This window comes from Mobula birostris, chromosome 4 (assembly GCF_030028105.1).
Source record: "Mobula birostris isolate sMobBir1 chromosome 4, sMobBir1.hap1, whole genome shotgun sequence".
Classification (NCBI taxonomy): Eukaryota; Metazoa; Chordata; class Chondrichthyes; order Myliobatiformes; family Myliobatidae; genus Mobula; species Mobula birostris.
Genome location: NC_092373.1, coordinates 12,351,125 through 12,423,213, shown reverse-complemented (window position 1 = coordinate 12,423,213; position 72,089 = coordinate 12,351,125). Strand labels below are relative to the sequence as shown.

Below are 72,089 nucleotides of genomic sequence, written 5' to 3'. Positions count from 1 at the left end.
CTCCCCAACACGGAGCACATCTACATGGAGTACTGTTGTAAGAAATAAGCATCCATCATCAAGGACCCCCACCATCCAGGCCATGCTCTCAGATTCCCCTAAAATATTTCATGTTTTGCCTTAAATCTATCACCTCTTGTTCTATTCTCACACAACCTGAGAGGAAAAAGCTTCTTCTGCCTTATTAGGGGACTTACTATTGTAAGGGGACTTGACAGAAGCTTATAAAATCAGGAGCAATATGGATAAGGTGGTCAGTCATTGTCTTGTCTGTGTGTTCATCTACACACTGACAGGAACAGCACGGTCAATTTGCAGAGCTTGTCACTGAGGGGATTGGTCTACTTCTATGCTGTATTGCTCTGTGACTCTTTTCAACCTTCCCCTATAACTCAGGTACTCAAGTCCCGGCAACATCCATGTCAATTTTCTTTCCCGTAGGTAGATGACCAGAACTACTCACATTACTCTAGGTTCAGCCTCACCAACATCCCAGTTCATGTGATGCAGCATTTGATATCCTTCCTCGCTGTCCACTCTGTTCCCTATCTTGGTGTCATCCACAAATTTGCTGATCAATTATCACCCAGATTATTGGTATAGATGTCAAACAACAACAGACACAGCACTGATCCCTGGGGCACCAGTCACAAGCATCAAGACACAAATTTCTTGTTTAATCTTCAAAAAGCTTTAAGATTGTTTAAACATGAACTACCATTCACGAGGCCACTTTGATTTTCCGTAAATAAGCCCTGTCTATCCAAATACAGTAGACTCTGGTTGATTAGGCACACTAATAAAGAGGTTATTATTATTAAGAGGTTGCCCAGTGAAACAAATTTTCATGGAAATAGTTTAAAAAAGACAAACTCCCGTTTAACTGAGTAACAAACTGAATATTTAACTGAAGTACAGAACAAATTAGAACACTACCACCACGACTACAGTACTATAAAACTGTGTTTCATTCCCTGATCGTTATTGACAGTGGAATTCATTTCCAGTACGCTGCTGTGTTCTTTTGATTGACTGCAAATTAACAAAATCACCGCGGATACCAAGTGCAGATATGGACTGCCTTCATTGCCTTCTTGCGTGAAATAATATTGTAATCCAACAATAAATTTCTCAGCATCCAGTGTCATCACGGGCTCATGTTCAGATGTGTCACCTTCATCACCAGGTGCACTGTCTGATGGCCACACAAGTGTCCGTGACTGACGCTGGTTAAACCGACACTCCGCAGTAGTCTTCTGTCCCAATTCACAGGCAGTGTCCTCAATAAACAAAGGTATCCTGATTATTTTCTTGATTTGCTTTCTTCCTTCCGAGTTCTCCTTAATTAGTGGCTGTCCCAAATAACATGAATCCACCGTATTTCTTCATCCTGCATTTAGAATGCCTTCCAATAATTTATCCATAAATAAATTAGCCTATCATTTGCTGGCTATTTCTTAGAATGTTTCTTGAACAATGTAACAACTTTAGATATCCTCCACTCTCCTGGCTCCTCAGCCATGACTAAAGATGGTTTAACTATTCCTGCCAAGGCCCCAGCAGTTTCAACATTAGCATTCCACATGGTCCAAGGGAAAAACTTGTCAGGCCCTACTGATATATCCACCCTAGCTGGCCTCTAGACAGCCAGCCCTCCTCTTTTGTGACTAGATACGGTCTATGACTTCACGAATTTTTGCCTCAGGTCGACTATTTGTGTCTGTCTCCAAAGTAAATACCGATGAAAAAATCTTTCTCTCTCTCTCTCAGTTCCATGCATAGATGACCATGCTGATCAACCAGTGGACCAACTTTGTCTCTTGTTATTCTTTTGCTCTTAAGATGGCTATAGAAACCCTTGGGACTTTCTTTCCTCTTGTATTGCACTGCAACCTCAAGTCCTCTTTTATTCCTCATAATTCCTCTGCTGAGAAGTCTTTTGCATTTCTGAAACCCCTCAAGTGCCTCATTTCCATGAGTTGTATACAGGAGCCATCCTGTATTCCCTCTGTTGCTAGTTGCCTCTGGACTTTACTCAAAATGCATAAATTTATGTCATAATTTTAAATAGTTCTTTCTATACAAAAGAGACAGAAGTTGACTCGTCATGATTGTGACAGTAGCAACATCAATAAATATGCAACAATTATTGGAAAAATAGCAAACTTAGAGGAGATTGTGTGACCTTGTTACATTTAGCAGATGCGGAGGGTGGAAAGGGGGTCCTCAGGAATATAGTTGACTATGTGGTTGCCTGAGTTTATTCCTTTTTTTATAAACATCTGCTGGTGTTGACAAAAACTTGGTACACATTCTGAGCAACCACAAATAAGAGTGAATATTGCTGAAAGTTCACTGCCTTTAGTTTTAAAGAGGTTTTTCAATCTACTCTTTCATCTGGCATATATGTTATACACTTTAAATCATCTTTTCACACTTTTTTATCAAATTGAAATGATAATCTGTTGTCTGAGGACAACTGATTTTGTGGGTACTGGGCTATCATATAATTGTATAATTTATAAAATTAAAAACAAACATATGAAAAAATGTTGCATTTGTGCAAAAGACCCTCAGATGATCAACCCTGATTATTTTAAAGAAAAAAAGTTATTCATTTTTAACGGAATTAGCACTTTTCTTAGTGGGAGATGTTTTCGCCGAAGTCTCAAGAATCAGTGAACTGCCAAAGAAGAGGCTGGAGAGCAAAGTGTTTCCCGTGGAGGTCGGGTGTCATGGCTTTGCAGGCTATTCGCTTTGCAAAGTATACACCACACTTGGAATCACGGGAGAGAGAGGAAGGAGAGCCATTTTTACCATCAGAGGTGCAGCAGTGGAAGCATCAAGATGGCTCTGGATAAAGAGGGCAGATCAGTGGGTTGCTGCTAGGACACAGGCCGGGCTCTGATCAACCCCGGTTGGGTCCCCTGGCCGAGGGTGTATGATGTTGAAAGACCTGAAACACCTGACGACCCCAGGTAATATCACTGATGATGTGCCCTTGCTTAGCATCATGCAGATGTTTCTGTAAGAACTAAGAAGAAGAATGGATGTGATATCATTATATCATTCTCATTATTTATTGCTATTTATTTATATCTGAATTTGAACAGTTTGTTTACAGTTCCTGGTGTTTACAGTTTACAGGTACTGTTCCATAGGTTTGCTAATTATGCCCGCAGATGAAGAATCTCAGGGTTGTATGTGGTGACAGGTATGTACTCTGAAAATAAATTTTTCTTTGAACTTTGAACTTTTTTGAACTTTGTTTCATTCAGTATATCTACTTGTATTTTGAAAGTGAATTAAATGTGATTTGATGCGATTTTGGTGGAAACGTACAGTATTTACAACTGTTGAGATTGGGTTGGGGTTCACTTGAAGAGGCTGGTCTGAGGTGGTGAGTTAATTACATCAATGACTGTTATTGCGTTTTGTGTTCAGCTTTTTGTGTTCTATAAATAAGTTGCTATTTTTTTTCTTAAACATAAAGTGCCTCTGCCATATAATTTGTGAAATCTTAAATTGGATTAATTTGCCGTTACATTATTATTGCAAGGCAAGGTCCAATTTATGTTGTGAGCCATCTCCCCCCACAACACCAAACATTGCTATGTGCTGCCAGAGTGAAGAGTCTCCATGAACACCTGCCTGAATATGATCAATACCGATCATTGAAAACTCACCATTTACAGAGTTTTGGACTGTTGGAGTCTGAGTGCACCAACAGTTGTTTTCCTCGCCCAGCCACGGTGACGCTAAGCCATCAGAGCTAATGGATCACATGCTATCGCTCCTGAGCAATCACCATCCTTGTTTTAATTTTAAACAACTCTTCATGCAGAAAATGCCGAAACAAGTTTGCTTAGCCCCAGCTAATATACCTATGAAAGACGAAAGGGAGCTTGCTGATATGGCTGATAGTCTACACTCAGCTTTCTCTACCTTAATAAGCCCGGTCAGAAAGCCCCCATCTTAAGGACACCTGTGGCTGCGAAACAGATAATGCCAGGCCTGTGTTTTTACCTCGCTTGCTTTGGAATGGACACTAGAAAGTGCCGACGAGCTGGCAGCTTTGACAGGGCCAGCGCATCTGGAACTCAGAGGTCTGTGAACACAGTGGATTCCAGCTGCCAGGGATGTTTACTGTACATTACAGACACAATTTCCGGGTGATGCTTTCTGTGTGACACAGGTACCCATGTGAATGTGCTGCCAGTATCACTTATTGATCAGATGGCAAAGAGCGACGAAATTAGTTGGAGTTTGCCAACGGCAGCAGGATCCAAACCTATGGGTCATAGGGGTCAATGTTGGGACCGCTGTTTTTTATGATGTGTGTCAATGATTTGGACTGTGGGATTAATGGATTTGTGGCTATATTTGCTGATGATGCAAAGATAGGTGGAGGGGCAGGTAGTGCTGAGGAAACAGAGAGCCTGCAGAGAGACGTCGATAGTTTAGGGGAATGGGCACAGAAGTCGAAAGTGAAATACAATATTGGAAAGTGTATGGTCACGCACTTTGGTGGAAGAACTATACAGCTGACAATTATTTAGATAGAGAGAGAATTCAAAATACAGAGATGGAATGGGACTTGGGAAACCTTGTGCAAGATACCCGAAAGGTTAACCTGCAGGTCGAGTCAGTGGTGAAGAAGGAGAATGCAATGTTGGCATTCATTTCTAGAGGTATAGAATTTAAAAGCAGGGACGTGATGTTGACGCTCTATAAGGCACTCATGAGAGCACACTTGGAGTACTGTGTGCAGTTTTGGGCTTATTTTAGAAAGGATATACTGACATTGGAGAGAGTTCAGAGAAGATGCATGAGAATGATTCCAGAAATGGAAGGGTTACCGTATGAGGAACGTCTGGCAGCTCTTTGGCTATATTCTATTGAGTTCAGGAGAATGCAGGGGGATCTCATCGAAACATTTTGAGTGTTAAAAGGCCTGAAAGACCTGTACAGATTAGATATGGCTGTATAATCACAGTTGGTCTATCTGAGTTTCTGCGCATGACATTTGGACTGAAAAATGCAGTACAGTCTTCCAATAGCTGATAGACTCTGTACTAAAAACTTAGATTTTCTTTTTGTTCAACTGGATGACATAATTGTCACCAATACATCCAAATCCAAACTTGAACCTCATCTCTGCACAGCTTACAAGCACTAAAGCCAACACAGGTTGATCACTAACCATGCAAAATACCAGTTTGGGTTATCAGCCATTCACTTTGTCAGCCATTACATCTCTGCAGAAGGTGCAATACCACTCCCATTAAAAGAAGCTGCTATTACGCATTTCCCCTGCCCCACACTACTGAAAAACTACAGGACTTCCTAGGGATGGTAAATTTCTATTACAGCTTCTTTCGACAAGCCTCAGAACTTACGTATGCTCCCCTGTAAGGAGCGTTTAAAGGCAACATCCCTAATCATCTGCTTGACTGGTCTGCCACTCCTTTGCTATTCTTCCAAATTGTCTAAGTTCTGCTGCAATCACATTGCTTCCTCAGCACTACCCACCTCTGCACCTATCTTCATATCATCCACAAACTTTGTCACAAAGCCACCAATTCCATTATCCACGTCATTGACAAACAATCCGAAAAATTGTGGTTCCAAAATGACCCCTGTAGAACGGCACGAGTCACCAGCAGCCAAACAGAAAAATGCCCCTTTTATTCCCACTGGCTGCCTCCAGCCTGTCAGCCATTTCATGGGAGAAAGGGAAGGAGGAGGGATGCTGGTGGGGGTGGGGTTGACTATATTTGAAGCCACTGCATGTTGCTCTTGTTCATCTCCAGTTGCTGCTCACTCAGTGTGACTGTTGGCATCACGGTAATCCTTCTTACAGGTGCCATTCTTCACCAGCGACTCAGTTTGGAGGAGTGCCTGACCTAGGTAGTGTGGCTGTGGTTTCATACTTTTTCATGATCGACTGCACTGAGCTCCCAGGTGTGTTCAGTGCCTTTGAGGTTGTCATGTACCATTCCCCAGAGTTGTGCTGCCCTTTCCTCAGTTCCCTGACTTGTCGTGAATGCTCCTTTGTCTTCATTTTGGTTTGGTCTGTTTTAAGTCTATCATATAGCTGGACCTGACAGAGTGATGGGTTTTTATTCTTATGAATTCACTGGTCCTACAATGTTCTGCATTGACAAATTAGGAGAGTTGGTGAGATCACAAATGGCACCTGAGGAAAGTGATTGTGGTAATTACAAAGGAAGGGATGAATACTTTATCAGATTCACAAGTTTGGTTTAATTTTTAGCAAATTGTTGAGAAAGTTTGGAATTTTTCTTTTGATTTGATATGATGCACAATGTTTTCTCGATTAGCTCAATAAATTCTACCTCAAAATATTTAGAAAATGACAGAGTAAAACATGAAAATACTGTGGTTGTGGAGACTGAATACTATTTCAAGGCCCTGTATTTCACCTTAAGATTCATTTTCTGGCAGGCATTTACAGGAAGATGCAGAAATTCAACAGAATTTATGAATAGCTTCCCAGAAAGACTGACAAACAACCAAAGTGCAAAAGACAAACTGTGCAAGAAATTATACTGAGAACATGAATTGTAAAATGTTCTTGAGAGTGAGACATTCCTGGAATCATTTTTGTGAACCTCCTCTGGTCATTTTGCAGTACAGATAAGGGGCCCAAAACAGCAGACAATAATCCAAGTGTCTCCAACTACTGTGAATCCTCATCCTTAATAATGGATTACAGCATTTTACCAACCACTGAAGTCAGGATTACTGGCTTATAATTTCTTGCATTTTGCCTCCCTCCTTACATCAAAGTGGAGTGACCTTTGGCTTTTCCATTCCTCCAAAAATATTCCAGAATCTCATGCTTCTTGAAGGGTCATGATAAATGCCTTCACAAGCTCCTCATCTACATCTATCAGATCCGAGAATTGTAGTCGATCTGTTCCAGGTGACTTATCTACCATCAGACTTCAGCTTTCCAAGCACGTTCTCCTCAGTGATAGATCATTGCTAATGCTTCCTTATAAATCATCACTCCCCTTTTGGGACTCTGCACTCCCTCCTTCCTGCTGCCAACACCCTGTAGATCCACATCTCCTTCCCTGGATGGTGAGAACCCTCATTCACACCCACTCTCTCAGCTGAACTTCAACCAGCTACACAACATCAACAACGGTGACAGCACCTCCTTGTCTCAATCAATGCTATGGACACCTTCATCCCCTCATTGTTCTGCTGCACCATCTCCAATTCTGTCAGTAAGCAGAGCACAGTGGCAACCTGAAGCGGAGCAGTAGTGCAGTTCTGCCCTGTTCATGTGTGGGATTGTGACAGAGGGAAGGGAGGGGAAAAAGGGTCTCTCTGGGTCAATCCCATTCTACATGGGAATGGTTAGATGGGGTGTCAGTAATGTCTACCTGAGTCTTTCCCACTCTCACGGGCGATGGTTAGTTTGGGCGTGGGAAATGTCTGCCTGGGTCTGTTCCATTCTCACTGGGGAAGGGTCAGGTTGGAGAATATCTGCCATGGAGTCCCATTCTCACTGGAGACAGGTCTGCATTGGAAATGTCTGCCTGAGTCTGTCCTACACTCACCGGGGATGGGCAGTGTGGGGGCGGGGATTGTCTGCCTGGGTCTGTCCCACTCTCACGGAGAATGGTCAGGGTTGGAAATAACTGAATGGGTTTGTCTCGCTCTAAATAGGGATGTGTCAGGGTGGGAAATGTCTGCCTGGGGTTGTCCTTCTCTCACTGGGGATGGGTCAGAGTGGGGTAGGTAATGTCTGTCAGGGTCTGTCCCAGTCTCAGTACACAGGAGCATGGTGACAGTCAGGATGGGGACAGGGGTTAAACAGGCAGTACAAACTAAACCTTTGGTCACTCGCCCTCAACAACATCTTTGGTTACTGTTCGGGGCATGAGCAAGCAGAGAAAAGTCACAATGGTCAGGTCTCTGACACTGAGTCTGTCTCTGAGACTCAGAAGGGAAGGAGGTTGAAGAGGCAAGCGGTGGTGATTGGGGATTCATTAGTTAGGTTAACAGACAGGAAGTTCTGTGGTGAGTACGAGATCCCCAGATGGTATGTTGCCTCCCAGGTGCCAATGTTCAGTACACCTCAGATCGAGTCCATAGCTTTCTCAAGAGGGAGGGTGAGCAGCCAGAGGTCGTGGTTCATGTAGGTACCAAGTGATGAGGTTCTGCAAAGTGAATTCATGGCGTTAGGTGCGATGTTAAAAGGCAGGATGTCCAGGTTTGTGATCTCAGGATTGACACCTTTTCCACATGCTAGTGAGGCCAGAAATAGGAAGATCATATAGTTTAACTCTTGGTCAAGGAGTTGGCAGAGGAGGGATAGCATTAGATTTTTTGAATCATTGGGCTGTCTTCCAGTGGACTTGAAACTTGTAGAGAAAAAAACGGTTTGCAAGTGAACTGGAGGGGGACTGATATACTAGTGGGAAGGTTTGCTAGTGCTTCATGGGCGATTTAAACAGATGTTGCAAGGTGGTGGGAACCAGAGTGCAGAACAAATATTGGTGTGGTTTTGGGATTCTGTTATTTCAGACACAACAGAGGGGGAGGGATGTTACTAGTCAGGAACTGATTCGGGATGGTCAGCACAGCTTTGTGTGTGGTAGGTTGTCTGACTAATTTTTTAGAGTTTTTTGAGGAAGTTATCAGGAAGGTTGATGAAGGCAAGGCAGTGGATGTTATTTGCATGGACTTTAGCAAGGTTCTTGATGAGGTCTTGCGAGGGATATTGGTCTAGAAGATTCGGTTGCTCGGCATTCAAGATGAGGTAGTAAATAGGATTAGACATTGCCTTTGTGGGATAAGCCAGAGAAGGGATGGAACTGGACTCTCAGACGGTGGTGTCTGAAAAGTGGATGTTGTCCAAATTGCATGCCATCTTGGACAATGTCTCCCATCCACTACATAATGTACTGGTTGTGCACAGGTGTACATTCAGCCAGAGACTCATTCCACCGAGATGCAACACAGAGCGTCATAGGAAGTCATTCCTGGCTGAGGTCATCAAACTTTACAACTCCTCCCTTGGTGGGTCAGACACCCTGAGCCAATAAGCTGTTCCTGGACTTAAACACAAGGAATTTTAATTCCACATCCCAGTCCCATTCTGATATGTCTATCCACGGCCTCCTCTACTGTAAAGATGAAGCCACACTCAGGTTGAAGGAACAACACCTTATATTCTGTTTGAGTAGCCTCCAACCTGATGGCATGAACATTGACTTCTCTAACTTCCGCTAATGCCCCACCTCCCCCTCGTATCCCATCCGTTATTTATTTATATACACACATTCTTTCTCTCTCTCTCCTTTTTCTCCCTCTGTCCCTCTGACTGTACCCCTTGCCCATCATCTGGGTTTCCTTCCCCTCCCCCTTTTCCTTCTCTCTAGGCCTGCTGTTCCATGATCCTCTCATATCCCTTTTGCCAACCACCTGTTCAGCTCTTGGCTCTATCCCTCCCCCTCCTGTCTTCCCCTATCATTTTGGATCTCCCCCTCCCCCTCCCACTTTCAAATCTCTTACTAGCTCTTCCTTCAGTTAGTCCTGACGAAGGGTCTTGGCCCGAAATGTCGACTGTACCTCTTCCTAGAGATGCTGCCTGTCCTTCTGCATTCACCAGCAACTTTGATGTGTGTTGCTTGGTCCTGGACTTATTTCCTGGCATAATTTCCATATTACTATTTAACTATTCATGGTTTTATTACTATTTAATTATTTATGGTGCAACTGTAACGAAAACCAATTTCCCCCGGGATCAATAAAGTATGACTATGACTATGTTTTCATGGATGGTTGTATCTCTGACTGGGGGTCTGTGACTAGTGGAGTGCCACAGGGATTGGTATTGGGTCTCTTGTTGTTTGTCATCTGTATCAATGATCTGGATGATAATTTGCAGATGAACCAAGATTGTGGGTGTAGTGGACAGCAAGGAAGACTATCCTGGCTTGCAGTGGGATCTGGTCCAGCTGGAGAAATGGGCTGAAAAATGACAGATGGAATTTAAGACAGACAAGTGTGAGGTGTTGCACTTCAGTAGGACTAACCAGGATCGGTCTTGCACAGTGAATGGTAGGGCACTGAGGAGAGCTGTAGAAGAAAAGGCTCTGGGAATACAGGTCTATAAGTCACAGGTAGATAGGACTGTAAAGAAATCTTTTGGCACGTTGGCCTTCATATATTAAAGTTCTGACGACTGGAAATGGGATGTCATGTTGAAGATGTATAAGACACTGGTGAGGCCTAATTTGGAGTATTGTGAGCAATTTTGGTCACTGTCCGACAGGAAAGATGTAAATGACATTGAAAGAGTATGGAGAAAGTTTAGAAGGATCTTGCTGGGTCTGCAGGACTGCAGGAAAGATTGAATACATTCAGAATTTATTCCCTGGAACATAGAAGTTTGACGAGATTTTTAATAGAAGTATAACAATTATGACGGGAAAAGGTAGAGTAACTACAAGCAGCCCTATGTGGTTGGTTGGTACTACAACCAAAGGTCATGTGTTAAGGGTGAAAGGTGAGACGTTTGAGGGGAACATGAGCGGAAACTTCTTCCTCTGAAGGTCAGGAGAGTGTGGAATGGGCTGCCAATTCAATTGGTGCATGTGAGGTTGATTTCAATGTTTAAGATGTGCTTGAACAGGTACAAGCAGGGGTATGGAGGGCAATGGTCCCTGTGCAGGTCAATGGGAGTAGACAGTTTAAATGATTTAGCACACACTAGATGGGCCAAAGGGCCAGATTTTCTGCCATACTTTTCTATATTTCCATCTTGGAATCTTCTTGAAAACATTTAAGAACGCTTGGCTTATGTACATTAAATACGCTGACTGTTTATTTTGTTTTATCGTTGATTTTAGTTCATTAGATTCTATCACATCAAGATTGTTTGTTTTGCTACTTTTCAAATAAAAGACCAAAGGTATTCTTAGACTTTGGAATGTTGTTATTGGATTGGAGAGAGTATAGCACAGGATCAACTCCCTCCTTCCCCTGCTTTGTCTGTAAGTGTTGTTGGTTTGTTCCAGTAGCCGCTGCACCCTTTATTCTGTCTACCGAAGTGCATGACTTGCTGACACTGTATCCGTTCCTATTCCTTCCCCTGTCCCCTCACCACCACATTACCCTGCCCCTCCCTTACTGTTAACCCTCCCCATTCGTCCTCCATCCCTCCACTCCTTCCTCCTTTCCCTCCACCTCCCTCCCCATCTCCCTCCATTCCCACTCCCAACCTTCCACTTTCCTTGCCCCTCTATCTCCCCTCAACCCTCCACTTCCCCTCTCCCTTTACTTCTTCCCCCTCACTCCATCTCCACAGCAACTCTCCTGCTCCTGCCCTTTACCTCACCCTCTCCCCAACCCTCTTCTTCCCCCTCCCATTCCTACCATCCTCCTACTTAGTCCCACTTGCCTTCCCCTCCTGTTTCCTCACCCACCCTCCCCCTCAACCTACCCCTTCCCCTCCTGTTTCCTCACCCACCCTCCCCCTCAACTTACCCCTTCCCCTCCTGTTTCCTCACCCACCTTCCCCCTCAACTTACCCCTTCCCCTCCTGTTTCCTCACCCACCTTCCCCCTCAACCTACCCCTTCCCCTCCTGTTTCCTCACCCACCCTCCCCTCAACCTACCCCTTCCCCTCCTGTTTCCTCACCCACCCTCCCCCTCAACCTACCCCTTCCCGTCCTGTTTCCTCACCCACTCTCCCCCTCAACCTACACCTTCCCCTCCTTTTTCCTCACCCACCTTCCCCCTCAACCTACCCTTTCCCCTCCTGTTTCTTCACCCACCCTCCCCCTCAACCTACCCCTTCCCCTCCTGTTTCCTCACCAACCCTCCCCCTCAACCTACCCCTTCCACTCCCCTCCCATCCTGCTCCCTCTGCTTCCCATCCTTCAACCGCCTCTTCCACTTCTCCATTATTCCCCCTCCTCCTCACACCCCAACCCTAACCCTCCAGTTCCTTCACCCTCCTTGCCTCTTAACGCTCCCCACATCCTCCACCTCCCCTCTCCTCAACCATCTCCTTCCCCTTCCATCTGCCTTCACTTCCCTCCCCCTCTCTTCCTGCTCCCTCCTTCTCCCCTCCCCTCCCCTCCTCCTCCCTCCCACTGAACCATCTCCATCCTCTCACCTCCTTCCCTCTCCTCCTCACTCCCCCTCTTCCACCCAATCTGCCCCCCACCCCCTCCATCCATCACCCCAACTGTATGTGCATTTGAAGGTGTGTGAGAGAGAGGGGAGGGTGCAGATAAGGCTGGAGGGGATGGGGAGGAATCAGAGGGGTGGGGAGATGGTGGAAAGGAGAAGTAGTGAGTTGTGGTGACAGTGTGGAGAGGGGGAGAGGGGAGGGTGTTAGAGGGGAGAGGGGAAGGAGTGTAGGGAAAAGGTGACAGCGGGGAGGGGCATTTGAGGGATGGTTAAGAGGGAGGTGCAAGAAGGAGTTAGAGTTGGACAGAGGGAGGGAGGGAGGGAGGGAGAGCAGGCGAGTAACAATGGGGAAGGTGTATTCAGTTGGTGTGAGGTGTGCAGTGTGAATGAGGGTTGTGGTATGTGTGGGGGTTTCAGAAAACATGGGGGAGTGCAGTTGGGCGACTGGAGTGCACACCAGGGTTACAGTGAAGGTAGGAGAGTGCGGCGTGTCTGGGGATTGAGGTGTGAGAGGGGGTTGCAGCTTATGCATCTGGATTGCGGACTGTGGGGGGAGTGGCGTGGGTGTGGATTACAATGTGGGGTCACACTGTGTCTGGGGGGAGAGGTGTGGGTATGGATTACAGAGTGTGCGGGATCACACTGTGTCTGTGGGGAGTGGTGTGGATTACAGAGTGTGTGGTATCACACTGTGTTTGGGGGGAATGGTGTGGATTTCAGAGTGTGTGGGATCACACTGTGTCTGTGGGGAGTGGTGTGGGTGTAGATTACAGAGTGTGTGGGATCATACTGTGTCTGGGGGAGTGGTGTGGGTGTGGATTACAGAGTGTGTGGAATCACACTGTCTCTGGGGGGAATGGTGTGGGTGTGGATTACAGAGTGTGTGGGATCACACAGTGTCTGGGGGGAGTGGTGTGTGTGTGGATTACAGAGTGTGTGGGATCACACTGTGTCTGGGGGGGAGTGGTGTGGGTGGGGAATGCGGTGGAGATGGAGGGAGGTGGGGGATGCGGGAACGGTAGGTCTCTCTCACACACACAAAATACAAAAACACAAACATTTGAGGGGATGGAGGGTAGGGAAGGGAAGGAAGGTGAGAGGTTGGGCAGAGGGAATTGAAGTGAGGGAAGAACAGAGGCAGGAGGGATGGAGAAAGAGGGAGGGGAAGGATGAGGATGGGAAGGGAAGGGGAGGGAAGGGGAAGGGGTGTGAGATGGGAAGGGGGAGGAATTGGGATGGAGTGATTGATGGCTTCAGCCGTCATGGGCAGATTATTAACCTCATTAAATACCAGTTCAGGTTGTATATCCTTGACTTTCTCAGCCACTCTATCTGTGCAGATGGTCTGCCTCCCCACCATCAGAAGTCACAGCTATGATGGGCTTTCCACTGCCCCCCAGTCAGGAGTACTGAATGTAGTCGGTACCTGCAGTCTTGGGCTTGAATTGTGTAGTGGTCACTCTCAGCTTCATACGGTTCAAATCTGTGTTGTCTTGTGCACAATCATGTGTCATGGTTTCTGGCACTCTTGTCCCTCAAGGAGAAGAAAGAAAAAGTAAATTCATGCAACACACAGAAAACGCTGGAGAAACGCAGCAGGCCAGGCAGCATCTAAGACAAAGAGCAGAGCCGACGTTTCAGGCTGAGACCCTTCATCATGAAAGGAAACAAAAGAGAGGAAAAATATTCACTGTTTACAACGAGACAATTTAAGAAAAAGATTCCAGCGACTCAAAGTCCTGACGAAGGGTTCCGGCCCGAAACGTCAACTCGTCGTTTCCACAGATGCTGCCTGACCTGCTGAGTTCCTCCAGCGTGTTGTGAGTGTTGCTTTGACCCCAGCATCGGCAGATTATTTTGTGTTCCTGTTGCATGATGTGTCTGTATATTCCAGTGTAGAACATTCTGGATGTTAATACCAAGATACTTGATATGTTTGGTTTCTTCAATAGTGACACCTAGGATTTTATAGTGACTTTTTTGTGGATGTCACTAATGTAAAGTAAAAACAAAATAAGACGATAAAAATACTAAATCAACGAGAAAGTAAACTGCTTGACCAGGAGGGAAAGTCACAACAGAAAAATATCAGGATATAGTCATAGTCATACTGTATTGATCCCGAGGGAAATTTGGTTTTGTTACAATTGCACCAACCAAGAACAGAGTATAAATATAGCCATATAAAACCATAAATAATTAAATAATAATATGTAAATTATGCCAGGAAATAAGTCCAGGACCAGCCTATTGGCTCAGGGTGTCTGACCCTCCAAAGGAGGTTATGTGCAGAACCAAAGCAAATGGGAGAGATCTTAAAAAGGTTTTTTGTGTCTGTATTTACTAAGGAAACTGGCATGAAGTCTATGGAATTAAGGGAAACAAGTAGTGAGACCATGGAAACTGTACAGATTGAAAAGGAGGAGGTCCTTGCCGTCTTGAGGAAAATTAAAGTGGATAAATCCCCGGGACCTGACAGGGTGTTCCCTCGGACCTTGAAGGAGACTAGTGTTGAATTTGCAGGGGCCCTGGCAGAAATATTTAAAATGTCGCTGTCTACAGGTGAGGTGCCGGAGGATTGGACAGTGGCTCATGTTGTTCCGTTGTTTAAAAAAGGATCGAAAAGTAATCCAGGAAATTATAGGCCGGTAAGCTTAACGTCGGTAGTAGGTAAGTTATCGGAGGGAGTACTAAGAGACAGAATCTACAAGCATTTGGATAGACAGGGACTTATTAGGGAGAGTCAACATGGCTTTGTGCATAGTAGGTCGTGTTTGACCAATCTATTGGAGTTTTTCGAGGTGTTTACCAGGAAAGTGGATGAAGGGAAGGCAGTGGATATTGTATACATGGACTTCGGTAAGGCCTTTGACAAGATCCCGCATGGTAGGTTAGATAGGAAAATTCAGTCGCTAGGTATACATGGAGAGGTGGTAAATTGGATTAGATATTGGCTCAATGGAAGAAGCCAAAGAGTGGAGGTAGAGAATTACTTCTCCGAGTGGAGGCCTGTGACTAGTGGTGTGCCACAGGGATCAGTGCTGGGTCCATTGTTATTTGTCATCTATATCAATGATCTGGATGATAATGTGGTAATTTGGATCAGCAAATTTGCTGATGATACAGAGATTGGAGGTGTAGTAGACAGTGAGGAAGGTTTTCAGAGATTGCAGAGGGACTTGGACCAGCTGCAAAAATGGGCTGAAAAATGGCAGATGGAGTTTAATACAGACAAGTGTGAGGTATTGCACGTTGGAAGGACAAACCAAGGTAGAACATACAGGGTTAATGATAAGGCACTGAGGAGTGCAGTGGAACAGAGAGATCTGGGAATACAGATACAAAATTCCCTAAAAGTGGCTTCACAGGTAGATAGGGTCATAAAGAGAGCTTTTGGTACATTGGCCTTTATTCATCAAAGTATTGAGTATAAGAGCTGGAATGTTATAATGAGGTTGTATAAGGCATTGGTGAGGCCAAAGCTGGAGTATTGTGTTGAGTTTTGGTCACCAAATTACAGGAAGGATATAAATAAGGTTGAAAGAGTGCAGAGAAGATATACAAGGATGTTGCCGGGACTTGAGAAACTGAATTACAGAGAAAGGTTGAATAGGTTAGGACTTTATTCCCTGGAGCGTAGAAGAATGAGGGGAGATTTGATAGAGGTATATAAAATTATGGTGGGTATAGATAGAGTGAATACAAGCAGGCTTTTTCCACTGAGGCAAGGGGAGAAAAAAACCAGAGGACATGGGTTAAGGGTGAGGGGAGAAAAGTTTAAAACGAACATTAGGGGGGACTTCTTCACACAGAGAGTGGTGGGAGTATGGAATGAGCTGCCAGACGAGGTGGTAAATGCGGGTTCTTTTTTAACATTCAAGAATAAATTCGACAGATACATGGATGGGAGGTGTATGGAGGGATATGTTCCATGTGCAGGTCAGTGGGACTAGGCAGAAAATGGTTCGGCACAGCCAAGAAGGGCCAAAAGGCCTATTTCTGTGCTGTAGTTTCTATGGTTCTATGGTTGTATGGGAGGAGTTGCAAAGTTTGATGGCCTCAGGCAGGAATGACCTCCTATGATGCTCAGTGTTGCATCTTGGTGGAATGAGTCTCTGGCTGAATGTACTCCTGTGCCCAACCAGTACATTATGTAGTGGTGTGGGTGTGGATTACAGTGTGGGATCACACTGTGTCTGGGGGGAGTGGTGTGGGTGTGGATTTCAGAGTGTGTGGGATCACACTGTGTCTGGGGGGAGTGCTGTGGGTGTGGATTACAGAGTGTGTGGGATCACACTGTGTCTGGAGGGAGTGGTGTGGGTGTGAATTTCAGAGTGTGTGGGATCACATTGGGTCTGGGGGGAGTGGTGTGGGTGTGGATTACAGAGTGTGTGGATCACACTGTGTCTGGGGGGAGTGGTGTGGGCGTGGAATACAGAGTGTGTGGGATCACACTGTGTCTGGGGGGAGTGCTGTGGATTACAGAGCATTTACGTCGGAGCGTCCTTGTCCGAGGTGGATGGCTGCCAATTCCAAGCAAGGCTAACGAGCCCAGCCGACCCAGTTATACCGCCGGACACTCGGTCGCGCCATGACCGAGCAAGCTCGGTGGAAACGGGGGGCACCGGCGAGAAGGTGTTGCTACGGACGGAGTCATGTAGGAGAGGCCATTTGCAGTGGCCGCTGCCCAGCTGGCCAGACAGTGACCACACTGCGATCACTACACCGGGAAAGGAGAGGCGATGTATTGTGCTCACTTTCCAGGGGTGAGCGGGACGTCAGGCCCGGACCTCACCCGCACCCCAAATTAAAAGGTACTCTTTTTACACTCATCCCTTATGTTTATTGTGCATCTGAGGGAAAACCGCCGCGAAGCTGTTCTCTTTAAATCTCCATCGCTCTCCAGATTAAAGGGGTAGCTCATTTTCCATTTAGGCGCTGATGTTTATTTTCCAGCTAAGAGAAGATCGCCGCGATGCTCTGTTTTTAAAATCTTGAAGGCGGATCTGAGAGAATGGTCGCTCTTTTATTACTCACTGCCGCGTGATTCTGAGTTGAGTCGATCCTCAACTCGGAGAATCTGCCACGAAATCATTGCCTCGATAGACCTCCAAATTACAAGGTAGCTCTTTTCCCACTCATCCCTGAGACAAAACTGCCGCGAAGCTGTTTTCTCTAAGTCTCAATCGCCTTCCAAATTAAAAAGCAGCTCTTTTTATGTAACCTGGCGTTCATTGTCCATCTGAGAGAAAACTGCCGCGAGCGAAGCTGTTTTCCAAATCTCGATCGCTCTTTAAATTAAAGGGGTAGCTCTTTTCACACTCAGCTCTGATGCTTATTGTCGAACTGAGAGAAATTTGCATCGAAGCGCTGCTTACAAAATCTTGAACGCAGACCTGACAGAAAGGTAAATCTTTTATTATGCACTCCATCTTGCTGATTGGTCATTCCTCAACTCAGAGAATCTGCCACGAAATTATTGCCTCGATAGTCCTCCTGATTAAAATGTAGCTCTTTTTACACAGCTTGAAGTCGATTCTCCACCTGAGGAAACTGCCGTGAAGCTCTGCTTTTGAAGTCCTGAAGCGGACCTGACTGAAAGGCAGCTCTTTTTTACACACTGCCTCTTGCTGATTGGTCACTCCTGAACTCAGAGAAACGTCCGTCAAACTCCCGCCTTTTACATCTCCACAGCCTCCTGATGAAAAGGGAGCTATTTTTACACACAGCGCGACGTTTTTTGTCCAACTAAGAGAAAACTGTCGCGAAGTTCTGCTTTCTAAATCTCGATCGGCTTCTGATTAAAACGCAGCTCTTTATGCACAGCCCCGAGGTTGATTGGTATTAGGGAAGTTGAAGGACCCCATGATAACAAACCTATTGTTTTTACAGATTTCCTTAATCTTATTCAGGTGTGCAGTGCTAACTTTTTGGGTGTCGGAGCTGACAAAATGCTTGCCATTTCCTCACAAGACAAGACAAAGGAGCAGAAGTAGGCCATTCGGGCCATCGAGTCTGCTCCGCAGCTCCCCCATGAGCTAAACTATTCACCCATCTAGTTCCAATTTCCGGCAATTTCCCCATATCGCTTGATACCCTGACTAATTAGATACTTGTCAATCTCCTCCTTAAACACCCTCAATGATCGAGCCTCCACAGCTGTATGTGGCAACGAATTCCACAAATCCACGACCCTCTGGCTAAAAAAAATTCTCCTCATCTCTGTTTTAACTGGGTACCCTCTAATTCTAAGACTATGGCCTCTTGTCCTGGACTCACCCACCAAGGGAAACAGCATTTCCAAGTCTACTCTGTCCAACTATTTCAACATTCGAAACGTTTCTATCAGATCCCCTCTCATTCTTCTATACTCTGATGAATACAATCCAAGAGCTGACAAACGCTCTCATATGTTAGCCCCTGCATTCCAGGAATCATCCTCGTAAATCTTCTCTGAACTCTCTCCAACATCAGTACATCCTTTCTAAGATAGGGGGCCCAAAACTTCACACAGTATTCCAGATGAGGTCTCACTAAAGCCCCATAGAGCCTCATCAGAACCTCCTTACTCTTATACACTACTCCTCTTGTAATGAATGCCAACATAGCATTCGCTTTCCGATCCAACTTGGTGGTTAACCTTTACGGTATCCTGCACGAGGACCCCCAAGTCCCTTTGCACTTCCGAGTTTTGAATTTTCTCCCATTCTAAATAATGATCTGCCCGATTATTTCTTCTTCCGAAATGTACAACCGTACATTTGTCAACGTTGTATCTCGTCTGCCATTTCTTTGCCCACTCTCCTAGACTAACTAAGTCTGTCTGCAACCTTTCCGTTTCTTCAACATTTCCTGCTCCTCCATCTATCTTGGTGTCATCCGCAAACTTAGCCACAAAACCATTTAATCCATAATCCAAATCATCGATATACATCGTAAAAAGAAGCCGCCCCAACACCGACCCCTGCGGAACACCACTAGTAACCGGCAACCAATCAGAATAGGATCCCTTTATTCCCACCCTTTGCTTTCTGCCTATCAGCCAGTGCTCCACCCATTTCAATATCTTTCCTATAATTCCATGGGCTCTCATCTTATTAAGCAGCCTCATATTCGGCGCCTTATCGAAGGCCTTTTGAAAATCCAAATACACAACATCCACAGCCTCTCCCTTGTCAATCTCATTCGAGATTACCTCAAAAAATTCTAATAGGTTGGTGAGGCAGGATCTTCCCTTCATGAAACTATGCTGGCTTCGGCCTAGCTTGTCATGCACCTCGAGGTATTTCATAACCTCATCCTTGAGGATTGACTCCAATATCTTTCGAACTACCGATGTCAGACTAAGACGTCTGTAATTTTCTTTTTGCTGCCTCCTTCCTTTCTTACATAGCGGAACTACATTTGCGACCTTCCAGTCCTCCGGAACCGTGCCAGAGTCTATTGATTCCTGGAAGATCATTTCTAATGCCTCCATAATCTCCAAAGCCACCTCCTTCAGAACCCGTTGGTGCACCTGATCCAGTCCGGGAGACTTATCTATTCCTAGTCCATTTAGCTTCCCAAACACTTTCTCTCTAGTAATCTTGACTGTACCTAATTCTATTTCCTAATACCTCTGGCTATCAGGTATATTGCTCATGTCTTCCACTGTGAAGACTGATGCAACATACTCATTCAGTTCCTCCGCCATCTCTTTGTTAGCCATTATAATTTCTTCAGCATCATTTTCAATCGGTCCCGTATCTAACCTTGTCAACCTTTTACTCTTCATATATTTAAAAAAAACTCTTAGTATCCTTTTTATGTTAATCGCCAACTTCCTTTCATAATTCATCTTTTCTTTCCTAATGACTTTCTTAGTTTCCTTCTGTAAGTTTTTAAAAGTCTTCCAGTCCTCATTTTTCCCACAAATTTTTGCTTCCTCGTACAGCGTTTCTTTTGCTTTTATTTTTGCCCTAACCTCTCTCGTTAGCCACATTTGTGCGCTTTTGTCCATTTATGATTTTCTTTTCTCTTGGAATATATTTTTCCTGCATTTTCCTTATTTCTTGTAGGAATTTCATCCAATTCCGCTCTGCCGTCCCTCCACTTAGCTTACTTTTCCAATCGACTTGGGCCTGTTCCTCTCTCATAACACTGTAATTTCCCCTGTTCCACTGAAATATCGATACACCTGATACCAGATTCTTCTTTTGAAATTTGAAACTGAACTCAATCATATTATGATCACTACTTCCAAGGGGTTCCTTTATCTCCAGCTCCCTAATCGCCTTAGGTTCGTTACACACCACCCAATCTAAAACAGCCGGTCCCCTGGACAAACTGCTCCAAAAAGCCATCCTGTAGGCATTCTACAAACTCCCTCTCCTGAGATCCAGTACCTTCCTGACTTTCCCAATCCACTTTCATATTAAAATCCCCCATAATTATATTGACATTTTCCTTCTGACATGCTTTTTGTATTTCCAGCTGCAACTTGTAGTCCATATCCCGGCTGCTGTTTGGAGGGCTGTATATAACTGCTATGAGTGTCTTTTTACCCTTGCCATTTCTTAATTCTACCCATAAGGATTCTACCTCTTCTGATCCTATGTCCCTTCTTTCTATTGATTTGATATTGTTACTTACCATCAGCGCCACGCCACTCCCTTTACCTACCTTCCTATCTTTCCTATACACTGTGTATCCTTGGATATTCAGCTCCCAATCACATCCATCATTTAGCCATGACTCGGTGATGGCCACAATGTCATATCTTTTAACCTGCAGCTGTGCAGCAAGGTCATCCACTTTATTTCTAATGCTGCGTGCATTTAAGTACAGCACATTTAGATCAGTATTTGTTGCCGATTTTGCTATATTTCTATTTTGCAGCAAATTATCCTGTATATTCTCCGGCCTGTCCTTCTTGCCATCTTTGCTGCACAGTATTTCTGACTTACTTCTATTTTCCTCTTCCTCGACCTTGGTTTCCTTCCCCTTGCCAACTTAGATTAAACCCTCCCTAACAGCTGTATTAAGCAATCCCACCAGCATATTTGAAAACGCAAACAACAGGAATTCTGCAGATGCTGGAAATTCAAGCAACACACATAAAAGTTGCTGGTGAACGCAGCAGGCCAGGCAGCATCTCTAGGAAGAGGTGCAGTCGACGTTTCAGGCCGAGACCCTTCGTTAGGACTAACTGAGGGAAGAGTGAGTAAGGGATTTGAAAGTTGGAGGGGGACAGGGAGATCCAAAATCATAGGAGAAGACAGGAGGGGGAGGGATGGAGCCAAGAGCTGGACAGGTGACAGGCAAAAGGGATATGAGAGGATCATGGGACAGGAGGTCCGGGAAGAAAAACGGGGGGGGGGTGGACCCAGAGGATGGGTAAGGGGTATATTCAGAGGGACAGAGGGAGAAAAAGGAGAGTGAGAGAAAGAATGTGTGTATAAAAATAAGTAACAAATGGGGTACGAGGGGGAGGTGGGGCATTAGCGGGAGTCAGAGAAGTCGATGTTCATGCGATCAGGTTGAAGGCTACCCAGACGGAATATAAGGTGTTGTTCCTCCAACCTGAGTGTGGCTTCATCTTTACAGTAGAGGAGGCCGTGGATAGACATGTCAGAATGGGAATGGGATGTGGAATTAAAATGTGTGGCCACTGGGAGATCCTGCTTTCTCTGGCGGACAGAGCGCAGGTGTTCAGCAAAGTGGTCTCCCAGTCTGCGTCGGGTCTCGCCAATATATAAAAGTGCTTCCTTCAGTTAGTCCTGACGAAGGGTCTAGGCCTGAAACGTCGACTGCACCTCTTCCTAGAGATGCTGCCTGGCCTGCTGTGTTCACCAGCAACTTTTATGTGTGTTGCCACCAGGATATTAGTACCTTTCGAGTTCAGGTGTAATCCATCTTTTTTGTATAAGTCATATCTTCCCCAAAATAGATCCCAATGATTCAAGAATTTGAAGCCTTGCCCCCTGCACAAGTGACTTAGCCACATATTCATCTGCTTAATTCTGCTATTCTTACCATCATTAGCGCACAACTCAGGCAGCAATCCTGGAGATCCGGAGATCCGGCTTTTCAATTTTCTTCCTAGCTCCCAGTAATCTTTCTTCAGGACCTCCTCTCTTTTTCTGTCTATGTCATTGGTACCAACATGTACCAAGACATCCGGCTGCTCACCCTGTCTCCTCAGAATACTCTAGACTCGATCTGAGACATCATCCCATACCTGGGCACCATGGAGGCAACACACCATCCGGGTATCCTTGTCCGGCTCGCAGAATCTCTTGTCCGTCCCCCTTATGATGGAATCCCCTATAACTACCGCATTTCTTCTTGCTCTCTTGATTTCGGCGCTGGGCAGAATGCCAGAATTCCTATATCCTCTCTCTATATATGTCACACCCAATTTGCTTACCTGCTCATTTCATGTACTGGGCAAATTCCTTGCCTCATTCATGTAATGAGCAGGTACACAAACTGGGAATTATATATATATATGGCATCTTATAATGTTAAGCACTAAACCAAGATGAAAGAAATATATGAATTCCAGAGTTCCACAGAAATATAGTGATAGTTAAGACATTAACAAGATCATAGCCTATCACTACATTCCAGTGCATACCTGGTAAAATAAAACATATAATACTTAATTTAATAATATGACAAAGTATTGCATGGTTGCACTCACTAATTATCATAAAATATAAATATCAAGCAAGTAAAGAAAAAGACGGTAAATTTTACCAATTTAAAAGTAATTACCTACTTACCAAATGCCACCAATGAGAAGTTTCACAATAATTTCTACAAAGGGTCAGGTGTAATATGTGTTTGGGGTCTGAAGCAACTCTTGTCCTGGTGTCATCTGCTGATCTGTGGTACCACAGCCATGATGTGACATACGGCTCAGGATTCCACTGAACTAGAGGAGGTCCATGTAGTTTAACAAACATCAGTGCTGATCCATGATTTATGAGAATTCCTGAGCATGTTGTTGTTATTATCAAGTTCATGTGACTTTATCCTCTCTCACACTCAGCAGTACTAATAGGAATAACTTGTGAACAGCTCAGTAATGGGCGTAAATCTTGGGGGATGGGGTGTCCACGATCCTCCACATAATCTCTGAAGGCATTTATTACAGAGGAAGAAGAAAGCTTAAACTTCTTACAGAGAAATGATATTGCAGCTTCTCCATAATTAGGCGGTATTTCAGCAGGCCAGTTATCTTTATCAAGGATACACATTTCATTTAGCAAGGATTTATACATACTTTGAGGTTTAGAAGTTTGAGAACCTTTCAAGGATGTTGCCGTGAACATATGGTGCTGCAAATTGTTTATAAGACTAGTAAGAAACTGTAGATAATCAATGGAGGCAATTTTGTTGTTGCGTTTCTGTAAACACTCTGACAGTAAACCAAGTTCATGTAATGTGTCATACATTTGAGCTAAGTCCAATAGAAACTGTTCTGAAGAGAGTCTTTTCAACAGACCTTCATAGGTTTTCCTGTCACTCCTAGATCTTACATAGTACATAGAACATAGAACATAGAATAGAACAGCACAGTACAGGCCCTTCGGCCCACAATGTTGTGCCGACACTCAAACCCTGTCTCCCATATAAGCCCCCACCTTAAATTCCTCCATATACCTGTCTAGCAGTCTCTTAAACTTCACTAGTGTATATGCCTCCACCACTGACTCAGGCAGTGCATTCCACGCACCAACCACTCTCTGAGTAAAAAACCTTCCTCTAATATCCCCCTTGAACTTCACACCCCTTACCTTAAAGCCATGTCCTCTTGTATTGAGCAGTGGTGCCCTGGGGAAGAGGCGCTGGATATCCACTCTGTCTATTCCTCTTATTATCTTGTTCATCTCTATCATGTCTCCTCTCATCCTCCTTCTCTCCAAAGAGTGAAGCCCTAGCTCCCTTAATCTCTGATCATAATGCATACTCTCTAAACCAGACAGCATCCTGGTAAATCTCCTCTGTACCCTTTCCAATGCTTCCACATCCTGTACTCCAAGTGTGGCCTAACCAGAGTTTTATAGAGCTGCATCATTACATCACGACTCTTAAACTCTATCCCTCCACTTATGAAAGCTAACACACAATAAGTTTTCTTAACTACCCTATATACCTGTGAGGCAACTTTCCGTGATCTGTGGACTTGTACCCCCAGATCCCTCTACTCTTCCACACTACCAAATATTCTGCCATTTACTTTGTACTCTGCCTTGGAGTTTGTCCTTCCAAAGGGTACCACCTCATACTTCTCCGGGTTGAACTCCATCTGCCACTTCTCAGCCCACTTCTACATCCTATCAATGTCTCTCTGCAATCTTTGACAATCCTCTACACTATCTATAATACCTCCAACCTTTGCGTCGTCTGCAAACTTGCCAACCCATGCTTCTACCCCACATCCTGGTCGTTAATAAAAATCACGAAAAGTAGAGGTCCCAAAACAGATCCTTGTGGGACACCACCAGTCACAATACTCCAATTTAAATGTACTCCCTCCACCACGACCCTCTGCCTTCTGCAGGCAAGCCAAGTTTGAATCCACGTGGCCAAACTTCCCTGGATCCCATGCCTTCTGACATTCTGAATAAGCCTACTATGTGGAACCTTGTCAAATGCCTTACTAAAATCCTTATCGATCACATCCACTGCATTACCCTCATCTATATGCCTGGTCACCTCCTCGAAGAACTCTATCAGGCTTGTTAGACACAATCTGCCCTTCATAAAGCCATGCTGACTGTCCCTGATCAGACCATGATTCTCTAAATGCCCAGAGATCCTATCTCTAAGAATCTTTTCCAACAGACGTAAGGCTCACTGGTTTATAATTACCCGGACTATCCCTACTATCTTTGTTGAACAAGGGTCAACACTCACCTCCCTCCAATCCTCTGGTACCATTCCCGTGGACAACGAAGACATAAAGATCCTAGCCAGAGACTCTGCAATCTCTTCCCTCGCCTCGTGGAGCAGCCTGGGGAATATTCCGTCAGGCCCCGGGGACTTACCCGTCCTAATGTATTTTAACAACTCCAACACCACTTCTCCCTTAATATCAACATGCTCCAGAACATCAACCTCACTCATATTGCTCTCACCATCATCAAGTTCCCTGTCATTGGTGAATACCGAAGAGAAGTATTCATTGAGGACCTCGCTCACTTCCATAGCCTCCAGGTACATCTTCCCACCTTTATCTCTAATCGGTCTTCACTCCTGTCATCCTTTTTTTCTTCACATAATTGAAGAATGCCTTGGGGTTTTCCTTGACCCTATTCACCAAGGCCTTCTCATGCCCCCTTCTTGCTTTTCTCAGCCCCTTCTTAAGCTCCTTTCTTGCAATAGACCTATCTGATCCTTGCTTCCTAAACTTCATGTATGCTGCCTTCTTCCACCTGACTAGATTTTCCACCTCACTTGTCACCCATGGTTCCTTCACCCTACCATTCTTTATCTTCCTCACTGGGACATATTTATCCCTAACATCCTGCAAGAGATCTCTAAACATTGACCACATGTCCATAGTACATTTCCCTGCAAAAACATCATCCCAATTCACACCTGGAAGTTCTAGCCTTATAGCTTCATAATTTGCCCTTCCCCAATTAAAAAATTTCCTGTCCTCTCTGGTTCTATCCTTTTCCATGATAATGCTAAAGGCCAGGGAGCGGTGGTCACTGTCCCCCAGATGCTCACCCACTGAGAGATCTGTGACCTGAGCCGGTTCATTACCAAGTACTAGATCTAGTATGGCATTCCTCCTAGTCAGCCTGTCCACGTACTGTGACAGGAATCCATCCTGGACACACTTAACAAACTCTGCCCCATCTAAACCCTTGGAACTAATCAGGTGTCAATCAATATTAGGGAAGTTAAAGTCACCCATGATAACAACCCCGTTATTTTTGCACCTTTCCAAAATCTGCCTCCCAATCTGCTCCTGTGTATCTCTGCTGCTACCAGGGGGCCTATAGAATACCCCCAGTAGAGTAACTGCTCCCTTCCTGTTCCTGACTTCCACCCATACTGACTCAAAAGAAGATTCTGCTACATTACCCACCCTTTCTGTAGCTGTAATAGTATCCCTGACCATCCCTGATCTTGTTTCGTCCTTCATTGCTTTTTCAAAATGAAAACACAGTGCTTCATAATTTTGCCACACTACTGAAACTGTTCGAAACGAGCTAGCTACCTACCTGGTGCCCAGAACACGGCCTATTTTGCAAATTTATTGTTCTAGTTGAGAGGCACTCTCAGACATTTCCTTTTAATTTAGAGGTGATCTCCTGTAAACAGTGTACATTTTGTCCATAAATGATTGAAAATTATTTATTTCATGAACTTCTTTCACCAAATCACCTACTGCAAGTTCTAATCTGTGATTAAGATAGTACCAAATTATCACATCGGGGTAATGTTCCTTGAGAATTGTAGCAACACCAGATTTGACACCAAGCATTATGCTCGCCCCATCACTAGCAAATGCTACAAGATTCTGTTTCAAGTAAGAGTCATCAAACCCATGGTTATTAAGACAGTTCAATAGATGCTTAGCAATAGTTGCAGCTTTCTGATCAGGCAGTTCAATTAGATCTAAAAACATAATATGGGGATCCCTTCCTTATCACTTTCACATTTCAAATCAACTGTTAGGGCGGTCTTAATGCTCAGGCTTGTTGATTCATCAATGAGAACAGAAAATTTGCCATTTATCTGCTTGATATGCTGGCAAATTTTCTTTTTCATATTAATAGCTATGTGATTAATTATCTCTGTAGCACTAGTGCAGGAATGCAGTCCAATTCCAATGTCAATACTATTTTTTTTTTAAGTTCGAATATGCCAAAGTGATCAGAGTATGGTCTGTCATTCTGAGCTAAATAATATGCAGAACGAAAAATTGAACAAGTTGCCTTTAGATGCGAAGCATACATGGTGTCACAAAATTTTCCAAGAGCATTTTCGCTAGCTATATTTTTAACACTTAGAGCAGCAGTGTGATCTTTTGATAGTTTGTGATCAACGATTTTTTTTTCTGAGAGACTTCAAGCGTGTACTTCGATTGGCTCCATAATAGCATATTTGGTAGATCTTCCGTGCCGATTCTCCCGTGATCTTTAAGTTCGTGAGGCTGTAGCGCTTTACATTGCTAGCCAGTCGCTCTACAACGTATACACTGCACTTGGAATCACGGGAGAGAGAAGAAGGAGAGCCATTTTTACCACCACAGATGCAGCAGGTTGTATGTGGTGCATGTATGAACTCTGAAAATAAATTTTCATTTGAACTTTGAACTTTTTTGAACTTTGTTTCATTCAGCTATATATACTTGTGTTTTGAATGTGAATTAAATGTGATTTGATGTGATTTTGGTGGAAACGTACAGTATTCACAACTGTTGACATTGGGTTGGGGTTCACTTCAAGAGGCTGGTCTGAGGTGGTGAGTGAATTACGTCAAGGAGTGTTATTGTACTCTGTGTTCAGTTTTTTGTGTTCAATAAATAAGTTGCTATATTTTTTTCTTAAACATGAAATGCCTCTGCCGTATGATGTGTGAAATCCTGCATTGGATCAAACTGCCGTTACGTTGTTAGTGCAAGGCAAAGTCCAATTTATTTTGTGAGCAATCTCCCCCCACAACACCAAACATTGCTATGTGCTGCCAGAGTGAAGAGTCTCCTTGAACACCCGCCCGAATACGATCAACACCGATTGTTGAAAACTCACCAGTTACAGAGTTTTGGACTGTTGGAGTCTGAGTGCACCAACAGTTGCTTTCCTCGCCCAGCCACGGTGACGCTAAGCCATCAGAGCGAACGGATCACATTCTATCCCTCCTGAGCAATCACCATCCTAGTCTGAATCTTAAAGAACAATTCACGCAGAAAGACTGGATGAACTGGGCTTGTACTCGTTGGAATTTAGAAGATTGAGGGGGGATCTGATTGAAACGTATAAAGTCCTAAAGGGATTGGACAGGCTAGATGCAGGAAGATTGTTCCCGATGTTGGGGAAGTCCAGAACAAGGGGTCACAGTTTGAGGATAAAGGGGAAGCCTTTTAGGACCGAGATTAGGAAAAACTTCTTCACACAGAGAGTGGTGAATCTGTGGAATTCTCTGCCACAGGAAACAGTTGAGGCCAGTTCATTGGCTATATTTAAGAGGGAGTTAGATACGGCCCTTGTAGCTACGGGGATCAGTGGGTATGGAGGGAAGGCTGGGGCGGGGTTCTGAGTTGGATGATCAGCCATGATCATAATAAATGGCGGTGCAGGCTCGAAGGGCCAAATGGCGGTGCAGGCTCGAAGGGCCGAATGGCCTACTCCTGCACTTATTTTCTATGTTTCTATGTTTCTATGTTTCAGTTTCCACCTGCATTCCCAAACCGTGTGGATTAATAGTTTACAGTCATAGATAAGTACCGCATAGAAACAAATCATTCGGCCCGTTCAGGCGAGAATCTGTATGCGGTCTATCCCCTACACACTGTAGGTAATCTCCTCAACAATATCTGAAGTTATATAATTATTATTGAGCGGGGTGGGGGGGAGGGGAGGGGGAGGGTGGCCACAGCTGTATTCCGCACTGGCTGTGCATTTCTCTTCCTCCTGTCAGTCACCCAGTTACCTGACAGCTGCAACGTATGGATGACTATCTGACTCTAGTTCCTACCTGTCACCTGCCCATGCTCCTGTATGAGTCGAAGGTTAACAAGCTGCAGCTCCTGTCCCTTAATACAATGTTTCAGAAGGTGCAGCAAGTACGCCTGGTGCAGAAGTGTTTGTCCAGGAGACTGGACAAACACTTGTCATCCCATATCACGCACACGCTACAAAACATTACGCCTGGAGCCACTTTCACTGCAGTGCTATTTTGTAACAGTCGAGGAATAAAGCAAGATGAACAAAATGAGAACGTTTCTAGATACTGTAGAATATGATCTCGTTAAGCCAAGGCCACTCTAAAAACAATCACAGTCAAAAGCGATGGCCGCTCCACCTGCTTGCATTATTTTTAGTTACTCTTTCTAATGAATCCATTTTGCTGATTGGTCACCGACCAACTCAAAAAAACAAGCTGACACGAAGCTCTGTTTTTTCAACCTTGATCGCGGACCTAATTGAAAATTTAACGCGCTCCCTCTCTATTGATTGGCTGCCCAACTTGCAGACAGCTTAGATCTCTGTTCATAATATAGTTCGTCAGGTGTGGGTGGTAGCATGCTGTAGATGTTGTCCTTGACCAAGTATTTGCTTATTATTGAGGTGAGTGTGGCAGGACGCCAGTCGTTCAGACATGTATTAGCAGATGTATTAGCGGATATCCTGACAGACATTTTCAACATCTCCCTTAGTCAAGCTATTGTCCCCAGATGCTTCAAAACATCCACAATCATCCCTGTAGCAAAGAAATCAGTTGTAGCCTGTCTGAATGATTACCGTCCCGTTGCCCTGACCCCCATAGTGATGAAATGTTTTGAACGGCTTGTCAAGCCTCATATCACAGCCAGCCTCCCCTCATCGCTGGATCCTCTACAGTTTGCTTATCGTCCAAATCGCTCTACGGAGGACGCAATATCCACCACACTGCACACAGTTCTCTCTCACTTGGACAACAAAGACACTTATGCCAGAATCCTGTACATTCATTTCAGTTCAGCGTTCAATGCCATCATCCCGCAGAGACTAGTGGAGACACTGTCGCTGCTTGGCCTTAGCACTGCCATGTGTCGCTGGATTCTGGATTTCTTGACAGAGAGACCACAGTCAGTCCGTGTTGGCAGGAACATCTCTGACTCCATCACACTGAGCACTGGATCCCCACAAGGCTGTGTGCTTAGTCCATTGCTGTTTACACTGCTAACACATGACTGTGCAGCCAGATTCAAGGAGAACCTGATCATTAAATTTGCAGATGATACCACAGTGGTGGGGCTCATCAGCAAAAATGATGAAACAATGTACAGGGAGGAGGTCAAACACCTAGAGAGCTGGTGCAGGGATAACAACTTGATGCTTAATGTCACCAAAACCAAGGAGATATCGTCGATTTCAGACGGTCTCAGCCTGAGCACACACCCCTCAGCATCAGCGGCTCCACAGTGGAGAGTGTGGAAAATATCAAGTTCCTTGGGGTGCAGATCTTGGACAATCTCACCTGGTCCAGGAACACCACTGGGATTGTGAAACGGGCCCAGCAGAGATTGCACTTTCTGAGGAAGCTTAAGCAAGCATCACTCCCCACTAACATCTTAACTACATTCTACAGAGGCGTGGTTGAGAGTGTGCTGACCTTTTGCATCACTACCTGGTACTCCAGCTGCAGTGCTGTCGACAAAAAAGCCTTGCAGAGGGTGGTTAGGGGAGCAGAGAAGGTTATTGGGGTCTCCCTACCTTCTGTCCAAGACCTCTTTCAGAGTCGATGCCTCCAGAAGACACGATACATCATTAAGGATCCCTCACACCCTCTCCATGAACTGTTTGCTCTTCTGCCATTAGGCAAACGTTACAGGAGCATCAAAACTAAAACCACAAGGCTACTGAACAGCTTCCTCCCACAGGCAGTCAGACTGCTAAATAGCTGCTCTACCTGACTCTGCTTTGGACACTTTTAACTTGCATTGGACACTTATAACTTGATTTTAACTGACATGTGGCTGTTGTGCTTTACTATTTATTGTTATGTTTATTCTTTAGTGTTGTGTTTGTTATGTTATGATTGCACTGCTCCTGAGAAACGCTGTCTCATTCTGCCCTGCAGAGCTGATCTACGGTTTCAATGACAATAAAGCTTTTTTGAATGTTACCTAGGTCTTTTTAGGTACAGGGACAATGCTGGCTGTTTTGAAGCAGAGGGGCACACAATGCTGGGAGAAGGAGAGATTAAAAATGTCCGTAAACACATCTGTCTGTTGTGCTGCGCACATGTTGAGTACTCTCCGAGGGATGCCGTCCGGTCACGCAGCTTTGTGACTGTCCACTCGTCGGTAAAACTCGCGTATTTCAGCCTCAGAGATGAAGCTGAAATACGCAGCTGAGATGTATCAGTTGTTTAAACCCTTGTTTTAAAAAGGCGATTTGTGCCGCCGTCTCGCAAGCACTTGTTGAACTGAAGTTGGTTCAGCAAAGTTGGTTTTAAAAATTAACAGGAGTGTGAAGACATTTTGTGTTAGTATTGACAATCACGATACAGCGGGAGCTCGTCTCACTGTAGGAACCACGGAGTAGATGTGGTAGCACATGTATCTCTCCAAAGTACATTCGAACTGTGACTCACTTGGACTTAACTCAGACTGTAAATTTCTGGAAAAAATGGATTGTTTACTTTGGAGCGTCAGCCCCTGAGTGGCGGCCTCATGAAATTTGTACAAAGGAGATGGATTCTGGATCCTAATTTTAGATAAGCGCATGCATGCGAAGAAAATAGAAATATATGTACATTGTGTAGGCAGAAGAGATTAGTGTAGCCATTTAATAACGAATTTAATTGGTTCGGTAAAACATTGTGGGCCGAAGGATATATTCCTCCGGGTATTTTTCTACATTCAATAAGCTTAACCCAACGAATCTTACAAATTTATAGCAAAGAATGCACACTGAATATTAAAAAGTAACTTATTCATTCTTAAGTCTTTCCGGAAGGGATTTTTCCCATGACATGTCTCTTTGTGTTCTGTTCTCGTTTAAAGAGTATAACGTAACATTTGGGAGCAAAAATACAGAACAGCAACGCATAGCTGGACGCTAAAATGGCAAACACTTCCACCGCCACCGTGTACTTCCCAGGAGAACTCACGTAGGCTGGGATGAAGGTAATCCAAACGGCACAAAAGATAAGCATGCTAAATGTGATGTGTTTGGCTTCGTTGAAGTTGTCAGGAAGTTGCCGGGCTAGAAAGGCGACCACAAAACACACACAGGACAGAAATCCAATATAACTCAGCACGCAATGAAAGGCAAGTTCAGACCCAAGGTTGCATTCAAAAATTATTATCTCGGTAAAATGTTCCGTGCTCTTCCGAGGGTATGGCGGCGATGTGGCGAGCCAGACAGTGCATATTAAGCTCTGTAGAGAAGTAAGGCTTAGGACGGTCAGTCGCTGCTGGGTTGGGCCGAACCACTTCATTATGTTACTGTTGGGCAGAGTCGCTTTGAACGCCAAGACAACAACTATCGTTTTACCCAAAACGCAAGACACACAGAGAACAAATATAATACCGAACGACGTGTGGCGAAGTGTGCAAGACCATGTTGACGGTTCTCCAATGAATGTTACTGAACAGAGAAAGCAAAGCATTAAAGCAACGAGAAGAAGGAAACTTAGTTCTGAGTTGTTAGCTTTAACAATCGGCGTCTCTCTGTGAGTATAGAACGTTACAAATACCAGCAATGTCATACAGAATCCAACCAATGCCAGCGTCACCAGGATAATGCCCATGACTTCATTGAATGATAGAAATTCGATTTCTTTTGGTAAGCACTCAACCCGTTTCTCATTGGACTTGTACTCTGCTGGGCATTTAAAGCAACCGGTTGAATCTAAAATGTAACAGATTACTATTAGGGAGGGAGTGAGACAAGCTTATATTTCAAAAAATAATTCTGCACCGGCATTTAATTATTGGAATGTCACAGAGATATCTCACCGGTGTTGTTGCTAATTTCTCCTTGCGGACATTGTACACAATCATAGCAACATTTAGGTTGCCCTTTTCTGGGAGCCTTCCGTGTTCCGGGAGCACAGCTTTCAGAGCAAACGGCCTTTGGAACCTATGGAGAGATTAAATACAGGATCTGCCCATTATATGTAGAAATGGGACGAAATGGTTCAATCACCACATATATGAATTCTTTCCACAACCCATAGACTCACTTTCCAGGACTCAAGATCTGTCATGTTCTCAGGGCCACTACAGAATGCTGGAGGAACTCAGCAGGTTAATAGTGGAGGAAAGGAAGCTCCGTTCTTTGAAAAAGCATACTTCACATGTCCCTGAAAGGAAAACCTCATCCTGGGAACAGATGCGGCGCAGAGGACTTATATGAGAAAATGGAACAGCATTTTTACAAGAGACGGTGAATTATTGTTGAGATAACTGTGGGAGTCAGTAAGTTTATAAAAGCTCACGGACGGCAGCTTGTCTCTAAAGATAGAGGCAAAGAGATTGAGAAAGGGCTGGGAGGAGTCAGAAGTGGATCAAGTGAATTAAAGAGCAAGGTGGCAGTTGGAGGCAAAGTTGGTGGTAGCTCAGCTTGGGCGCATGAAGCAGCAATAATGTAGTCAGTTATATTTACTTAGTTATTATTAGTATCCTTTTTTCTTTTTGTATGTTCTCAACTTGTTTTTTTTTGGTAGGTTGTCTGTTTTATGTGCAATTCTTGCAAGAACATAAATTTCGGGGTAGTATTTTGTGACACATACGCACTTTATCATAAATGTACTTCGAACATTGAAAGGTTGGGAGATTCAAGGCGATTCAAGGCAAATCTATTGTGCCAATCACTTGGTTTCACAGCAGAAATTGGCAATGAATTCCACAGATTCACCACCTACTGTCTTTAGGCATTTCTACTGATCTGTATTCTCAAGGGTCGCCCTTCTCATCTGCTGTGCTTTCTGGTCCTAGACTCCCCACACCCTCCCCATCCCTCCGCCTCAGCTATAGGAACATCCTCTGCACATCCATTCCATCTAGGACTTTAATTATTCGATAGGTTTCGATGAGATTCCACCCTCCCATTATTCTAAATTGCAGCGACCACAGGCCCACAGCGTTTGTGCATTTGATTTCTGAATTTTCACCCCGTTTAGAATGCTGTCTATGCCTTTAGTCTTTCTTCAAATGTGCCGCATAATACACTTCCATACATTGCATTACGTTCCATCTGCCAAATAATTGCCCACACCCCCAATCTGTCTATATTCTTCTGCGAACTCCCTTCTTCGTCAGCACTATCTGATCCTCCAAGTATCTTTGTCGGCAAACTTGGCCACAAAAAAACATTAATTCACTCACCCAAATCCTCTCTTTGCCCTATTCTTTTCTCCTATACCGATTTTGCAAATTAAAAAGAACTTTCCTTTTCTCTCTAACTCCAGCGGAGAGAGGGTGGAGGTAGAGAAACTGAATTCCAATACCGTATGCAGGAGAACAAAGGTAAACGTTTAGCAATTACAGACTGGAGCAGGGTGAGGAGATGAATGAACTTGATTGTTCAAACTTTAAATACACTACGAAATAGGAACAAGAGTTGGCCAGTCAGTTCCTCAAGCCTACCCCAACTCTTATTATTGTCATAGATGATGTACCATATATATCTTCTCGTCTGTGGAAGTTCCCATAGGCCCTACCTGTCTGGCCTTTTGAAAACAAAATATTCACTCTTCCACCAAAGATCCAGCTCCCTCGGCCCTCTGAGGCAGAGAATTCCAGAGCTTCACTACTTTCTGTGACAAGAAATTCCTGACCAACTCGGTTTTATTTGATTGCCCGCTGAAGTTGCAGCTAATCTCACAGGCTGCTTCATTAGGTAAACCCGTACATCTGTTCATTAATGCAAATATGTAATCAGCCAATCATATGGCAGCAACTTAACGCATAAAATTCATGTAGGCATGAATAATATTGTTGTTCAACCCAAAAATAAGAATGGGGAAGAACTGTGATCTAAGTTTCATTGACCGCGGAATAATTGTTGGTGCCAGACGGAGTGGATTCTGTATCTCTGAAACTGCTGAAGTCCCCGGATTTTCATGAAGATCAGACTCTACAGTTTACAGATAATGGCAAGAAAATTCGGGGAAAAATCCATTCTGCGGTACATTTGTGAGCCAAAGATGTCATGTTAATAAAGGAGGTCGAAGAAGGATAGCCAGACTGGTTCAAGCTGGCAGGAACTCGACAGTAACGCAAACAACGCGCATTACGACAGCTGTGTGCAGACGACAACCCTGAACGCAGAAAAAATATATACGTTGAATGGGATTAGCAACAAACATACACTGAGTGTAAATCTGCCACCAGTAGAAATATCTCAGTGCTGTTATCACCCCTTAGTATCTTAGGTCTTTTAATAAAATCTGTTCTCACTATTTTTCGATTTTTACCAAATAACCTACTAACCGTTACGTCTTTGGACTGTACAGGAAACTGGAGTACCCAGGGAAGCCCAAGCAATTTTTGAGGAGGAAGTACAAACTCCTGACAGACGGCGCCGTAATTGCACGTTGATCTCCATAACATCTCGAGTTGTAATAGCGTCGTGCTAACCGATACACTACCGTGGCACCCACTCATATTTTTTCTCAGCATGAAACAATATAGAGATCTGCCTTTAGACAGATTACTGTTATCACCCCAGATATTAACCTGAGGGAGGGGAAGGAACGTTGCTGCCAACACACCTGTAGCTCTAATTTGTCCCTTATTATTGCCTGAAGAAAGAAATGTAAAACAATTGGCTTTAACATTTTGAATTTCGTATATTCGTGATTACACACTGTTTTAAATCTAAACTCCCGTTTGAGTGATCAACGCAACCGAATAATCATCTGTAACATCCAGGGTCTTTATACACATCTCTTACCTTGCGTTGTCCTCCCGTCCATATGATTGACTCTTCAGATAATATAAATTGCTTTCCTTCGGGCGCCGTTCCATCGTACTGTCCCACAGTTACAGTAACAGCGCCGGTGTCTGTTGGCTGCCAGTTTACGATGTCATATATCGGGACCGGATCACCGTTGCTATCGAAATAGACCCTTTCTCCAATCCTTGTCGTGAAGTTTACTGTTTTCATGTAATGTAGAAGCTAAATCAGAAATTCATAATGCGGTGAGAAGTAATGTCTAGTCTCCGGGTTCAAAATGAACAAGACATCTCTCAAAAAAAATTCATAGAATGTTAAGAAAGAAAGAAAGAAAGGAAGAACAACTACTGGAAGGACTTGGCAGGAAATGGACAGTAGATGTTTCTTGTCGAGATTTTTCATCTGGATTGAAAGATAGAGGAGCGAGACAAGAGCCAGCAGCGGATAATTGGATCCAGGTAGGGGATGACTGGAAATTGAGTAGGGAAGGGAAGGAATTTCCTAATTTTTCCAAGCCGCTATATAAACGCAGGATATGTTTCACAAACATGTTCAGGCATCAATTAAGGGCTGGCATTTGAATGTACCATTAGCCTAATTTATTAACCGTCCATACCGGGGTAGGTGATAAATGGGTAAATTTGTTTATTGTTGGTTTTTACGTTTACTACGGAAGTACACTGAAAACTTCGCTTTGCAAGCTATTCAAAGAGATCGTTACACTACAGAAGTTCATTGAAGGGGATACAGTAACAGAATGCAGAACAAAAAGTTGCAGTTGCAGAGCACCTGCAGTGGCGGTTGATTTTATTTCATTTAGACGTACGACACGGAACTGGCTGTTCCAGCCGAACGAGTCGCACCGCCACCCTATTTAACACTAGAACACAGAACATAGAACAGTACAGCACATTACAGGCCCCTCAGCCCACCCTGTTGTGCCGACACTCAAACCCTGCCTCCCATATGACACCCAACTTAAATTCCTCCATATACCTGTCTAATAGACTGTTAAACTTCACTAGTGTATCTGCCTCCACCACTGACTCAGGCAGTGCATTCTACGCACCAACCACTCTCTGAGTAAAACACCTTCCTCTAATATCCCCCTTGAACTTCCTACCCCTTACCTTAAAGCCATGTCCTCTTGTATTGAGCAGTGGTGCCCTGGGAAAGAGGCGCTGGCTATCCACTCCATCTATTCCTCTTAATGTCTTGTACACCTCTATCATGTCTCCTCTCACCCTCCTTCTCTCCAAAGAGTAAAGCCCTAGCTCCCTTAATCTCTGATCATAATGTATACTCTATAAACCAGGCAGCATCCTGGTAAATCTTCTCTGTACCCTTTCCAATGCTTCCACATCCTTCCTATAGTGAGGCGACCAGAACTGGATACAGTACTCCAAGTGTGGCCTAACCAGAGTTTTATAGACCTGCATCATTACATCGCGACTCTTAAAAACTCAATCCCTCGACCTATCAAGGCTAACACCCCATAAGCTTTCTGAACTACCCTATCTACCTGTGAGGCAACTTTCAGTTATCTGAGGACATGTACCGCCAGATCCCTCTACTTCTCCTAAGTACGGGACAATTTACATTGACCGATTAACTCCCTAAGCGGGACGTCTTTGGACCGTGAAAGGGAACCGGAAAACCGGGAGAAACCCTGCGCATTCATGGGAGAACGTAAAAACTCCTTACAGATGGCGCCGGAATTGAACTCTGAACTCCGAGTCTCGAGCTGCAATAGCGTCACACTGACCACCGCCCCTCCGTGATGCGTACGAGGGAACTGTTCAATAGTCTTATTAGTGCTTACCTGCCACGGTTGGAAATTTGAAATATTAGCACAACTCTGATTGGGAAATGGTCCAGTCCCATCTTGACAGCTGAGCATAGCATGGATAGCGTGGGCGATAGCGTAGGTCGCTTTATATACGTTGTAGGTCATTCTGTACTCAGACACGTCACTGAATTCGTTGTGCACAGTAAGTAGAGTTTCATTCCCTGTGCATTCTCGAAGCCCCGAATCTGGTTTAGAGTCGACTGTGTTACTTTCTGTACTCGTTAACTTGCAGCTGAAAGTTTTTTCCCAAAACTCCTGCACTAAAGGGTTTCCAGGATAGAGAGACGGGTGAGTGTGCATGAGGAATTCTTTCAACCCTGGCAAGCGCACTTTTCGGATCGCGATTCCAATTGTACCGACAACAAATAGTCTACTCTCCATTGGGGGTAGAAACGGTGTGGTGATCCAAGCCTCGCTTCCTATCCATTGTATACCGGTGACATTCTGCTGTACAACTTCTTGTAGTAAAATGCTCATGTTCACTTGCGATAGGAAAGCTAATATTACCTTTGTTGAAGATTTCTTAATGATGTCTATAGTTTGAAGTAATTTCTCCCTAGGGTACGTTATGTGAACAGCCTCAGAGAAAGCAATGCAAATTCCCATCTGTTCCATCGCTTCATTGAAAGCTTGCATCCCAAAATTACCATAGTCATCGTCGCTTCTAATTGTTCCGATCCAGGTCCATCCGAAATGCTTAATGAGCTGAGCCAACGCCCTCACCTGAAAGTAATCGCTGGGGATCGTTCTGAAGAACGAGGGATATTCACGTCTGTTGCTCAGACAGGCACATGTGGCGAGATAACTAACCTAGAGGGAGAGAAATTTATAATTGATATATTACAATTGTTCATTTAATATCTATATTGTAACTTTATTGCCCAACGAGCTAGAACATCTACCGCACAGGATTGAAACGAATGGCGCTGGATAAGTGGAAAGCAGAAGGGTCAGTGTTCCGGGTCTGTAACTCTTCGTCAAAAATTATGAAAGAACAATGAGGACTGACATGCTTTTGAGGGGGGACAAGGCGGCAGGAAAATATGGAAATCCCGCGGGAGGAGACCGGGTGTGGGGCGGGCATTGACTGTTGTTCTCTTTGCACTGACGCAGCCTGACTTCTTGAGACTTTCTGGATATTTCCGTATATTTTATTTTCCAGAATATACAGTTTTTCTTTGGGTTTTCATATAATGTAAAATTCTATTGGTCTGTTCTCTCGCTGTGGTGACAACCCTCCGCCCCGGTCAGCGAGAGAGAGAGAGAGAGAGAGAGAGAGAGAGATTGTATCATGTCCAATTGCTCGGTAATCAATAACACATTTTTGTTGGAGTGCAAATCATGATCTCTCTTTGTAGGTTTTCTTTATGCTTGCTGGTGCGTGGCTTGTGCTGAAATGCGTTGGGGAGGGGAGAGGGGCTTGATGCTTGGAAGGGGAAGAGGGAACTTTGGGATTCTGACGTTTTACTGAAATTCATTGTATGGGTTATTTTTTTCTGTTTTCCTGGATGACTCCAAAGAGCAAGAATTTCAGGTTGTACGCTGTATTCATTCTCTGATAGTAAATGGAACAAGTGACACCCTTGAAACTATTACAATGAAAAAAAAACAGCATTAGAAGAATCTTAAATCAAGTGTGACATCGAACGACAGACATCAGACGCCGATTGCTCTGTTCTGCATTCTACCTGACCGGGGATCACAAGACCATGAATGTCGTAGACAGAATGGAAAGCACGCAGTCCTTTTTCCCAGGGAAGGACTGGGAAAGGAGTGGTGCGTGTTTTGAATGAGCTGCCAGAAACAGTGAGTATGGACGAGGTATGCCGAAGGGTCAGTTTCTATGGTTAATATCCTCCTCGTAATTAGCGACATTGTCACCACAATACTCTTTACAAGTTGGCAATAGTTGTATCAAGCAGAGATGGATCATTGTAATAATGATCGGTCTAATTGTTGAAATAAACGTTTAAACTAGACGTAGATAAAACGCCATGTATCAATTTGCCGATGACACAACTTTTGCTGGCAGTATCTCAGATAGTGATAAGGAGTGAGACGGTTTGGTTGGTTGACTGGCGTCGCAATAAGAACATTGCACTTAGTGTCATTAAGACCAAGGGTCTAGTTGTAGGCTTGAGCAGAGGCAAGTCCAGGGAACACCCACCAGTCCTCATCGAAGGATCGGCAGTGGAATGTGTTGTTGCAGAAGTATTTATGATCAAAGGAGTCAGTTGTCATCCACTCTACGGCTATGTGTTGCATCCATGATCGGCCGGAGAAGACTAGTGAATCAAAATAAAACTCAGTCTCAAGCAGATTTCTGCAGATTTATCATGTGTAGCATTCTAACTGATTGCATCGCCGTCCAGTATGGAGAAACCACAACATGGGGTTGGAAAAAGCTGCAGAATAGCCAGCTTCATCATGGAATCTAGTCTTCCCAGTTTCAAGGAGATGTTCAGTCGACGAAACAAAAAGGCAGCGTTCATCATTAGGAGCCCCGATCACCCAGCACATGCCCCTGTTCCATTACTAACGTCAGAGAGGAGGTACAGGAGCCCGAAGCTGCAAAGTCGTCGTTTTAGAAACAGCTGCTTCCCCATCGGAATCAGATTATTGAAAGGATAATTAACCAACCCATGAATACTACCCACTGCTTTAACTGTTGTTGCTATCTATTTGAACTATATATTATCGTGATTCATAGTTTCTTTTATATGTTGCAAAGTACTGCTGCCGCAAAATAATACACCTGTCAGCGATATTAATAGTGATTCTGATTCTCGTTCTCATTCTGATTTTTACAATGTATGTCAATGATTTGGACTATGGGACTAATGGATTTGTGGCTAAATTTGCTGATGATACAAAGGTAGTTAGTTGGACGAACGGGTAGTGTTGAGGAAACAGAGACTCTGCAGAGAAAATTGGATAGTTTAGGAGAATGGGCAAATAAGTAGCAAATAAAATACAATATTGGAAAGTGTGTGGTATGCACTTTGGTGGAAGAAATCAACGGGCAGACTATTATTTAGTTGAGGATAGAGTTCAAAATTCAGAGATGCAAAGGGACTTGGGAGTCCTTGTGCAGGATACCCTAAAAGTTAAACTCCATGTTGAGTCGGTGGTGAAGAAGGCAAATGCAATGTTGGTATTCATTTCTAGAGGTATAGAATATAAGAGTAGGGATATGATGTTGAGGCTCTATAAGGCGCTCATGAGACCAGACTTAAAGTATTTTGTGCAGTTTTTGACTCCTTATTTTCGGAAAGATATACTGACAATGGAGAGGGTTCAGAGAAGATTCAAGAGAATGATTCCAGGAATGAAAGGGTTACTATGAAGAACGTCTGGCAGCTTTTGGGCTGTATTCCCTGGAAGACAGGAGAATGAGGGGGTTTCTCATAGCAACATTCTGAGTGTTAAAAGGCCTGAACCGATTTATATGGCAAGGTTATTTCTCATAGTTGGGGAGTCCAGGACAAGAGGGCACGACTTTAGCATTGAAGGACGTTCATTTAGTACAGAGATGCGGCGAAATTACTTTAGTGAGAGGTTGGTATATTTGTGGAATTAGTTGCCACTTGCAGCTGTGGAGGCCAAGTTATTGGGTGCATTTAAGGCAGAGATAGATAAGTGCCAGGGCATCAAAGGGTTTCGGGAGAAGGCAGAGAAGTGGGGATGACTGTAAAAATAGGATCTGCCCATGACTGAATGGCGGAGCAGACTCGATGGGCCGAACGGCTTACGTCTGCTCCTATATCTTATGCTCTTCTGGCCTTATGGTCTTATGGTCAAATAACATGAGCAGTCAGCATACCTGAATAAAAAATAACGATGTAAATTATATCTCCTGTCAGTCATGCGCAAATGCACCAATATACTATTTGTTTGAGTGAATATTTCTGAAAATAGGATCATGTTTACGAAACATATTCACAGATTTACGCATCAGCTAGGTAATTGTTGTTCATCGCCAGACTTACCACAGGGATTTTAAAAGGACCAATTAATGATGCGATCCCTAAAGTCATTGACGATCTAGAATCCCCGACGATAGCGGGAACCACGGGAGCTCTTTTGCATTCGGAACTTGTTGCATCTGGCCTGTTTAAAAACTCAAAGGCTGCTTTTAACGATATATCAGGCATGCCGCAAGAATCGTAAATCCAGTAACCCAGCGTTACGTTTGGAAGAAGTTCTGTGTTCTTGTTAATCTCTTCTATTGTAAAGATCATCGTTATTGCGAAACGGAAAAGTCTGACCAGGAAGCTGCAGAAAAAGGAAGTGAGTATTACTGAAGAGGGTCTGAACATTGCTTGTTTCACGAAATATGACAATTGTAAAACGGCACACATACAGTACCTTGAAAAAGTATTAAGCCCCCCCAACTATGTACACTGGTTACTGTCTTATTTCCTAAGTTTGATATATATTAAAGTAGGATTTTGATTTAACCCGCAAATCATTGAGCGGCATGTAAAATCAAAAGAAAAAATAAAAACCGTCAACCGTTCACTAAAAATGAAAAACTAAAATTAGGAGGCAGGCAAAATATTCATCCCCTTTGTAATTACTATCGTAACGTTCCTCTGGTGCAAGATACGCAATACCTTATCAACTTACCCATTTTTTTCAATCAAGAAAATATGATGATCACCTGAATAAATACACATTCTCTCTCGCTCTGAAATCCAGAAGTAAGGTATATTTTCAACGGACGAAACGGAAATAAAGGCAAAGGAGCATTCAAATCAAATCAGGGAAATTATAATAGAGAAGCATCAATCTCGGAATGGGCACAGGATCATATCAAAGGCACTAAAAATACCCCAGAGATCAATGCAGTCCATCGTAAGAAAGTGGAACAACTGTGAAAGCACAACCATTCTTTATAGGTCACGGCGCAGGAGAATAATGGTACTTGTAAGAGAGGCTACTCTGACGTCAAGAATCACTCTGAGCGAGCTGCAGAAGTCAATGGCTGCAACTGAAGATGATATTCATGGCTCCACCATCTCGAAGGACTTTCACAAAGTGGTGTTTATGGAGGAGTGGGAAGGAAGAAGCTCACCAAAAAACATACCCCTGCCCGTACAGATATTGCAAAGTATTACTTTGAAGCGACGGTAAGAATCTGGAAGGTCTTTTGGTCCGAATGTGAAAGGTCAAAATGGAAGTACGTTGGCCTCAACTTCAATCGCTACGTGTGGCGTAAATCAGATACCGCACATCAGCCAAAAAAAAAACGCCATTCCTACTGTAAATTATGGTGCAAGTGGCATCATGCTTTTAGTAGCAGGCACTGGACATCTGGTCAGGAATTTTGGGAATATGAATGCTGCTAAATGCATAGAGATCCATAGAACCATAGAAACTACAGCACAGAAACAGGGCCTTTGGCCCTTCTTGGCTGTGCCGAACCATTTTCTGCCTAGTCTCACTGACCTGCACACGGACCATATCCCTCCATGCACCTTTCATCCATTTATCTGTCCAATTTATTCTTAAATGTTAAAAAAGAACCCGCATTTACCACCTCGTCTGGCAGCTCATTCCATACTCCCACCACTCTCTGTGTGAAGAAGCCCCCGCTAATCTTCCCTTTAAACCTTTCCTCCTTCACCCTTAACCCATGTCCTCTGGTTTTTTTCTCCCCTTGCCTCAGTGGAAAAAGCCTTGATAAATCGTGGATAAAACCTGCTAATCTCTGCAACAAGGCTCAAAGTGGGCAGGAGTTCGTCTTCCAGCAGGACAGTGACACAAGACCCATTGCCAAAGCAACCATGAAGCGGCTTAAAATGAAGAAAATTGATTTTCTTCAGTGACAGAGTCAGGATCCGGCAGTCCAATCAGCGGGGGAGCTGCTCACAGCGAGGAGGCTTCTCGCAGGTCGGAGGCGCCCGTTATAGGGAGAGGTTCGCGAGCCTTCGGTGTCATTCCGGCAGCCAATAGACAGCGAGAGCAGCGCACATTGAGGAGCTTTCTCACAGATCGACGGCGCTCGTTTGCATGTGATTCGAAAATGGTGGAGGGGCAGGTAGTGTTGAGGAATCAGCAAAGCTGCAGAAGGACTTAGATTAGGAGGATGGGCAAGAAAGTAACAAATGAATTACAATATTGGAAAAAGTATGGTTATGCTCTTTGGTAGAAGAAATAAGTGCGCATCTATTTTCCAAATGGGGAGAAAATCCAAAAATCTGAGATGCAATATAATTTGAGTGACTTTGTGCAGAACACCCTAAAGGTTAACTTGCAGATTGTGACGGTGCGGAGGAAGGCAAATGCAATGTTACCATTCAGTTCAATCGGTTGCGAAGACAAGAGCAGCGGCGTAATTCCGAGGCCTTATAAGGCATTGGTAAGGCCTCACATTGAGTATTGTGAACACCTTTGAGCTCCTCATCCAACAAAAGAAGTGCTAACATTGGAGAGTGTTCAGAGGACGTTCACGAGGATGGTTCCTGTAATGAAATGGTTATATGAGGTACGTTTCATCGTCTGAATGCGTACTCGCTGAAAATTAGAAAGATGGGCGGGAATGTGACTGAAACTTTTCGAATTTTGAAAGGCTTATACAGAGTAGACGTGCAAAGGATGTTTCCCTATGTGGGGAGTCTGGGACGAGTGCGCACAAGCTCAGGATAGAAGGGCGTCCATTTAAAACGGAAGTGGAGAAATTTATTTAACCGGAGGGTAGTGAATTTCTGGAATTTCTTACCAGGGGCAGCTGTAAAGGCCATGTCGTTGTGTGCATTTAAGTCAGAGATTGATATGTCCTTGATTGGTTATAACATCAAAGCTTATAGGGAGAACGTCACCTCAGAGTAGGACGGAAGAGGGGCGAAGAGGAAGAATAAATGGTGGAGTTGACTCGATGGGTCAAATGGCCTGATTATGCTCCTTTGTCTTATGGACAGGGTCTTATGGTGTTACATCTCTGGCAAGACTTCAAGTTTGCTGTCCACCGTCGCTCCTCAAGCGTGAGGAATTTTGGCAAACAGGAATTGGAAACACTTGCCCCATCACGTTGTGCAAAGCATATACAGGCATATCCAAAAATATTTCTGCCTGTATTAGCTGCGAGAGGTAGTTTTGCTATGTACTGATCGGAAGGGGATGAATACTTTTGAAGAGTGGAAATTTCAGTTTATGCATTTTTCTTTTATTATGCTTTCTAATTTTTCTGTTTTTTGGGGGGATCCACAGTGAAGACAGAGCATGTTTTAGCAAATATTATTTATCAGTTAATTTCATTAAAAACCCCTGGTTGTAATACACATTTGTGTGACCAAAGGGTTGGGGCTGAATTCTGTTCCAAGATACTGCATAAAGCAAAACCAAACAGCGTTACTATCAATATATACATACGAGTAACGGCAGATACTAGAATACGGAGTAACAAATAATCTGCTGGAGGAACTCAGCACCTGTGAGAGAAAAGGAATTGTGGACGTTCAGTGTGGAGATCCAATGTCAGGAACCGGTGCAGGGTTTGGACTCGATAATTCCTCTCCTCACACGGATCCAGAGACCCTCCAGCCTATTGTTTGTTGCTTAAAATTAAATTATCTCGATATTTAGGAAGAATAGTATTTCAATCATGTACTGACGGAAATAAATCGATTCTCCCTGCCCTTATCTTGAATGAAAAAAAAGTTGCTTGCAATATATTTTACCGAGATTAACGCTGCTCTTAAATAAATACAACTTTTCAAATTATTTGAAACAACAATAAAATGGCCAAGAGTTGTAACTGATAGCGCAGGATTTCAGAATTTATTGAAAGAGATATTGAGTTTATATCGCAGATTGAATATTACTGGCTATATCTAAGTAGAATGGCACTGTCTTATCTCAGTCCCCTTTGTTCGGAGCTGCCGTCAGGAAGAAATGTACAGGAGCGTTATGTCCCACACCTCCTTGCTCGTGCACAGTCCCGAACCAGCGGGAACCAGCAGCATCACCTCAACACTGGACTGATTTCACAGCCTATGGACTTACTCTCAGTGACTCAATTACTCCTGCATCCAATATTATTCATTTCCTTATTTACTAATTATTATTAATGCACTTTATTATCTCTCACTTCAAGCTGGTAAAACCTGAAGAACAAGCATAGCCTAGCACGCTCATTTCTCAATTGCTAGAAATTTTCGGACCTGTCCTCCACAGCTGCAGTGACAAAGATTTCCATAGATTCACCTCCCGTCCCTAACTCCGGCTCAAGAAATTGTTCCTCACCTTCATTCTCAATGGATGCCGCTCTACACTGTGGCCGTGCCATCTAGTCTTAGACTTCCCCACTATAACAAACATCCTCTCCACATCCACGCTATATTTTTTTTTTCAACGATTGATAGGTTTCAATTAGATCCTTCCTCATTCTTCTGCATTCCGGTGAATATAGGCCCAGAGCCTTTAAATCTCCACAAACGAAAAGTCTCTCATTCCCGGAATTACTGACGTGATCCTCCATTGGGCTTCCTGACCAATGACTCTGCCTTTAGAGAATCCTGCAAAAGCACCCGAGTCCCTATGGAGCTCGGAGTTCTTGAATTTTCTCATTTTTTTGAAAGTAGACTACGTCTTTATTTCCTCTACCAGAGTGCATGAACATACTTCTCTGTACACTGTATTCCATCTACCACTTTGTCCATTCTCCTAATGTCTATCATTCATTCTGCAGCCCCCCTGCTTCTATGGCACTGAAAGCCGCTGCACCTATCTTCGTTGTGTCTGTAAACTTGTCCAAACAGCCATCATTTCTGTCATGCCAATCATTAGTCATAGTCATAGTCATAGTCATACCTTATTGATCCCGGGGGAAATTGGTTTTCGTTACAGTTGCACCATAAATAATAATAATATAATAATAAGAAGAAGAAGAAAAAGAAGAACAACGACATAGAATATGTTAATTAATAATAATTAACATAGAATTTTAAAAAGAAGCAATCCCAACATTGACGCCTACGCAACACCACCGGAAGTCTATCAGAAAACTGTTCATTTATCCCACCATTTAACTCCTGGCAATCGGCCAATGTTCTATCCATGGTGGAATCTTTCTTGTAGTATCATGGGCCCTTTTCTTGCTCATCAACCTCATGTGCGGCAACTTGCCAAATGTCCTTTGGAAATCGAAGTACACCACATTCTCTGATTCATCTTCGTCTATTCAACTAGTTATTTCTTCAAATAATTCTATCAGATTAGTCAGGCAAGAATTCCACTTTAAAAAAACATGCTGACGTTAGCTTGTTTAATCACGTGCCTCCAATATCCCGAAAGCTAAACAATCCACTCCATCGTCTTCCTCTAAACTACCTTCCCGTTCACTTATCTTCATATCGTCTGAAAAGTTTGCAATGAAGCCGTCATTGACAAATAAGGTTAAAAGGAACGGTCCCAATACAGACCACTGTGGAATACCAGTAATCATCTACAGACAACCTGAAAAGGCTCCTTTGTTTCCACTCTTTGCCACCAGCCATGCTAGAAATTTTCCTGTAATACTATGGGCATGAGGCTTGTTAAGCAGCTTTATGTGTGGCACCTTGTCAAAGGCCTTCTGAAAATCCAGGTACACAGCATCAACTGATTCTCATTTGTCTATTCTGTTCGTTGTTTCTTAAAATAATTCCGTCAGATTCGTCAGGGAAGCATTCCTCTTGTAGAAAACATTCTGACAAAAGCCTATTTTGTCATGTGGCTCCAAGTACGCCAAAACCACATCATTAGCGATCGACCCCAACAACATTCCAAGCACTGAGGTCAGACTAACTGGCCTATAGTATCCTTTCTTCACCACTTACTCATTTCGACGAGCCAAATGACATAACCCTGCGCCTATGCCTTTTGGTCTTATGGTCTTCTTAAAGAGTGGAGTGCCTTTGCCATTTTCCAGTCTTCCGGAACATGCCAGAGCACATTGATAGAGAATTAACGGTAGGGACCATAACAGTCAGTGAAAATGGATCCAGGTAAGACCATTGCAACTGTGCATACCGGTACGTTCCCAATGCAGACATGCGCATTTATACTTCTCCATTGCAAACCTGAATTTTTTTTCGTTGCACCCATGAATAAATTTACGCTTTCATTGCATCAATACAATTTGTTAATTAGTAGGATGCAACAGTTATCATCCCAAAATTAAAAAAAACTCATCCAAATCGAACAATCCATCAACACAAAATTAGAAAGCCTTTAGCAAGATAATTATGAACTTTTACTGACAGTGTACATTTTACCGACTTAGGCTGCTTTCTGAAAGATATGTCTTGGTCTTCCACGTCGCCGTGGATACTGAAAACTCCGCCGAGCACAATATCAGCTTCCTTAGAAAACCCGAGCAAACCGAAATCGCCCATGCGCTTGCAATTTGGTTCCTCCGTCAATCCGGCGGTAATAAGGCCAGACAGTAACAGCAGGCAGCAATGTAGACAACGCATTGTCACCAAGAGGGACTACTCTCATTCTAACGCCCTACTCCGTTCCTCGTGTTTATATTCTGATAGTTCTTGACAAAGTAAACATTCAAAGGCGCCGAGTGGCTGTTTCTCCAGGGTCTAAGGCATAACTTCCAAGGAAGAAACTAATGTCACAGTCACGAATAAAACATGAATCCCCAGTGTTTTCTAAATCACCGGCTTCCGTAACAATGCGCAGCACCCTGGAACTAATCAAACTGTCTTCCCCAGTGTAATCTGAAACGCCTCAAGGCATGCACGCTTCTTGGAGCGTCTGAACGAACTAATTAATTCATTTACTAAAGCAATATTTTACATTAATCTGGATCGGAGAGTGGAATTTGCTTTTCGCTTAGTGAATCGCGAATGAAACAATATCTGTTAGGCGCGGAGCAAAGCACCATATGGTCAAATCAGCACCAGTTAGTGCAAGGTTGGGCTAAAGAAAGGGAAAACGAAAATGTTTGTCCGAAGGGCAAATTTCTATCCAGTTTCACTCTCGTCCTGTGTTGGGCACGTGACCAAGTGGTTAAGGCGTTCGTCTAGTGATCTGAAGGCTGCTGGTTCGAGCCTCAACCGTTGCGGCGTGTTTGTGACCTTGAGCAAGCCACTTAATCACACATTGCTCTACTGTCTGTACAAGGAGTGACGCCCCACACAGGCTTCCAATCTGCACCTTGTAAGGCATGAAAATGCCCGACGCAGTTCTCTCATGGTCTGAGTCGACGTTCCCTCCCCTTCTCTCTCGTTCGCCGATATTGGTCAGTCCTTCTCGTCTAAAACTTGGTTAATGGTGAGCTGGGGGCATTTAAAGAGACTTGACAGGCAATCTTTTCAGACACAGGGTTTTGGGGATATGAACATGCGGTCGGCGGGTACAATTATAAAACTTAAAATACTTTCTGATCGATTCTTGGGTGGGAAAGTTTAAAAGGATATGGACCAGACACAGGCAAACAGGACACGCGCAAATACGTAACTTGGTTGGCATGGTGAGTTTGGGCTGAAGGGGCCTCTTTTCATGCTATACACTGCATGATTCTATTGAAAAAAAATTGAAATCACCCTTAAGCTTTGTGGAAGCTGTTAAGCTACAGTTAGAATACTGAATGTATTTCTCATCGGTATATTATTGAACGTATTTGGAGTCTGGAAAACGGTGCAGAGAGGGTTTGCATGGATAATTTCAGGAATACAAGCTATAGAGATCAAAACAGTTGCAAATTAGAAATTTGGACAGGTACATGGCAGAGGTATGGAGGGTTATGTTTTGGGTGCAACGTAATAGAATTAGGCAGCATAATAGTTTTTTCACAGACGAGATATGCCCAATGGCTTGTTTCTGTGTGTTCTTTTCCAAGGACTTTTGGCTAAATCCTCACCCATGCCTCTGTAATTTCCTTGACTCCACTGTAATAGAGATGCATTTGATTTTAGCTTCTCCTCTCACATTTCAGGGTGAATTTTATCATATTTTGGTGTCTCTCCTAAGGGTTCTTTTTCCTTCAGCTCTTTAATCAATTCCAGTTCATAGCACAACACCCAGTCCCTAGTAGCTCAAGAGTTTTAGAGGCCTCAACCACGAGATGTTATAAAACACACAAACAAGAAAACAAATAAATAAATATGTAAGGGATTTTTTCTTTTATGTTACTGATAAGGCTAATAAAAATGGCTTCTTTGTTATGTCAGAATACAATGGTTTATTTGTTAAGTTAACTGCTCAGAAAGTGCTTCTCTCTCTCAGCTTGTTTGGGTTATATTACTGATAAGAGCATTGTATTCATTTGCTAACCAATTGAGATAGATGTTATTCTTTCTTTTGTGTCTGTAAGCGATTGTTTTTCGCTGGCATTGTGGCAGAGGCACGAGGGGGACAGGGAGAACATAGAACATAGAACATAGAATAGTACAGCACAGTACAGGCCCTTCGGCCCACAATGTTGTGCCGACCCTCAAACCCTGCCTCCCATATAAGCCCCCACCTTAGATTCCTCCATATACCTGTCTAGTAGTCTCTTAAACTTCACTATTGTATTTGCCTCCACCACTGACTCAGGCAGTGCATTACACGCACCAACCACTCTCTGAGTAAAAAACCTTCCTCTAATATCCCCCTTGAACTTCCCACCCCTTACCTTAAAGCCATATCCTCTTGTATTGAGCAGTGGTGTCCTGGGGAAGAGGCGCTGGCTATCCACTCTATCTATTCCTCTTATTATCTTGTACACCTCTATCATGTCTCCTCTCATCCTCCTCCTCTCCAAAGAGTAAAGTCCTAGCTGCCTTAATCTCTGATCATAATCCATACTTCTAAACCAGGCAGCATCCTGGTAAATCTCCTCTGTACCCTTTCCAATGCTTCCACATCCTTCCACATCCAGAGGAGATGCGATGCTGTAAGCGGGGCAGTGGAACGGACCCCGAGCGGAAGTCCGAGGCCCAGGGTCTTCGGCGAGGAGAAGAGACGAAGACAGACTCGTGTGGAGCGTCTGGTCGACCACCGAGGTTGGTCCCAGGTGGCGGGTCGAGGAGGTCGTCGAAGATCGAATGGTGGAACAAAGTCCCCGTTAATTGAGCTCCAACTGTTGTGCACAAAGTGGTTGAACTTTGATAAGTGTGGCGCCATTTACTTTCCTTTTGTATTTTATCTCTATTAATTACGAAGTTCCAGTAAGATCTCTGAAGTGTAATTCATTTAATCGCATATGGTGCATTGCCTGTTATTTGACGGGGTGTGGTACTTCACACAGCATCCACAGAGAAGTTTACGTCCTGCTCATAACTGTGTGCTTCTTCCTGGTTTCCTCCAGATGCAGAGGATTCTTCCTACAGTCTAAAGGCAGACATGTTAGTGGGTTAAATGGACATTGTAAATTGTAAATTGTCCTGTGATTAGGCGAGAGTGAATTGGTGAGGTTCTAGTGGTGCGGCGCGATGGACCGGAGAACCCCGTTCCTTGCAGTTCCACAAGATAAAACTAAATAAATAATATTTGGAATTTTGTTCTAAATCATAGATTTCAGAAAAAAAAACAAGACTCTATCTTATATGTTTCTATTTGTCGATAATCACTTAAGTCGCGGGGAAGGCAACACACAGAATGGTTGCTTTTCCTGCAGCTCTGTCCTGTGCAGCACAGCCAATGAAGATCATGGGATCGTACAAACAACTCAAATTATGGATTTTGATAGCTTGAATTAGTTTCAGGATCAGTTCCTCCTTCCTTATCTACCTTCTTACGAGAATAATATTGAAGTTGTTTCACTGCAGAACAGCAACAGACCCTTCAACCCATGATGCCAAAATTAACTAAATCAACCTGCCTGAACACGTATAGAACACAGAACATAGAAATGTACAGGACGGTCACAGGCCTTTCGGTCCACAATGCTGTGCAGAAACAAATTAATTAATTAATTATTAAACGTGTTACAATTAACGGAAAGATCCGGAGTTTGGAACTGAACATCTCCCTGTCCAGTGCAGCCGAATCGGTCTCCTTTGACTTGCAGTCACCCGGAAACAGCTAACAAGTTCCCGCATAGAATCAGTAATTCAAACGTTAATTGATAGATGGATAAGCCCGCGAAAGCAAGCAGTTACGTGAGGACCCATGACGTACCCAAAAGAAAACCGTAACACTGTGGATAGGACATCTCTCCAACCGTAAGGTCTTAGGTAAGAACAGCTTGATAATTTTCTGGTCCGTTCTGATCGGTACAAACCAGAAGCCCCAGGATCGAGCGTTGGCCCGGAATCAATGCTTTCCACTGCAGATTATTCTTCATTAGATTGCTGAATAGTTCAACAGCTCGGTCTGGGTCGAAGTTTCAATTGGCCGTCTCCTGATGTGGACTAGCTGTCCGAGGCGTACACTACCATCCACAAGCAACTTGCTGATCCTCTTTCACCACAACTTCTCCTTTCAACAATTTTTGGCTTTCAGGGTTCGGACGAAAATAAACTGGATCTCAAACATCAAAGTTCCGAGATTCCGCAAATTGAAACATACCACACGTTAATTATCTATTTTAGAATCGGTCTTCCGATTCTGGGCTCAAGAAGTCCAGTGGGGAACGTAACCTGCCGCCTATCAATAGATTAAATGGAGAGAAACCTGTGGTACTTTGTTGGGTTATTCGGTCCCCTCGTGTGTATGTCCCCTTTCAACTTGTATACCCCCGCTTGACAGCCTGAACAACTCTTTCAGCCATGCCGTTTGATTGTGGTTGATATGGAGCCTTATCACATATACAAAAAAATCTGCAGATGCTGGAAATCCAAAGCAACACACTCAAAATGCTGGAGGAACTCAGCAAGCCGTTATCACAGAACACAGTATCGGGGAATCCATGCGTACAGAATCGTTTGCGTAAAATGATATTCGTCGTCTGGCTGGTGGAAACCTTCACCGCTTTGGCCTCGATCCATTTAGAATCCACATCAACAACTTTCAATAACATACGACTGTCCAATGGACCTGCGCAGCTTAACTGTCAACGTCTCCAGTGTTTGTTTGGCCAATGGCATGGAACAAAACAATAGGTACAAAAGCGTTTAAAGTTCGAGACTGCTGGCATGGTTTTCATACACAAACAATATGCTCAACGATTTAATCAACTTCTGTCACCAAACGTAATTTCTGGCTAGCGTCTTCATATGTGATGTCGTTGGATGCGCACAATGCAACTGTTCCAGGGTAGGGGACAGTAATCGCGTACGACTTACAATATGATTTCCCCACGCTACATAGCCATCATACATGGTAAGCTCATTTTGACGTCTGGCATAGGGTAACACAGTTTCGGGCACACTACAACACACATCAAAGTTGCTGGTGAACGTAGCAGGCCAGGCAGCATCTCTAGGAAGAGGCACAGTCGATGTTTCAGACCGAGACCCTTCACTAGCTGGCCATCCATCTTACTCGTCCTAATGTTACATCTCACTCGGTTTCTTCTTTTATCTGAGAAGCAGCGATTGGTGAGGCGTTGAGCCAGCCCATAAGTAGTGCCAGTTCTCCTGGAGGTTCTGACTCACGAGAATATTCATGTAAGTCAAGGCGATTTAAAGTACCCGTGCTTTAATTGTTTCTACCGAGAACATGAGATATTGCGTATTGATGAGTGGATTCCTTGGTGACGACAACTGCGGAATGGCCTTGCTCTCACCAAGCAATCCATCCGATAAATGTGGTCGGTATGAAACGGTGGCTGTGCAGGAGATGGCGAAAACGCATGACCCCCTCCCCGCCTCCCCCCAAAACAACTACCGATGCTTGCATGGCCGAATGTGTATAGTTTCGTTTGGTTAGATTAAGGGCGTCTGATGCGAAAGCGATACGCTTTACATCACCATCCGTATTATTCTGGGTTAGAAACTGGATCAACACCATACGGGGAGGAATCACAATGCAAAAGTATTGGCAGGCCGGGGATGATGTGCGTAATGTTTGGGATTGCATCAACATTTGTTTGGCTCTCTGAAAAGCAAATTCCTCTCCTCGTTCTCAACGCCACCTCGTACCTTTTTTTTCAGTAGAATTCACCTCAACAGCTAAGTGGCGTAAAACGCGTGGCTGGCTGAGGCAAACGTCTGGCATAATGATTGAACGTGCCCAAAAAGGAGCGTTTCACGCATATTCATTGGTGCCGGGGCTTCAAGAATGAGGCGAATCTTTTCATTGACTGGATGTATACATTTGAATTCCAAGAGAAAACCGAGGGCAGAAGGATTCATTTCTCTCGGTTTAGTCGTAGACCAAGTTGCAACAGTGAGGAGATGGTTTTATCAAGATTATTCAGGTGGTATTCTCGGGTCGACCAGGTATTCAGAATATCATCTAAGAAAGCTATAGTGTCGGGCAGGTTGTTAATGCTGGATCAGATGATTTGGAATATTAGAAGGCAGATAGTGGTGGCTAAAGGGAACAGTTCGAGCTGGAGTTCTGTAATTAGTGAAGTTCAGTATTGATTTGCGCTGGAACCTCAGCTGTTAGTAATGTATGTAAATGGCCTACAGGACAGCACAGGGCAGGCCATCCGGCTCGCAAATTTGTGTCGAAGGAGCTAAAAGGAAAACGAAAATGAATCCCTGCTACCTACATAGTTCCCATCTGCCTTAAATCCATGTGCCAATTCAAACGTCTATTAAAAAAACCTCTAATGTATTTGTCGTAAGCGCTATACCAGGCAGCGCATTCCGGGCATTCACGACTCTATGAGTAAAATGAAACTTACCGCTCATAAATCCCCTTGAATCTACCCCGTCTCACCTTCAATGCATGCCCTCTGTTATTCGGTATTTAAATCCTGGAGAACATATACTACCTGTCCACTCTATTTACCGCACATGCCCTCTAAACCAGGCGGCATTCTGGTAAACCTCTTCTACAACTTTTTCAAAGCGTCAACATCCGTCCGACTATGGAATAACCAGAAATGTACGCAATGCTGCAGATATGACCAAACCAGAGCTTCGTAAAGTTGCAAGGTAATCTCCTCACTTTTAAATTCAATGCCTCGAGTAATGAAACTACGCATTCCTTAAGCCTTCTTAACCACCTCATCGATCTGTTTAGCCACATTCAAAAAGCTGTTAACTTGGATACCAATATTTCTCTGCTTTGCGATACTGTTTAGAAATCTGCCTTTAACAGTGCAGTTTCTCCTTGTTTTTGCACTGCCATGGTGCAACACCTTACACTGATCTGGGTTAAACTCTGTCTTCCATTTCTCAGCCCAGATCTCAAGGGAGATCAGATCTCAAGGGAGATCAGATCCCTTTCATCCCTACGCTCTTTCTTACATGGGCAAGACAGTTCTGAATTTGAACGGTGAATTCACCACTGATCCCATGCATCATAATCTTCCGGGTAAGCGTCCCATAAGGTACCTTGTCAAACACCTTACTAAAATCAATGAATCCAACATCCCCAGCTCTACCTTCGTCAATCAACCTTGTCATATTGTAATAAAACCCAATCAACTTCGTAAGACACGACTTGTCCCACACAAAGTCAAGCTCGTTCTCGCTAATTAGACTATGCTTTCCAAATTGTCATAAATCATATCCCTAACAATTATTTCCTGTAACCTCCCAACTATTAACGTGAGACTGAACGGTCAAGATTTTCCAGGATTATACCTGTTTCCCTTCTTGAATAGGGAAATACCATTATTACTCGCCAGACCTCACATGTACATAGAACATAGAATAGTACAGAACAGTAAAGTACAGGCCCTTTGGCCCACAAACTTGTGCCAACCCTAATCTTTAATAACACCCTGGGAAAAGTTTCACTGCTAACATAATTGTCTTTCTACAATCAGATGAGGGGGTGACAACTGCTGTCTCAAAAGAAATAAACAGTTCTTTGTGGCTTTACCAAAATATGTATAACTGAGTATTCATATTCAGCTCCATAAATACAAAATTAATTTCTTGACTTGTTAGAATTTACACCCCTGAATGAAACGTCCTTGACCTCGCTGGAGTTTAATTTAGAGGCTAACGAATTGTCTGAATCTATAACTAACATGAAGGGAGGGAAAACTCCTGGGCCTGATGGAATTCCGATTGAAATATATAAAACTTTAAGACTGAATTAATAACACCTCTGCTTGATATGTATCAGGAGTTATTTGACAACAGATGCCTTCCCCCCTCTTTTAATATGTCAGTAATTACACTACTGTTAAAACCTGGAAAACCACCGTCCCTATGTGGAACTTATAGGCCAATCTCACTTCTGAACAATGATCTCAAAATTCTCTGTAAGGTATTAGTTAGGAGGCTGGAGCCAATCTTGCCAGATATTGTCCACCTTGACCAAAACGGGTTTGTTAAGGGAAGGGAGGGCTTCCACAACATTCGAAGAGTGCTTAATATACTTTATCAAAAATCCGGAAGCTCTGATAGAACTATTCTGCCATTGGATGCCGAGTAAGCCTTTGACAGAGTGGAACGGCAATATCTATTTAAAGTTTTACAAACATGTGGAACAGGTTAAAAATTTCTAAGGTGGATTCAGCTTAGAAAATTCTAGCTCACAGGCTGAAATTTTAACTAATGAGTTTTATTTCGGCACCATTTAAATTACAACGGGGATCAAGACAGGGCTGTGCCCTATCTCCCCTCCCGTTTATCCTGACTATTGAGCCACTTGCTATGGCAATTCGAAATCAGGCTAACACAGCGGGAATAACTATAGGAGATATTGGACATCGCATAGCCCTGTACGCAGGTGACATAATTTTGTTTTGCTCAAACTTGAAGCAAACATTACCTGCCTTAATTCACCTGATAAGTACTTTTGGTACTTTTGCAGGCTATGAAATAAGCAACAGCAAAAATGCAATATTATTCATGGATAAAGATGAGAGACTCAATCCCCCATTTCAAACACCGTATATGGTGTCAGAACAGGGTTTTACTTACTTGGGTGATAAAATTATTCCTACCATTGATAAAATTATCCCAACTAATTAAAACTCTCTCACAGACTCAGTTATTCCACTTATAAACAAATGGACGAAATTGCCTATATCTTTAATTGGACACATAAACATTCTAAAAATGTCAATTTTACCGAAGTTCCTGTACCTTTTCCAATCTATCCCACTTTCTTCTCCATCATCTTTCTTTTATCTATTAAAGATTTTTTTTCTAATTTTACCTATGGTGCTCTGGCTTATTTGAGACAGACATCACAGTTATACCAGTTTAGTCCTATCTTTTGTAATGATAACTTCCAGCCCGGCAGAGCAGACCCTGGTTTTAAAACTTGGTCGACCCGAGGCATAGCTAAGATATCTGATCTTTATAATTGCAATACATTTATGTAATTTGAAGAGCTCAAGGTCACATATGGAATTCCAACATGACACTTTTATAAATAATTTCAGTTGCGAAGTTTTATTATGTCCAGGCAAGAGTACAGTTTGAAGCTCCCTCCTTTATCTACCCTAGGAGACATCACTCTGAAATTATCTGAAGCTAGGGGACAGGTGTCTGCATTATACAATTTGTTTGCAAGTAAATGCACAGAGTCATCAAACAACATTCTACAAGCATGGAGAACTGATTTACATGAGAATCTGTCAGAAAAAGAGTGGTCTGAAGCTTGTTCCTCAGTTCAAACCCATTCTGTGAACACTCATTCTAAATTACTACAATACAAATGGATAACCACACAGTACATTACTCCAGTCAGCTTGCATCACTTTAACCCCAACATTCCCGACACATGCATTAAATGTAAACACCAAAAGAGTTCTCTGTTTCATTGTATATGTGAGTGCCCCCAGATAATCTGCTTCTGGAAGAAGGTGCTGGATTTGATTAGTCAGATTATTGGAAACAAATGTGCCCCTTGATCGTAAATTATATATTTTGAATATTTATCGAAATGACTTTGTAACCTCCAAAAATGCAAGGTCTCTTCTTAATATTTGTTTGTTTTGTTTTGAAAGCCAAGCATTGCATAGCCTATTCATGGAAGAAACCAACAACCAGTGGACACTCACAATGGCTGAAAGGAATGACTTCTTATCTTGTTCTAGAAAAGATAAGCTACAGCACAAAAAAAACAAACTTGGGAAATTTCGGGAAATTTGGGATATTTTCTACAAGTTTCTGGAGAACAATATTCAGGATGATGAAAGTAACTAACTGAATTGACTACTTCTTTTTAATGGCGGGGTGTTTGCATTTTTGTGGTTTTTTTCTTTTGATTTCTTATGTATTTTCTTTTTCATTTTCTTTATACTTTCAAACCTATGGATGATCTAATAGATTCTCTTTTCAATCTGTAAAAGCTATAAAGAGATGTTTAAAAATGTCTTTCTGTAGAAGCAGTGTTTGGGTTATGATTGGAAATAACGAGTGATTTGGCATGTGAGCCGTCCAATGAAGGGAGTGTGTTTTTCGTGTTGTGTGCCTGGCCACGGTGTGAGCTAGGACTTCTGTTCGATAGGAGATGAAGGCAGAAGACATCGGAGAGACTCTACTGCGAGGGCATCCATGATTCTGTGGAATTCTGGGAGATCGAAGGAGGATCGACAAAGGGGAAATCGCGAGATCCAACCTGTGCATATTAGACTGTTCCATTAAAATAAGCCTTTTTCTTTATTTTTCTTCTTTTTAATAGCACTTTAGTCAAATTAAGAATTAGAAAGTTAAATCTTTTAATTCTACACGGTGTACTCTCTGCTATTTCATGGTCTTTTTTGTAACAGGGTAACGAATCACACAGCCTCCACACAAACAGGTGGTTCTGATGGGCTTGCGCTTTAACCTCTCACGTTTGACGGGGCCCGAGATGGTCTTCCCTAGACTTACGCAGCCGGAGGAACTGGGGTGTTTCAATTGTGAGAGCTCGTCCGGGATTAATTTAGTTGAATGCTGTGTGATTGTCCTGAGCGCCGAACCAGTGGGTTGTGTGGTTAAGTCTGTGCTAAACAGTTGTCTAGTAAAGAGATTAGGGTACGAAGTTATGGATGCTGCCGGGGTAGAGGTTTGATGCGAATCCATGGGGTTACTGGTAACAGATGCGTGCTTGTTGAGTGGGGTAGACATTCGTGATACATGATGAATTGTTAATTCGAATTTTAAGTACAGTTAAAGCTGTAGGAAAAGTTATGATTCTGCGGCGGAGTTTTGATATAATGCCGGGCAAAAACGATATTTTTGTTCAGACTAATACTGACGTAATGGGTCCTCAACCAAGAGTTCACCTGCCAATTTATTCCATTCTTACCCTTGCTGGCACGTGGCACAGGCTGAAATACAGCGATTGCTACTCTAGAAGTCCTGTTGTCAGCTTTCTAATTGCACCTCAAAAATCTTTCTTCAGGACCTCTTCATGTTGTCTGCCTATGTGATTGGTGCCAATTTGCACTAGGACTTTTGCCTGCTTACCCTTCTCCTTGAGAATGACATCGATCTTTGTCATCCTTGGCTTTGGCATCAGGAAGGCAACATGCCATCCTAGTGTTTATATCACGCCCTCAGTGTCGCGTCTGTGTTCCTCTAAGCAATCTCCTTTCAACACTAGAGTCCTCATCACTTTTCTACTCTTCTGAGCCACAGCACCAGGCTCAGTATCAGGAACCTGGTCACTGTGACTCCGCCGTAGTAGGTCATCCCTTCACCGATATCAAAAGTTGTATATTTATTATTGAATGCATTGGACATAGATGTCGTGTGCATTGGATGTGCATTTGCCTTCCTTCTCCTGACAGTCACCAGGTTACCTTTCACCTGCAACCTAGCGGTAACTACCTCCCTGTAGCTCCTATCTATCAGTTCCCTGCTCTCCCGTATGAGTCGAAGGTTGTCAAGCTACAGCTCTAATGTCTGTACAGTGTATTCACTCAGCCCACTCCCACCACAGGAATTTTTTATGTTTTATTGCTTACAGCACTGAAGAACTGTGTAATTAATTTGGATATTTAGATACCGCTCAAGAAAAAAATACTCTTTCGCGTCAAAGTGAAAAAAAATCTTTGCAGAGTGATCCAAATTAACTACAAATATTTTAAAAAATGATTGCGTAAGTATTAACCCTCTTCATGCCTTCATGCCAGCATTCAGTGGATGCACTTGTGGCACTAATTAGGACCTTGAGTCTGTGTGGATAGGTCTCTACTATCTTTGCATATCAGGACACTAAAATTTTCCCTATTCTTTTTACAAAATTGCCCAAGCTCTGTCAGATGCTGCCATCACCGTTCTCATGGCAGCGATGGGGTGTTTTGATGAGTGCAGTGTTTAGCTTACGCCAAACATAGCATTTAGACGAGTGGCAAAAAAGAAAAACAACACTCAGTTGTGGTTTCATGAGACCATAGAACTTTCTTTCAGGTTACATCTAACTCTCTCACTCGCCTTCTGGATAACTCCAGCCGGGATTTCATGTGTTTTGTTTTCCCCAGCAGTTCCGTTTCCTTTGCCAGTCTTCCATAAAGCCACGAGTGGTGAAGCACCCGGGCAACAGCTGTATGCGTTGTCTCTCCCATCTCAGACACTGAAGCTTGTATCTCCTGTAAAGTTGTCACACGTCTTCAGTGACTTCCTTTTTCCCACACACACTACAAAACACCGCCTCTGGACGCATTCACATTGCGCTGCTGCGCTGTAACAGTCGAGGACTGAAGGAAGATGAACAAAAAGAGAAAGCTTCCAGATACTCTACCCTAATGAACCAAGCCACACTTAAGACTGGCACACTCAAAAACAATGCACGTCAAAGAATTGCCGCTTCTCTTGCACTTGCATTATTTTTAACAGCCCTTTGTAATGAACCCCTTTTGTTGCACGGCGCTGCCCAGCTCAGAGAAACTGCCACGAAGCTCTGCCTTTTAAACCTTGACAGCGGACCTAAGTGAATAAGTCGATTATTTTTTCACGCACTCGCTCTCTGTTGATTGGTCACCGTCCAACGTGCAGAAAGTTTTGTTTTCTGTTAACGTTATTGTTCGTCATCGCAAACCTTACTGATAATATTAGCGTTTTATTAATAGCTTTGAACTATGCATTTCTATGTGATTCACCAAATTAGCTTGACGCTGGAATAGTTGGTAATAATCCATTGTTTAGGACAGCTTCCGCACCCTTCTGACACACGGGAGTTCAGTGCCGCCTTCTTTCGGGCATTTAGTTATACTGAACTAGGTTTAGCAAAATCCCTTCTGAAAGTTAACAAGAATTTAAAGACAATTTGTGTTAAAATTAACATTCACGGTAAAGCAGGAACTCCTCTCACTATGCACAACACAGAATAGATATGACGGGACAGGTATCTCAGCTAGGTTCATTAGAACTGTAACTCAGTAGGAATTAACTCAGACTGTAAAGTTGGAAAACAAATTGGATTGCTGTCTGTGGTGTGTCGGCCGCTGAGGGAATTCCAACCTGTCCCCAAACCTTCAGAGTAGAAATGACAAATTTAAAGGGCATTGCTTCAAGGTGAAAGCGGGGAAGTTTCAATCAATTGCTTGGGAAAGTTTTTTTTTCACACGGGTGAGGTGATTAATAAAATGTGCCAGCAGAGGTAGTGATGGAAGCAGTCATGATAGTGTTGTTGAAGAGGCATTTAGACAGGCACACGGACATGCGTGAAATGGAGGGGTATGGACCATATGCAGGAGGATAAATTAGCTTAATTATGACGTTATGCTGTACTTTTGAATGAATAGGTTGTCATGCGAAAGTTATCCAAACAAATCAAAATACTAACAGAACTGCAAAATGTGCCAATTATTTGGAACATTATAAAACTCCAGTTAGGAGTGTTACAAATCTTTCTGGCCACCCCAGGATAGGAAGTATGTGGAAAAATTGGAGAATGAGCAGAAGAGGTTTACCAGTGTGTTGTCTGGATTGGAGCTCATATGCTATAATGAAAGGTTGGGCAAGATTGGGTTATTGTTCCGGAGCTGCAAAGACTGAGCGGAGATGGGTTAGATGTTCAGAATTTTATGACAGACATCGATCGAGTGGGCAGACAGTATCTTTTTTTTTCAGGGGTTGAAATTTCAGAGGGCATACTTATAAGGTGAGAGGTGGTTCATATCAAAGGAGATGCGAGATTCACGTTTTTTACACAGAGTGGTGGATGATTGGAGCGCACTGCCTGGTTTGCTGGTAGAGGCAGAGACATTAGAAACCATTAAGAGATGTTTAGATCGGCACATTCATGTAAGGAAATAGAAGGGTACTCGCGTGGTGTAGGCGGATGAGATAAGTTTAGTTAGCCATTTGATAATTAATGCAATTGATCCTGCACAACATCGTGAACCAAAGGGCCCATTCCTTTGCTAGAACATATAATATGGAACATAGAAAGCTACAGCACATTACAGGCGCTTCGGCCCACAAGGTTCTGTGCAAACAAACTTTTCACCCTTCTTCAGGAGATTAGTTAAAGGGAGAGCAATATCGGCAAAATTCTTACAGAGCTACCGATAATATCCAACCACTCCCAGAAACCTTCCAAACGCCTTTTAACCAGTTGGAATGGTAACTTCAGAAATTGCCTGAGCAGCAGCTAACTCACCTTGACCTATCCCATAGCCAAGACAGGTCACAGTGGCATGGACAAATTCACTCTTAGCTAAGTTAACTGTAAGGTTGGCTTTGGAAAGCCTGTCAAACAGCTTTTCTTCTGCAGAGGTATGGACTTCCCACGTGTCACTTCCTGTGACTAAATCATCAATATAGTCATCTGTGTGTTCTAACCCTTGAAGTACAGAATTAATGAGTCTCTGCAACTTTCCTGGAGCATTCATCATCCCAAATAACAAATCATTGTACTCAGACAACCCAGAAGGTTTCATGAAAGGATAAATTTCTCTACCTCTCTCAGTCAAAGGAATACACCAATACCCTTTCAACAGATAGATCTTTGTAAGAAACCTAGCTTTGCCGACTTTATCTATGCAATCATCCCCTCTGGGGATAGGATAAGCATCTGTTTTTGTTACAGCATTCACCTTTCTATAGTCAGTGCAAAACCTAATACTACCATCTGGCTTAGGTACCATACAATATGGGGAGCTCCAACCTGAAGTTGAAGGCCTAATAATACCATTTGATAACATATACTCAACTTCTTGTTCAGCCAATTTACACTTTTCTATGTTCATGCGATATGGGTGTTGATTTATGGGCTTGGCATGGCCGACATCTACGTCATGTGTTGCGACTGTGGTTCTCCTTGGAACATCGGGAAATAAGTCTTTAAACTTCAAAATTAAATCCTTCATTTGTTGTTGTTGCTATGGCTGTAAATGAGCCAACTTGTTATCAATGTTTTCTAGAACAAACGCGTTTGTTAGTCTAACTGGGACAATGTTTGATTGAGAATAAACCTCGAATGAATCAATTAATGAGTTCCCAGAGAAGTCAAAATCCTTGTTATTGACTCCACCTGACACAGCTGCTACTGGTTTTTCAAAATATGATTTCAATGTGTTTACATGTACCAACTGTGTTGACTTTTGGCGATCGGGTGTTTTGATTAGAAAGTTCACATAATCTACTTTAGACACTACTTCATATGGTACATGGTATTTCACCTGAAGTGGGTTCGCCAATATTAGAAATAACACCAGCGCCTTATCTGCCACCTGGAATTTTCTCATACGAGCCTGTTTGTCATACCAGCACTTCATTTTGTCCTGAGAAGCCTTTAAGTTTTGCCTTCCTAGGCTACAGGCTTTGTGTAATCTGTCTTTGAATTTCAAAACATAATCTAACAAATTGATATGCATGTTCTTATTAATCCACTGTTCCTTTAACAGGGTCAAAGGTCCTCGAACCCTATGATCAAATACATGTTCAAATGGACTTAAAGCCTAGTGATTCCTGTACTGATTCTCTGACTGCCATTAAAACAAATGAACTCCTTCATCCCAATCCTTCTCATTTTGAACACAGAATGTCTTCATCAATGTTTTGACGGTAGAAAGGAATCTTTCTAAAGCCCCTTGTGATTCTGGATGATACGCAGATGCCGTAATTTGTTTGGCTCCCAGTTCATAAACTACTTGTTGAAATAATCTTGACATAAAATTACTTCCTTGATCAAGCTGGATTTCCTTAAGCAAACCAAATAAAGAGAAAAACTTTATGAGAGCGTTTGACACAGTTCTAACCTTTATATTCCTGAGAGGTATGGTTTGTGGAAATCTGCATGCTGTGCACATGATAGTTAGTAAATACTGATGGCTAGCTTTAGTCATTGGCAATGGGCCAACACAATCCACAGTAACTTTGGAAAAGAATTCACCAAATGCAGGAATAGGCCACAGTGGAGCCACTGGTGTGACTTGATTAGGTTGACCCACAACCTGACAAATGTGACGGGTTAGACAAAAGGTCACAACATCTTTCTTCGGACTAGGCCAGAAGAATTGTTTCCAAATTTTGTTCACAGTTTTATTTACACCAAGGTGACCATATAAGGGCATACTGTGGGCCAAAGTTAAAATCTCGTTCCTATAGACTTTAGGTACTACAACTTGGTGAACAATTGCCCACTCCTCACTTGCAGGAATATCAGGTGGTCTCTACTTCCTCATTAACACTCCATCCTTGATATAATACCCTACTGGCACTTTCTCAATCTCATCACCTGGGAGATCTTTTTCTCTTAAAGCTTTAATCTCAGGGTCTCTGCTCTGTTCTGCTATAAACTCCTTCCTAGACAGGGATAAATCTTTCTCGTCGGATTTAATACCTGGATCCTGTGAAACAATGAAGGCAGAAAAGTCCCTGACAAGTCATCAAAACCTGAATCCCGATTTTGGCTATCATGGGTAGCAGAATCATGCTGCACAGAATTATTTGCGTTGGCTGACGTCTTAGCCATACTTCGAGTTACTGCGCAGGAGAGATAAATGGTAGAATCCATCTCTGGGTCATTAGTGGTTGGCTTAGTTGTCAACTACACTGCATGAACAACTTTACCATCTGCTAGGTCATTCCCCAACAACAAGGAAACATCTTCTGCTGGTAAATTGAAACATAGTCCTATCTTAACAGGTCCCGAAACCAACCCTGACTCTAAAATTACCTTGTGCAGCGGCACAGAAACAATGCCGCCCCCGATGCCTTTAATAAGATTGACCTCACCAATGTCAGTCGCATCACTAAACTTCAGAAATCTGTATAATATAAGTGACTGTGAAGCCCCTGTATCCCGAAGAATTTTCACTGGTAGCGGGGTTGACCCTTCCTTTACTGCAACAAAAGCTTCCGACATAAAAGGGTCGAATCCTTACTAACTCCATCAGACCTCTTAGCCTTTGACAGAGCTTCATCAGAACCTTGTGGGTTTATAGGTGTTTCAACTTTTTCAACACAGGCATCTGGAACCACCCCCTTTTCTCTCTTCTTGTTTAAGAGGGAACTTTTAGCCATAAGATGACCAGGTCTCTTACAATAGTGACAAGTAAGAGCAGAATATTTCTCCTTCACTTCTTTCCCTTCATCCTTGCTTTGATCACTAGTCCCAGATTTAATTTCTGGTTTACCCTGACTATCCATGCTACTCTTTTAGAAGCTCTTACTCGGGGTAAACTTAGGCTTATGGGTTAAAGCAAACTCACTTGCTAATCTAGCAGACTTCTGCAAAGTGGCAGAGTCCTTTTCATCTAAATATGCCTTTATGTCATTAGGAATGCACCTCTTAAATCTTCAATATAAACCAACTCTTTCAAGCTGTCAAAATCATCATTCACATTTTTAGATGTGCACCAGCGTTCAAAACACACAAGCTTCTCATATGCAAATTCCACATATGTCTGGTTCACAGATTTCCCCAAATTTCTAAACCTTTGCGTATAGGCTTCTGGAACCAGTTTATAGGCTTTAAGCACAGCCTGTTTCACAGCCTCATATTTAGCTGCATCTTCAATTGATAAGGCAGAATAAGCCTGTTGAGATTTTCCTTTTAATTACACTTTGCTAGAGTAGTGGTTACTGTAGATTCTGAGCAACTTTCTCAAAAGGCTGGAAGTATTTATCAACCTCAGCCTCATCAAATGGATGGACCAGTTTAACTTCTTGATTGGCCATAAACACTGCAACCAGCTCCCTAGAACCAGCAACTTCTTTCTCAAGCCTTAACTTATCCGTTTCAAACCGCCTCTGTTTTTCTGCTTCCTCCCTTTGTTTGTCTGCTTCTTCCCTCTGTTTGTCTGCTTCTCTAGCATCAGCCTCCAATTTAAGTATATCAAACTTCATTTGTTCCAGTCGTAACTGGATCTCCTCTTTACTTACAGGAAGCCTCTTTAACACCTCTTCATCAACACTTTCGTAGAAATATAGTGCTCAACTATTTTCCTCTGAACCTCTGGCGTCCTCATAGCCCGCTTTATTACAGTAAGTTTAGCTCACTAGAAATGGCCAACAACTCATCTTTTTTGGCTTTCTCCAATGCCTCAGGTGTTGGCGCTTCCAGAATTGCCTCAATATCCATTGCTGCTGATTTCCACACAAAAGTCTAACAAAAGGGAATTACCAAATCAGATCGATAATTAATCAATCACTAAGCTGTTATGCTGTTCATTTCGCGGACGAGCCCCAAATTTTGTCATGTAATGTAACGTTTTAGAAACAAACCAGCAGCAAGAGATCTCACATTGAGTCAGGTTTTAATTTTAAAACTATTATCTTTATAAGTATTTACTTATCATAGAGTAACTAAAACAAAATAAACAGAAGTTAACAGTGTTATGTGTGTATACGTCTGTAAATATAGTTCCCACACTACTGAGCTTGGGGGAATAAGGCCCTGAAGTCTTATGATGGTAAAGTAGCAAAGTTCAATAATCCACGGAATAAATAATGGGAGAGAGATATTTGTAATCTAGTGTGAAACGTAGAGTAAAGGTAAATACGAAGTATTCCACAGGCTCCACGTCAGGTAAAACAAGATAACAGTCGCCATAGATCTTATAAGTCGTGACGTTCCAAATCGAAATGTAAATTACCACCAAAAGTGACCTGTCACAGGAGTATCGTCTTCCAGCAGTTCCCACACAACATACCCAGGCACGGGCTACAGAAGTGGTTTCACTAGATATCCCAGAATCCACTCCTATGGATTGTACGAATTGACAGTCACACATTCGTTGATCACCGTGTGCCGATGTTTAATCCAATCATTTGGGTTTAACAGAGATCTCAACCATCACAGTGACCAGCCGAAGTCCCAGCAGCTGGTCTCCTCGCTCTCTATACTAGCAATCTCTCTCACTCTCTCTCTCTCTCTCTGTAAAAATATGAAGCAAACTCCTTCAGCCTGTGACGGACGTCATAGTCCCGCCTTACTCAGAGAGTAAAGCGACAGTCCACAGAAAATTAAACCTGTGGGTTCGTAACATAGGGTAGGACTTATTAACGTGCGCTGGGGCTCTTGGGAATAGTCTTGTTGGACGTAATGGACGGGAGCTTTTGGTAGTGATAAGATCTGTGATTATATGGGATACAGTGGCGTCCACGTGCATGGGGTTGGTATGACGAGGTGTCCAAAAGGTGCCATCTGTGTTGTAGAAGTCAGTCGATAAGAGTACATCATCGCCATTGTCTGCAGTTATGTTGGTGAGTTAGCAATTGCTGTGAAGAGAATGGCGAGCATTGTGTTCAGAGGCGCTAGTGATTGAATTGGCGAGAAGTGAGACCGGGAAATTTGAGTGTTGGGATAGATTCATTATCTTGGTGGATGACTCTTACACCAGTCGGACAGGGTATCTTGAGGGATTTTATTGAGACGTCTGTCGAGGAAGCTGAGAATGACAGGTCTATAATAACGCCAGTGCCGAGATTTGCATGACTTGTTCAAGTACATGGCTCAACGTTATCTCCAGTATCAGTTTCTCTATATTCTCTTTTGATCTGTTTTCAGATTGATATGAACTCCATTTTGTAACGGCAAATTGCATATTAGCTGTCAGTTATTGACAGTTTAGTGTATAGGAATCAAATATTCGCCCGTTTTGACGAACACGACAAAATCTACAGATACTGGAAATCCAAAGCAACGCACAGAGAATGCTGGCGGAATTCAGCAGGCCAGGCAGTATTTTTAGAAAAGACTATACAGTCGACGTTTCGGGCTGAGACACTGCATCTTTTTGACAGAAGGTAAACCATACTTCCTGCCTAAGGGAGCAATCACAAATGCTGCATCAAAATCGCAAACACGAGGACATCAGCAGATGCTGGAATTTCAAGCAACACACATAAAAGTTGCTGGTGAACGAAGCATCTCTAAGGTGCCGCCTGGCCTGCTACGTTCACCAGCAACTTTTATGTGTGCCCCATCAAAATATCGTCTTATTACTTGTTTGTAAACTATATTTGATCTTGAACCATTAAGCATTTCACAACTTATCATCATTCACTTTACTAACCACAATACACTTACAGAAGAGTAAAAGGATGCTGTAAGCATATGAAACGATGTAAAGAACAACCGATATTAGATTCCGTCATTCTACATTAACCCAGTGGAAAGGCACAGATCTTTCATGTTGCTCTATTGACGACCAAAAAAAAAAACACTTAACTCTGTGTTACACCCATGACATAAAAGATTTTATTCCTACACACTATATTTGTGAAAATCCTTCAACAGCTGATTGAGCACCGGCGTACTATCATCAACTGTCTATTAACAGCCAAAAAACTAATAACCAGCGTTATGAAAATAAATCGAGCATCTTCTAAAGCTACTCTTTAAGTCCACTACGGTTCTTTTCAGCTGTGAACACACACTCTAATTTACTGAATCGGACGCAAATTGGGTATCAAATCAGAAACAATGAAAGGAGCTAACATAACTGCTGTACATGATTTGAAATTATATGCCCCTTCATCGGTAAAGCTAAAATAATTAATTCAAATAGTAAAACAATTTTCGAAAGATATAAACAGGAAAATTTGGCTGGATAATTGCAGGACATTAAACGTAAAGAAAGGCGCAACAGAGCTACTAGAATACGAGGCAGAGCAGCAGAACACAATGCAACCGATGGATGAATAAAAAAACATCTAATTATATGGGAAATCTGTAAACTTAAGAACATCTTCTCAGCAGTAAAAGTATATTACAAAATGCAATAAACGCTTTCGCTATACCCATGTTGACACATTCTTTTGGGATTATATATTCGCCCGATCTGGAAAATGTATGAAGAAACATAGAACTGAAGTAGCAAATATCTGAAAACATTATGTGCTCTCGAAAGCAATTCGACTAACGCTACCCAGGACAGAAGGTAGACGAGGGATAACAAAGATTAAAAATCCACACAAGAGTCTGGCAAAACTTCTAAGGATATATTTTCATCAACGAAAACGGTGTCCATCACTCCTCGAGAGCATCTGCAATTCTGATAAGTACACACCAATCAAAGTAAATGAGAGCACAACCCAAAATGTTAAGAAATTATCACTATTGAAGAAAACGTTAACCACCTGGAATAGCCTGACCCTCCATGGAAGGCATCCCCACGCTCTGAGCAAAGTAAGTGTCGACAATGAAGTATCAGACACCTGGCTGAAAGTTGAAGACCTATTCGCAGAAACAGGAGGGTTCCTCGTGGCAACATAAGACCAAGTGGTTAACACATAAAGCATCAAATATACAGAATAAAATACCAACGAATTTAAGACGATAGATGTAGAAAATGCCAAGAGAAACCAGGAATCATCCAACAAGTTACATGATCAAGGAGCAGTTTAACACAATCGGATTGCTTACAACGGCGCAATCAAATGGCACATACCATTCACCAAAATGTTGCCTTAAAATACAGACTCATAAAAGAAAGCATACCTTTTACAAATACAAGGTTAATGCAGTTTTAGTGTCGGAGTTCCACAAGTTATCTTCTGACATCCGTTATTATAGAGAGGATAATCAATAATATCCTCCTAATATCCTCCAACTTACCTTTAGATGTAGCCATCGCAATGACTCATAACGTACAGAAATCAATGAGACAAACACCAGGAATATGCTGAAGTAGAGGACATTGAACAAATTTGGAACATGAACTGTGCATACGTTGTCCCGAAAGTAATATCTGCAATTAGTATCATCCCAAAGTCACAACTCAATGGCATTAAACAATTAGGGCTACACATCAATATCTATGTAAAACTTCAGAAAGCCACAATACTATGCGCCACCATAAATGTTTGAAAATTCCTAGCAACTGAAAAATAAGCGTGCTTGACTATGCCTTCACCTCGGGTTTTACCAGCTCGAGCTGATGATGATGAAGATGATGATGATGATGATAATAATAATAATAATAGTCGTAATAAACATCGATACCATGAGATGAATTGAAACGAAGTTCCAAACATTGTGGAACAGATCAGTGACTGAACAAGTTGAGTGAAGGCATCACCTCTAGTTCAAGAGCCTAATGGATGAGGTGTATCGCTGTCCCTGTCCCTCGTGGCGTGAGTCCTGAGTCTACAGTACCCCCGGAAGGGGGGATATGCCAGTTTTATCAGCGCGTGGAAATTGTGTCCAGTGTGGTTGCTTAGGAGCATTTGGAAACGGATATGTAGACACGTTCATGATCGAAAAAATGGAGGATTATGCCGGTTAGAAGGGTTAGACTGAATAACGACGAGGTTAAAGGTCAACATCCTGGACCGAAGAGTTTCCACTATGCTCTAATGTTCTATGTTTTATATTCTCCGGCGGGATAGCGGAAGTACATAAGCAAAACTTTGAATTATTATGATCTATATGAACATCAGTCTTTGGCTGTACCTGATTGTTTTGCTAGTAAGGTAAATACGGCTGGATTCGTCTTCCTCCATTTTCGAACATAGAACGTGATAAAATGAATTGTCTTTCTTTGAACCAAATTAAAATCAAGTGCCGATGTTTTCCCTCCCGAGCGTCGTTTCTTTAATCAGGGGAAGCGAAATTGCTCTCCCGAGCCTGAGCTTCAATATAAATCCCCGTGGTCTTTTGTCAGCAACAGTCAGAAGGAAAGCAAATGTGTGTTGTTTGGTCTCACATCGTCAAGGTCCCACTCACTGGTGAATACTGAAGCAAAGTAAGGACAGCCTGTATTCTTCAGCTCCAGACACATGTTGCTTCTTTTATTCCTAATTGATTCTCGAACACATTAGTTTTCCTTTTGTTCTTCATGTTTATTTCTAGGCTTTAACATCATGTTCAATGGTCGAATTGCCTTCTTTTTGTTCTACTTTAATCGCCATTATTACTTCCCAACTCCAACACGGGAAGAGACTGCTCTGCCCATTATTCACTGCCTGATCTCAACAGATCAGTCACATCAGTTCCATCCCCTCGCGCCTCAATTGCCACCATTCCTTCAATCTGTTCGCATTCTCATCTATATATCAGGTCTCTATTGATCCTACCGCCACTCATCTATATTGAGGCGTAATATCTCGTGCCGACTTCATCGACATCACATTAATGAGATGGAAGGCAAAGGGAAGCACACGGGCAGGACACACACACAGCACCGCAGGTCCAGATCGAACCTGAGTGAGAGGAAGCAGCACTAACGGGTGTATCAGTCGTGGTGTTGGAGGAATTCTGTGAGGCAAGCGGTGTTTGCGGAAGGGAATCCATCTCGGCTTTTCGGTTCCTTCAAAAGGTCAAACCGTTCGTTGGAGGAAAGACAGGTGGTACCGGTACCGACGTGAGGTTTTAATCGAACGCTTCGACTGCCGATTTCTCCTCGTGGATGCTTCCTGGCTCGCTGAATTGCTCCGGAATTTTATTTGTTGCTCAAGATCCCAATGCCGCATTCTTGTTTATGAACCTGCTCTATGGCACTACAACCAGATGCCATGGATTTTTGGACAGCACGGTAGCATAGCGGTTAGAGTAATGCTGTTAAAGCCCCAACGCCAGCGACCGGGTTCTTTTCCCACTTCTGTCTATAAAGAGCTGACCACGGTTTTGTTTACTGTGGCTGTCACTTTAAAACGCCTGGATGAGGCAGGACTATGACGTCAGTATAACAAGCTGCGACGGACCGCTGGGACTTTCAGAGGAGAGGAGGTGGAGACAGAGAGTGTGGAAGTTTTGGACCGCAAGCTGCTAACAGGAACTTGCTGCAGCAATGGGTAAAGTCTGATACTTCCCCATGTCCTGAGAATTGGGTTGTTCAACAGCACCCTGTGCACATTGGATGTGTGAATCTCACTTCGTATGATCCATACATGGATTTTGTTGGAGTACCCTGTGACAACCACCTTTGTTAACCCTTACATGGTTTCGGCTATGTTATGTGGTAACCACGTGTGCTAAGGAATATTCCGTGACTGTCACCTTGTGATATTTCTACGTGGATGTCAGGACAACCCGACTGATGAGATCTTCGACGACTGTTACTTTGTTTTCCCAGCGTGAAACTGTGGAATTCTTAGATCGCTTCC

At 43.1% G+C, this 72,089-nt stretch overlaps 1 protein-coding gene across 1 annotated transcript; it reads right to left on the bottom strand.

Moving 5' to 3' along the window:
• Positions 1–28,876: 28,876 nt before the first annotated feature.
• Positions 28,877–47,996, bottom strand: LOC140195848 (extracellular calcium-sensing receptor-like). The gene is made up of 7 exons (XM_072254487.1): positions 47,899–47,996; positions 41,643–41,928; positions 37,627–38,463; positions 35,802–36,026; positions 32,861–32,984; positions 31,873–32,753; positions 28,877–28,894 (listed from the first exon to the last, which is right to left on the bottom strand). Exons 2-7 carry the CDS (start codon positions 41,892–41,894, stop codon positions 28,877–28,879), a joined length of 2,337 nt encoding a protein of 778 aa, XP_072110588.1. The 5' UTR covers positions 41,895–41,928; positions 47,899–47,996.
• Between the last annotated feature and the right edge of the window lie 24,093 nt (positions 47,997–72,089).

Excerpts from the sequence above, each read along its gene's own strand:
- LOC140195848 (XM_072254487.1), bottom strand. The coding sequence starts at position 41,894 with ATGATCTTTACAATAGAAGAGATTAACAAGAACACAGAACTTCTTCCA. Across the intron at positions 38,464-41,642 it reads GTCCTTTTAAAATCCCTGTG|GTTAGTTATCTCGCCACATG; the intron begins GTAAGTCTGGCG and ends CTCTCCCTCTAG. Across the intron at positions 32,985-35,801 it reads GGACGGGAGGACAACGCAAG|GTTCCAAAGGCCGTTTGCTC; the intron begins GTAAGAGATGTG and ends ATCTCTCCATAG.